The following is a 60,948-nucleotide window of genomic DNA, read 5'->3' on the forward strand; positions in this document are numbered from 1 at the left end:
CATGTAAAAAGGAATCTTCATGTTGAAAACAGGGATACTTATAAGCATTAATGTGAAAAATAAAGAAGTGAAAAATATAAAAGAAGCAATGCGTTAAAGGAGTTGCTCTTCATATTCCCTCATGAAATTAACAAAGATCTTAACATTCCGTGGTATTATTAATATCAGTTCAATGGTACGTCGAAAAGCTCAAATGTGAGTAATCTAGCATACAAGATGTCACCGTAACGGAAGTCCAAAAATATCAGTAACCGAGATGAACTTGATTGTTGTAAACAAATCTAGTGAATGAAGATGAAAGAAATACAGTAGGGGATAAATGCCTCCTCACTTTTTCATGTGTTTTGTAACAGTGTTATTTAAGAAATACAATATCATTTTTAGAGTTCCATTGGTATATGATATGAAGTTGGTCACGTGACCAAATCCTCTAACGCCCGAATTAAGGGCGTTATTATAATAGTAGATTTGAACGCGTACCAGCTTCATGTCATATCCCCACCAAATTCTAAAAAAAAAAAAAATGGTATTTTATTTCTTATGTTTTATTTTTATCCGTGTTACAATGAAAAAATGCACAATTTAGATTTTGTTATGGAAATGCAACATAACATACATATGCGAAGTCATGTGACGTCAAAGTCTACACCTTCCAACGAATAATGTGTGACGTCATTATGTAGGCAGGTGCACGGTTTTCAAGCTCCGATAATGTATATCTTTTTTGAGTGAAAACTGAAATCTCCAGGAATGTTTTGGACATCAATTATTATGTAAGTTAACTGTAGCTAAAATGAGCTAAAGAAAATAATATTTGAAGCTCGTGGTAATTGCACTTCCCAAAAACTTAAGTGATTTCCAAAAGATCGAAGGCATGCCGCCATTGTGAACACTTACTCATCAGGGAGAACTTTTTTTTGTTAGTGATTTTGAATTGTGTGTACACTTTGTGTTTATCTTTATATATATTTATATATTGCTTACACATCGTTCTATCAACTATGGCTAATTTGTCTGTAAATGCTGAAATCAATCCAAACAAGAGAGCAAGACAGGACAGTAGTGTTATTCTCTCGGGTGATCTCAGCAAACTGAACGATTTACTAGACACCATTTCATCAGATGAGAACTCTTTCAAACAAGCAGTCAATCTTATAATTAACAAAGAAAACTTTAAAAGTGCACTTGCTGAAGTCTTTGTCTCAGAAATTACGTCACTTCGTAAGGAAGTAAGCGAGCTCACATTTAAGCTCGACGAAATGGAGCAATATTCGAGACGAAATTGTTTAAAAATCACAGGTATACCTGAGGAAAAGAATGAAAACACAGACACATTGGTTCTAAACGTTGTCAACAATTTAATTCTAAAAGACAATAACGAGAAAATTACAGTGAAAGACATCTCAAGATCTCATAGAGTAGGAAAGTACAACTCCGGACAAAACAAACCACGAGATATCATTGCTAAATTTGCCAGTTACAGGGAGAGGGCCAGAGTGTATGGAAATAAGAGAAATCTCAAATCCTATAACCATAACCCATCAAAGCAAACTGGCCCGATCTACGTAAACGAAGCCCTGACTTCAAGACGAGCTGAGTTGTACGGAAAAACGCGTGATCTCGTGAAAAAGAAAAAAGTGGACAGTTGCTGTACATATGACGGCCGTATTTACGTTAAACTTCATGGTCCAAAAGGGGAAAAATTACCCATAAACACAGTCGACGACCTGGAGCGTTTTCACCATGAAGAAGACGATGCTATTTACAACGAAGGAGAACAGGTCCTGGCGTCGACGCCAATATCGTAAGAACAATGTAAAATACCTTGTTTTGATTACAAACACGTCCACGTGTTCACATCTTCGAGACGCTTAGAACTACATCACATCAGCGCTTTTGTACTACTTTCGTTTTCACTTACATGTAGTAAACATTACGGATGTCCCAAATGATCATGGAAAGTACGTTCATGTTTATGTTTATATTTATATTAAAATTACTTTGTTGGTCACACTACTCCCACATCGAAAGATGTATGTACATAGATGTTTTATCTAGTATTGTTAACATCAAAATACATGTGTGTAAATATTACAGAGGCAACACATTGCCCGATTTGTTTCCAATCTTTATACCTGCTTGGGAACCGTGCCATTTAATGAACTCTATGGTCCCAACTTTATATACATTGTTATTATTCTTTTTATTTTCCAGTTTTTTTGAATTGATAAATGCTATATATTGCCAAACAATTATTATGTCATTAAATCCCATTTCAAGGCGGCTCACAAAATCCAACATTGAAGTGTGTCCACAAATGTTTATAGATAATGGGTAATTCTATTGAGCAGTATCGTGCCGCTATTGGGGTTTTTTACATCCAGTGTCATAGCATACTGATAAGGTCAGCTATAAGAGTCTTAAAAATTGCAAATCTGTTAAAAATTTTACTGTCTGCATTAGGGTTTTTCAAGCAACAATACAAGAGTCTGGCATCTTGGTCCCTCAAAATAAATTTTTTTGCACAGTTATTTATGTTTTTCATCCTTTTACGCTCAGGTGACATTGAAACAAATCCAGGACCAAATGTTGAAAACTCTCTTGATATTTTACATCTCAATATCAGAAGTATAAGAAATAAGATTGATTCCCTCATGTATTTAGTTCATGATTTTGATATCCTGTGTTTTAGTGAAACTCACCTGGACCCAAGTGTAACAGATGAAAATTTATTTATAGAAGGTTTTAAGAGTATTTTCAGAAAAGATCGAAACTCCCATGGTGGAGGTGTAATGATTTTTGTCTCCAATTTTATTAAGGCAAGCCGTAGAATAGATTTAGAACCAACTGATACTGAAATATTATGGATAGAAATACCTCAATTAAAGGGAAACCTTCTTATATGCTGTATTTACCGCCCACCACATACTAGCAGTACCTTTTGGCAAAAGTTCTCTTGGTCTATTGAAAAAGCCAATGATATCTCTAATAATATTGTAATACTTGGTGACCTTAATGTTGATTTCTTAAAACTAAATACATCACATGAAGTTCATACAATTTTGGACAGTTGCAGATTAACAAACATCATACATGAACCTACAAGAATCACTTGTAACACAGACACTCTCATAGATCCTATCATTATTAGTGAAAATATACATGTACATGATTCTGGTACCTTGAATGTTGCTCATACACTTAGTGATCATAGGGCTACTTATATATATATTCATCAGAACAGCAGCATTAATATGGCATACAAACGCAAAGTATGGGAATACAAGCATGCAGATTTAGAACTCCTAAATACACTCATATTACAAAGCGACTGGAATAGCATTATTGATGATGCAGAAAACATGGAAACTGCTACAAAAAACTTCACAGAAAAGTTTAATTCTATTATTCACCAATGCATACCAGAAAAAACTGTAACCATAAGGCCAAATGATAAACCATGGATGGATTCTTTTCTAAAGAAAACTATGCGTATTCGCAATAGACTCAGGAAAAAAGCACAAAAAACTAAAAGAGAATCTGATCGCATTATTTTTCGTAAAATACGAAATAAGGTTAACAACATGAAAAAACATGCCATCACTAATTATTACGATAATATTGATTCTCATCTAAAGGATGCTAGTAAGAATAATCAAAAATTATACTGGAAATTATTGAAAGACTTTTTTCACACTAAATCGACGAGTGAAATACCACCCATTCAGTATATTAATGACAATAACAAAGATAGATTTGCAATACTAGACACCGACAAGATTGAACTCTTAAACAAGTATTTTACATCTATCACATTTTTAGATGATAGTGACCATGAACTTCCAAATATAGAAATTAGATGTAATGATAAATTTCCAGAAATACAAATACAAGAACATGAGATTACAGATATAATTTCAGTAATTCCTGTCAATAAAGCAGTTGGTCCAGATTGCATCAGTCACAAAATGTTAAAGTCCTGCAAAAATACTATATCAAAACCACTGTGAATATTATTTAATAAATCATTATCATTAAAAACATTTCCTGAATGTTGGAAATTAGCATATGTTCTTCCACTATTTAAGAAGGATGACCCCTCTATAACTTCAAATTATAGACCTGTGTCTTTGTTGAGTTGTGTAAGTAAAATATTTGAAAGAATTATATTCAAACATGTGTACAATTACCTACATTCAAAAAATCTTTTTTATAAATATCAGTCAGGCTTTTTACCTGGGCACTCTACTGTATATCAACTTCTAGAAATATACCATTCTATTGTGAAAAGTATTGATGAAGGTAAATTCTGTTGTATGGTGTTTTGCGATTTATCCAAGGCATTTGATAGAGTATGGCATAAAGGCTTAATTTATAAACTTCAAATGTATGGAATCAATGGCAATATGCTAAATTGGTTTGAAAGTTATTTAAGCAACAGAACACAACAAGTCAAGTACAGAAATCTGCTCTCTTCCATAGGTTATGTAAAAGCTGGAGTCCCTCAGGGATCGGTACTTGGACCACTCTTATTTTTACTATATGTAAATGATGTTGCTCAAAATATGATATCTGTTTGTAGATTATATGCTGATGACAATTCTTTACAACAATGTTCAGAAAATATCACTCTTATTGAGCAAAATCTTAATCATGATCTTAGAATATTACATGAATGGTCGAAGAAATGGTTGTTGAAATTCAACCCACAGAAAACCAAAGCTGTATTTTTTCATTTAAAATCTGTGCAACAATTTCCAAATTTAATTTTTGAGAACTGTCAATTAGAATATGTCACACAACACACACATCTTGGGATACTATTGTCTTCAAATTTGGGGTGGTCTGAACATATTGATAACATTGTAAAGAAGGCTTACAAAAAACTTGGTTTACTGAAAAAACTAAAATTCACTGTGTCAAGGGATATTTTATCCCAGATGTATATTTCTTTTATCAGACCACAACTGGAATATGCTGTTGAAGTTTGGTCTGGATGTACAAAGGCAGATATTGAAAAGCTTGAGAAAGTTCAATTATTTGCTGCTAGAATAGTAACAGGTCTTACACTTATTGCTTCCAAAAATTCACTTTATCTGGAAACTGGATGGGAACCTTTGGAAAATAGAAGAAATCGAACTAATCTAGTAACAATGTACAAAAAACACAACAATTTAGTACCCACTTACATTCAAAATATAGTACCTGATATTAGAGGCAATATTTCACAATACTCTACTCGAAATTCTTCCAACTATTCCTTACCAAAATGCAGATTAGAATTATTCAATAAATCTTTTATTCCGGACACAGTTAGAAAGTGGAATGCAATTAAACTCGACATAAGGGAGGCAACTTCCATTAAATGTTTTAAAAAAATTTTGTCAAGCAATATTGTAAAACCTCCAAAGTATTTCTCTTTTGGAAAGAGATTTTGGAATATTATTCACACAAGGTTAAGACATAATTGTATTTTAAATTCTGACCTATTTCGCTGTAATTTAATAGACAATCCAAATTGCTCATGTGGACAAATAGAGGATCCCTACCATTTGTTTTTTGTTTGTAGAAAATATGCAACAGCAAGACATTCTCTAATGAGTAATTTATTATCATTCAACAGTTTGTACGTTATAGATGTGCATTTGATGTTATGGGGTGTAGATTCATTTTCTGATCAGAAAAATGTAGAAATTTTTAAAGTTATTCATACTTTTTTAAAAGAATGTGGTAGATTTTCTAAAAAATCTTAATTTTTGTATATAGAATTGTATTCTGGTATAAAGAGCTTACAGTCTTTGACACTACTAATTGTTACTGAGAATAATTGTACTTTATTATGGCAATGTTATAAAATTTTGAATAAGGAGAAGACTATCTAAGTTGTAGAACTTGTGTCTTATCCTTTTGGCTTTGTCAATAAAATATGTTCAATTCAATTCAATACACCTTCCAACCATACGCAAGAACGTCTAATCACGTGACCAACTTCATGTCATCGGAAATTGAAAACCAAATTCGTTAGTACTGTCATACAGGGAAAGACATCAGTAAATGTAAATATTTCTTCTTAACATTAGCTCTGAAATGATAAGGCGTGGAAAAGTGGTTGAGGTTTCATTCTCTGAAGTCAGAGGTAGAATATTTGCGATTTCTGGACCCATTTGAACGTTGTGCTCAGTGAAAGATTGAGAGACAGAAGCAGGTTGTGTTTTCTGATTCGTTATCGTACAGATATGGAGCTCAGGTAGGCTTTAAAATGATAAAGATATAAAGCCAGGATGAAAACATCTGAAGGAAGGAGAGGCTGTGTTCAGGGTGTTGTTGGCTCCGGGGGAAAGGTTAGTTTATTCTGTGTGCTCAAAGACAATATGGTTGTTTCTCGGTGTATGGAAGTATCAAGAAGCTAGGGACAAAGCTTTTAATCAGATTACAAAAATATTAATTTAGCAAACATGGCAGTACAATTTTTATATTAAAATGGAATACATCTCCACATTAAGGAATGTGGCCCCGAGTTATTCTATTAGTAATAAAGATTCAGTGTTAAGTGAAGAAGTTGGGTGGGGGAAGAGAATGCGTATGGCCATAAAACTGTAGATCAGACTGCATCAAACTCTAGTGCGATAAAAAGGAAAAAGTGAAGATAAAAGTGATCGATCTTAAAAAAAATCCACAAACAATACAAATCTGTGAACAGGGCATAAAACACAGACCCACGGAAATTCCAGAGATGGGATCAGGTGCTTATGAGGAGTAAGCAACTCCTGTTGACGGGTCACATCCGCCGTGAGCCCTATCTATTGATCAAGCAGAAGGAATATTCCGAAGTTAAATAGTTAAAGTATAAAAACCAATGCCTAGAAATTGGTATGAAACACGTCAGCCAAAATACAACCAATGATAGGTTATATTTGCTATTAAGGTCATTATAACGACCATAGAATTTACAAACTGCTGACTTTAAACGAGGTTGTTGAAATCCCTTTAACATCAACTTATCCGTCTGTAGCCTGCCTCTGTTTAAAAAAATTGATCGTACTCAGAGCAAGCTCATGATTATCGAATAAGTTGTCTTACTATCGAAAAGGAAACTACTGTGACAACAAGGAAAAGGTAACAAGGAAGAAGAGCAGATCCCCTAACTCAGAATGAAATAGACATCTTGTATTCCAACAATTTTCTTGGTGGAGGTACGTAACTTTTTTTCTGTTTTCTCTTTTTAGAATAGGAAAACCCTTTCAAGAAACATAACTCATGTATTTTGTTTCACAACGAACCCGAAAGCCTTGAGCAATACGGTGTATCTTAACAATTCAATGTATTTTGGAATGCGGTCCATAACAGAACACGTCAATCTTAGATGGGGAGACATTGAATTAAAGGAAACATCGACAGGTGAAAAGTTCTCAGAGCTTTCAGAAAGAGCAACAAAAACCCGCACAGGAGTGACTGGTGAAATAAGAGCATTTGCACCAAAAATGTTTGAAGACAAAGATAGGCCCCTATATTGCATGTCTTATTCTGATTTTTATATACTTGTAAATGATGAATTAGTAGTAAGAACTGAACATTGAAATTGTGAAATACAATTTTTTAAGGTTATCCAAGATGCCCAGTGGAGATATATTTATTGTACAAGAGAAAAAGACCCGACAAAATGCTAGCTGAAGGTTGACCTTTCTACATTGGCATAAATGAATTGAACATATTTTATTGACAAAGAGTCAAAAGGATTAGACAAAAATTTAAAAACTTAGATAGTCTTCTCCTAAATTATTGGCATAAAAATATTGGCATAAATAGGAAACCGACTGGGGATTCGTGGTATGTGTAACAGCCCATGAGTAAAAATACCCTAGGAAACATAATAAAGTTGCTGTGTGAGGAAGCTGGTATACAAGGCCGAAAGGTAAATCTCAGCGTAAGGAAAACCACCATTGCAACACTTGTACACGCGTACATCCGCCAACTCTAGTGCAGCAACATTCTGGACATAAAAATATTGCCTCAATAAACAACTACAGCACTGCATCTATCAACCAACAAAAAGGTATGTCAGATCTACTGAGCAACTTTTCCAAGGGAAAAACAACGGATTCAGCAGAGGAAATCAACGATGATCTTGCTGGGATGTTCTCCAAGAAATTGGGAACAATGAATTCAATAATGATACTATTAACAATATGTCTGCAAATGCATCAGTTCCATTTCCCCAGCTTAAAGGTTTATTCACCAGTTTCACCATTAATGGAAATGTAACAATTAATTTCTGTAAAGAGTTAACTGAAAACAAAGAAACTTCACAGAGAAGAGTTGAAGCAATGTCCTGTCTTACTGTTAATGTTGTTAATTTAATTTTTACTTCATTAAATATGTTGTTTCATTCAACATTATGTAGTTATTATTACTTTAATTTTTACTGGCCATTAAACTTAGAAATATTTTAAAAACAGATATACAACAAAAATATATAAGAAATGCATATCTATTTTAATTATGGGCAAATTTTGAAATTTTCAAATATATAATAAAAACAACAATACACGACAAAATCTGTATCACACCCCATATCAACCCTCCACCAATATCAGCCCTCTGGCCTTCGGCCCTCGGGGTGATATTGGAGTCTCGGGTTGATATGGGGTGTGATACAGATTTTGCCATGTATTATTCTCTCTATTTTTTTTTACCTTAAACGTGTATTGAAACATGGTTCCTTCTGTGAAGATGTTTTACCCCTTTTTTCCATACTTGATATTCTGAGTCCATGCCTGAATCATTTTAACATCAACAACAAGAGTGTTTTCGAAATTTATTTTAAAAACATGAAAAATACTGTTTTATTCGTAAAACTGACCGCTGACTACTAGTAAATTAGATCAAGCCAAACGGTTTTATAAGTGGGAGAGGCGCAACCTCCAAAAATTTTACAAGCCAAAATAAAAGAGGGGGAGGGGACTGTACAATTTCAGAAAAAAACTTTTGGTGGGAATGGTGGGTAATAAAACTACAACAAAAGACTATACTCAAAAGAAGGTGGGGGGGGCAGCCCCCTCTCCCCTCCCCCCCCCCCCCGCCATACAACAGGCTTGTACATGCTGCCAAGGAAACAGTAAATTAATACAGTTCTTAATCTTAAAGCAAGTCCTTGATATTTAGTCATGTCAAACTTCTAGATATGCATTCCTGAAAATGAATGGCATTCTCCAGAAACAACGGTGTTTACTGTCTTCATACTTGAACAGGTCAACTGGTCAAGCTGTCATATTTAGGATTGTCTTTTATCAACAAATTCTAAATTATCCTACTCTTCATTACCTCTTGAAATCGCATTACATCCATCCATGTTCCACTGAAATCAATTTTATAGAACCTTGTTGAGTGTCTTATTTAAGCCTTTTATATCATTTACCATGCTGATTCCTTTCTTTGTCTGTTTATGAAATATCATAGCGCAATCACTCTTTGGAAAGAAACTCATTGGTACTTTGTTTTTAAGTGTGTTGCCGGAAAATGAGCCTCAGAAAAAGGAAATGTGTGGGAGCTGATGTCATTAACTTACATTGACAATTCGTGTGGTAGCTGAAGTAATGAACTGAGTATTTTGACTTTGTATATTTTCTCTTTCTCAATGAATTCGATTTTGTGGGTTCAAATAAGGGAGAGAGAAAGCTGTAGGGTTTTTAAACAGTATTTGAGCTTGTTGAACTTTTCCAAATTTTGGGGTTTTTTTACTTAATAACGCTCATTACAGATATTTTATGTGATTTCTAATAGGCATAATAAAATTTAGTATATAGTTTATTATTTTAATTTTATAATTCAGTTTCTTATAACACACAAAAACTTTGACACTAATTATAGCTTTTTCGATTTTATTTTCTGCAAATCACATCAAGCGATTGTTATCTCTGATCTAATATAAACAGAGAAGAGTAGCCTAATAAACTATAAGAATCAACAAAATGGGACAACCCTTTTATTAGTATGTCCATTTCCGACATGTCTGTCGTTTTCATCCTTGTCTCTTTTAGTACAGGAGCAAATCCACGGACAACACAAACAGCAGACGATAATGACGACAGCAGTGACGACACAGATGACACCTAGAGCTGTGAAACCCAAGATCACTCCTAAAGATTTGTTAGAAGAGGCAGAAGCAGTCTTGGTTGTGACCGAATCTATAATGCAAAAATATCAACTTTACCTTTAAGAGTAAATATTGTTTCGGAATTGTAGTTACTCGTGCATTTGACACAGGATGCAAAAATTTTCAAAGTTATGACAACAAGAGGAAACTTTTTTAAAAAGAGCATATGGAGAAATGGTGTTCATTCTTCTCATTTACATATCGGCCATATTAGAGCTATAATGGCGACATATTCCATAAAGGTTTCTATAGAGAACGAACAAAAACCCGCAGATTTTTATATACTAACTATTTCGGATAAAGTTCTTCCGCCGATGTTTAGATTTTTCTTAATATCTTCTACCGGAAATGACAATATAGTTTATGCCAAAGTGAAAGTTGCGACCGCCTTTTTGATTTGAAATTCCGAAGCGAGAGTATAATGTTGAGGAAAAGAGCACAGAATTGGTGTCTTTATCATTTTTGGTGATTAAATGTAAGTGTTAATTGCAAGTTGACAGAGTTCTTCCGCCGATTAATAGGTGCAGACGAATGCCTATTTTTATAAAATACAGATGATTTATCATTTCATGAAGAGTTACGACCGCCTTTTTAATTTGAAAACGGCAATTTCTTGCATGAGTGTGACCTCATTACCAATAAAAGATGGTTTCATGAGTTGTCAACTGTTAATAAACCAAAATTCTGCCCAAATAACTATGACGGAGGCTTAAAAAAAGCAAAACAAACTGTGCTTGCAGATTTTAATATAAAAATTTAAAGAAATGGAATATTTCGACTTTATGCAGGATCTTATGAATATTATTGAGAAGTAAATCACGTGGGAGCAACCTCATGAATAAACTGTACATCATTTCTCCATATGGCTTGAGAATGCATATATACCATGTATATAACGTAGTAAATCAGAAGTTCTTATCTAAACTTAGATTCATCTGAGAAAGTTAGTTTTCCTGGTATGATTTTAAAGATATATTTCTGTACCTATTTATAAATACACATGTAACGCCCTCAAAACTAAACTTTTTCCTTTTTCCTTATACCAATTTTATTTTCTTTCAAGTAAGCCATATTAACAGGGTAGCAACATGTATGAAAAGATTTACAGAAGTCACATTAATACATTTTTTACTTACTCGGCGCAAGATTGATTGATTTTACATGAACAAGGCCCTACTACAGGCAGAATAAGAGAAGAGGATAAAACAATCTCTATTGTTCCTGTAATAGGGAATTAATATTTCTGTGGTGAACAGTGGCAGATGTAAAACACAAACACACACACTAACTTCTATTTCGTTGCAGCAAAAATACCTGTAAATAACTTGCAGACATGTGTTAAGGAACATATTTCAGGGGTTGTCTTGTATACATATTCGACATTGCACTGACTATACATTTGAGTTGACAAACACAGAATCTCTCCCGGTGCCTAGTTAATCATATAGTCATGAATTGTAGCTTTAAAGAAATCCCATACTTCAAATTAATGCTGATAAAATTGCATGCATATGTAAAGCACTTATGATTTAATGTCAAGCACAGTAACCCCCCACCCCCACCCCCTCTCATTGTGTTGTGAGAAACAACCAATCTCGGTAGCGGATCCAGTGGGAGTTAAGATTTCAGAGTAATTAAATGTAAAGTAAGAAAAAAAATAACTTGAACCCCCCCCCATTCCCACCCCACCCCAAAGGATATGCATTCGTCAGAAGAAACGTGTACAAAAAGACTGCTTGCCAATGAGAAGTGTCCAACTACCCCCCCCCCCTCCCCGATTAGGTTTTTCGCGTTGAAGCTGTTTTTCCTTTGTCAAAAATATTTAAGTCGGATTTTTTGGATCGGGTATAGTTCCCCCACACCTTCCAACCCCCTTTGAAAAAAAATCCATGGACCCGTCGTTGACTCTAATATTTTTTTTATTTTACTGAAATGCCCCAATCATACTGCCCCCAAAAAATAAACTAATAAAATAAAAAATAGGATTTCGAATGAAAGACTCTTCTAAGAAAAATACCCCCTTTCGAATACTACGTGCCTGAAAATTAAGCTATCCTATGTATATCAGGCCCGTAGGAAGCAATTTCAGTTTTTTTTTGGGGGGGGGGGGGCACTATCAACTACCAAAAATTCCTTGAAGAGCAAAAAAAAAAGTCATCAGATGTTTTTGTTAAGGGGGCACAAACATAAAGTAGCTAGGTTTTCTATACTGAGTAATCTATATATTGGGGGGGGGGGGGCATGCTCCTCCCGGTTCCTAACTTCCTACGGCCATGTATATTGTGTTTAAATGTTAATCAGTGTACAGTCATTTGTAACGAGGGTTGTACTGGTCAGTAAAACTTGACAAGAACAAATTTTGCTCGTTATTGACATTAATACATTAATGTACTCACGATTGAATAATTATGATTTTTTTGAAACATACATGTACATGTATCAATTCCCCTTTTCTTCTTTCTTGTCAAAGTGTATGACTTTTTGTTTTGTTTTTTGTTTTTGCTCGTCATGTCATTCATTTTTCTTGATGACCCACCCCCACCTCTTTAAAAAAAACGATGCCCCGTATACCTGAATATTTTTAGTAATTTCCATAGGGACATATATTTAAAATATGCATTTTGCTTCTGGAAACACATTTGAAGTATGTCGCATAAACGAAAATACGTGTATCAAAACAAATACTGTCGACGTAAATAAAAGATATACGAGCAAATATACCTTGAATATTTTATTTAGTCAGAAACCAGACAAGTATCCTTCCTTTAAAAAAGGATGAAAATAACTTTTCACGCTTTTACATGCATGTGCATAAGAATTATTTGATTGGCATGTATGTACAAAAATAAAGATCGATTGCGACTACATGTTTAAATACAAAGGGGGAGTTTCGATAAGGCCGCTTATCGGCCCACTTATTTTCATAAAAATAAATTTCGTTTTATTTTTTCAAAATTGGTTTAGAATTCAAGATATATATGTTAATTTTTGTTATTTACATTTCAAGAGTTTATATGAGATGAATTCACGCCGTAGTTGGGACATTCTTAGATGTACCCTCAAATGCTTTAACATTAGGCTAATGGGAAAATATAAGAGGGTGGCATATATTAATCGATGGTTAGAAAATGAAGTGCATGAGGGACACTCACCTAGTTTTGTTCAGTAATTAGATATACTCTGCACACTAATATCTTAAAATATGATGAGTGTCGCGTGTGCACTTCATATGCAAAAATTGAAAATTGTCTAAAATTTGCATATCTAAAATTAGAAGCTCCTGGTTACTTAATCTTACGCCGTGTAAAAATACAAAGCCAAAAGTAGCATATTTTTTTCTAAACCAAAGAGAACTCTCGAAATTATAAACATTAGAAAACATAATCGTATCCTAGAGTTATGTCCATACTTATTTCGTCGCCCGCGTATAACGTTAACGTCACATATTTAGCTCACCTACACGAAGTCGGGGAGCTTTTGTAATACCATCATTACAGGCGTTCCAGGTTATTAAAAGTTTTTAATCATTTTTTTCATATCATCAGAGTCGCCTGATCTAGTGTGTTTTCTTGTCATCTGTCGGGTTTCAGATGCTGCATTTTCAGTTAAAGAACGTCCAGGTTAATGTTTTTAAAGCATGCAGATTAATGTTTATGGAGCAGTGCAGCTATAAGCACTTGTTGAGAAGACGTGCTTCATGATGCATCTTCGGATGCACACTGTCAGACTTGCTTTAGATTCTAGATCTGACTTACATTTTCTTGATGAATGCTCAGGGTATATATTTTGGAGCATGTCTTATTTTCATGTAACTATAATCCTTATCTTGAAGAAATATGCACCGATGATGCATTTAGAGTTACACATTACCAGAACTGTTACAGATGCCGAATCTTACATTTTCCGAATGACTGACTGAACTAAAGAGAAGTTTAAGAATCTGTCCATTCATTAACGTTCTTTATCAAGGATATGGTTATAGCCATTCCTTTGAATAGAAACTCTCCTCGCTTCAATCTGCTAGAGAAGGTTAACATATATTTCCGTGTGGTCTACATATAGGGAACGTAGATTACTTTTAAGACTGGATGTTGATTTGTACGTTTCTGCAGGATATGATTTTACACATACATTTGGTATTTACAAATGTATTTTAAATTGCGGCTATGGTCTAGCAAATCAAATAGTGACTAAAGTTGGTGAAACAACATAAGCATCAAAAGGAAGTTGGGAAGCACGAGGAATTACATGTAGGTCCTCGCTTGTCTGAATTGTCTCATTTTTGCTGAAAACATAATGCACCTCTTTATGTGCGTAAATATTTTTAAGTTTAAGAATGAATAGAAGACATGCACTCAATGTATTTTAGTTTTTTTTATCATTTGGCTATTTATTCACGCATTCTGTAAGCACTACATTAGCAATAATAGTCCACTATCGGCACACCAAGTATAACCTTGATATTTTTTAGAAAAAACAAAACAAAACAAAAAACACCGAACCCCCCCTTTTTTTAAAATTTGAAATATTCCGTCAAAAATCAATGAAGCAGAATTTAACGAAATTCAAACTTGAATTTCAAACTCTGTTTCTCATCAGGATACACTATAAATACCAAAGCCAGCTCAATATCTGCAAGCGTTTAGAGAAAAGTGCGAAAAACCAAGTGGAACAGACTGACAGATAGACAGAGGGACGGACGGACAACGGACAGACTATGAGGAAACCTATTGACCCCTCCGGCTTCATCGGTATGGGTCTAATAATTACTATCTTGATAAAATATTTTGACTGGTAGTAATACGCTTTGTATTATTAAATACAATGTACATTGCAGTATGATTCTTTTAAATATACTTTTAAAATATAAATATCTGCATTTTTAATCGTACCGAATTCCGAAATCTGTTAATTTCAAGATTTTTTTTTAATTCAATTTAATGATATTACGGTACATTTTATTAATACTATAATTAGCACAATGACTTTAGTTGATAAAAATGTGTTGCAAACAGTGTCAAACACCTGTCAATGACAGTTTACGTTTATCTATCTCTTGTCTATATATCTTTAAATTTGCTTTTCTACGTACGGGAAAATGTTATATATTGATTATCAAGTCTAAGTATAAACTGTCGATTAATTCATTTTTTGAAAATTCCTGTCTTTATTATTCATATACGTTTTATATGTTACATTCATCCTCTTTGAAAGAAAAGTTACAATTAAAACACGAGAAAAATCTTGCACCTTAAAACGCATTCAAATAAAATAAATATCATTAATTTTCTGTAAAGAAAAATATTGAAATTGGTTATTTGATGCCTTTATTCACATTTGTAATATTTCATTTATGATTTTGACGTTAAATAAACTCCATTACTCCCTTTAAATATGACCCCTCCAAAAATATAGGGAAGAGGGTATACTTAAATTTTTAATTATCACTTGACCAGAAAATGTGCAGTATAATTTTTTTTTTCATATTTTTAGGAAGATAACACTTTTATCTACAACATATCACAATTTCATTATATTTCTTGAGGGGCCGAAAAACAGCCTTATCGAAACTCCCCCTTTTGTATGTTTGTTTCCACATGGGGATTCGTCAAAGACATGTGCGTTTTACGCACCCGCATATGAGTTCTATTTTGGATCTAGTTTACAGAAAATCTCAATGTTAAAATTTGTAATGATTTATTTTAAAGATATTTTTTCCTCTTTCTAATTAATACATTTAACAAAACAACAGCAAGCTAGGTCCATAAAAGAATTAGAAAACTTTTTTTAATTTAGCAAAACCACAGTGACAACATCTTTTATGACGTCACAAATGACGTATATAATGAGTAACGTCACTTACAACATACATGATCATTTTTCCAATTTCGATTTCAGAAAATGTATTTTATAGATTCTTTTCCACTTTATCGTCTGCACACGAGTGCTTCTCTATCACCTTGTGTGTTATCTATGGATCTTAGGTGTAATATGAAGCACCCATTAAGGATTGATTATAAATCAACAATTATTTAAGGAATGTTTTTAAGTTTTGTGTGAGTTATTGGTGTGTAAATCACATAGACTTGTCACTTAGGCATATTTCATGAAGCGCGCTAGCGCTACATGAAAAATATGCCTACGTGCAAGTCTGTGTGATTTACACACCAATAATTCACACTAGACTGAAAAACATTCCTTATATTTACATTTTACAAGTTCAAAAGCAATAATATTCTGCTCAATATTTGAATTTCTTGCTGCCCTACATCGTTACATTTTTATTAACGTCTCTGTTGCCTCATTGTGACGTCACTTTACCGCGAGTTTCACCGTGTATATTTCTACGCGTGAGTATACACAAAAATGAACTTCAAATCAATTGCACAGTTGGCTTAGTAGAAAAACATAGCAAATGTAAATATTGATTCTTGAAGGCATCAAAATAAACTGATATAAAGTCAAATTTCGTATTTGCCACAAGCAGGACCAACGATAATAATGGGCATGTACATGTGTATTTGTGGTATTTATACAGATGGTAAGTATGACAATATTGTTCTTGCCTGTGGCCTCGTCTTTGAAAAAAAAATCTGTCGAAAAATCGACATTTTTTATCGCATTTTAGAAACCATTACATGTTCTAATCGTCAGATGTGCCTATCGGCGCATCATATAACAATTTTTTTTACATGTGGGATAGAAGTGTGTTGTCCACTTACCCAATAAATATAATACCCCTCTTGAATTGATGCTTTAAATTTGTGAAAAACACGAGGAAATACATGTAGGCCTATATGATAGTTTGTGGCCATGATAGTTCTTTCACACGCAATGATTTTTTTCTTTTTACAACACGAGCACACTCGTTACGGGTAAATATTTTCATTGGAAAACATTTCTCGAATAGTGATTGTTACTTTTCTGTTTTAATATTTTGCCGTAACGAATGTGCCCTATGTGTAAATCACGATTAACTGTGCAATTTTCGACATTTTCCCGGAAAACCTCGAACCATGGTGAGGTTTAGAATTTAGTTTGACATCATTAACATCCGGTTTCGACGGAATTGTTACACGTGTGAAATGTGTCAATGTTCTAGGGTGCAAATTACCAAAAACATTTATTCTAAAGCCCTCTTTATTTTTTTCATATTTGCTAGGCCATATAAGGCGTATTGTGGGTCGAGTTCTTTGCAGTCCTCCACCGACAGTGGTGGCGTCTCCATATGAGTGAAAAATTCCCGAAGGGACGTTAAGCAAACAAAAACAAATTTGCCTTTTTAATTTTGCGAAATTTTTTTTTTATAATTTTGCCATTTTCTTAATTTTAAAGCATGTCATTGATAATACATGTATCTGTTGCTTCCCGGTAAAAATTTAACTTAAAATTCATTATTTATAAATCTTAGAATCAAAGTAATAGTAAAACAGTAGAAACATTCAGATGAGGACAGAAAAGAAATCTAAAAGTACCACTACTTACTGCATATCTCACAAGCATTGGACGTGATGTTGAATTTCCCATACAAGCAGTGCCTACAAACTCTGGCTTCAGCTATTGGCTGCGTTATGTTGCAAAAAGCTACAACTTTCTCGCGCGTGATTGGGGGTGCAATTTTGCTCGGTTCAAAACATACGCTGCGTCTTCTTGTTTGAATTGTCTGTTTGCCACAAGTACCTTCACAGTTACCCCATGCTCTCCAAGACAAAGCCTTGCAGTTTAGAGAGGAGGGGCATTTATTTGTAATAGTAAGGCTGATATAAATGCTGATTAACAAAACACGGAAATAAAGCATTCTGTCATTCAAAGATAAAACAAAGCTGATTTGGAGTTCCATGTATGAAATAAAAGGCATTTAACATCGTCCTATATTCACTTTATTGATTAACATGATTTCACCAATTTAATTGTGAAGATTTCTATTTGTGTATTGATGTCTTGACAAGCAGAGAATTTCATCAATTTAATTGTGAAGATTTATATTTGTGTATTGATGTCTTGACAAGCAAAGAATTTCAATAATTTAATTGATTTTTTATATTTATGGTATTGATATTACTTTTTGGGGTTGGGGTTGGGTTGGAATTTAGGTTTATATATTAAATTCATTGGAAACCTTGCCTAACTGATAATTACAAACATAATATGATTTCTATTGTTTACGAATCTATTTTTCTTATACAATTATCAACCCTTATCATCATCAGAATTATATATACTCGTATATATGTATATATATTCATTCCGAAAATATTGGTATCATATGATGTTTTTGAAGTTCAAATTTGCACAAACAATATAGATATGACAAATAAAGAATAAACTAAAACATACTTTTATTTCTTAACTTTAAAGCTACAGCAAAAGTTTCCAAAAAAAGTTTTAGACACTTATGAGTTGAAACTTTTTAGATATTAATCTTAAGTTAATGTATCCAGTATACATTAACACAAATGAAATTCATCTTGATTGCTAGCTTTGCAAAATTCAAAGACGTTTTGGTCCTCTACAATATTTCTATGAAATCCACATTAAATTGCAAGATTATGTAAGGATAATCCTTTTTGTTTGTTTGTTTGTATGTTGTTTAACGTCCCTCTCGAGAATTTTTCACTCATATGGACACGCCACCACTTGCCGGTGGAGAGCTGCAAATTTTGTCCTATACTCGGCACTTACGGCCATTGAGCAGTGAGGGATCCTTTTCGTACCAGCTCCTACTTCGACACGGGACCTCGGTTTATACGGTCTCATCCGAAGGACCGGTTTCCACATTCCACAGAGGGACAATCCTATTTCGTAAACAGGGCAAGTGTCAAAGTGCTCACTACATGGAGTATTTCTGGTGCTCGGATTATTGATTTTTGTTTTGTTTTGGCGATACAGACAGGCAATTGGGAGCGGTTTGACCATCGTATTGCCCTCCAGTAAATACAAATTATGCAGTAAAGAAGATTTTGATTTTGCCTCACATATTTTCATCTATGAAAAATATTTTCCACACTTTAGAATTCTAAGGAACTTTTAGAAAATTTGAAATCACAAAAATTTACCAAAATCATAAACATGAACATTAATGTACGACTTTTCAACACTTTATACAACCATTTCAAACGATAAATATAAGTCCATTGACAGCTGCATTTTCAATAAAAATGGAACTCGTTAATTTACTTACCTTGTCATTGGTCATTTACAACATTATTTTGTTAAAAAACATTCTGGTTGTACACACAAGTGCTCTGAAGTTGACATTAAAAAGATGTTTGAGTTTCTATTTGACAATATCTACAAATGTATGTAGTTTTTGAGTAACAAGTCTTCCAACAATCTGTCGGGTACCAATTGCGCCCCGTTATTAGCAGACCTATTTTCCATTCATCTGAAACAGAATTTATTCAAAATCTTATACATGAGAAGAAGAAAACACTTACTGTGGCCTTCAACTCTACATCTTGATATATCGACGACGTACTATCAAATAACAATAGTTACTTCCATTTATATGTCGACTCGATATATCCACGTGAGCTTGAGGTAATAAAAGACACACCAGAGTCTTACTCATTTGTTTCATATTGGGATTTTTTACTAGAAAAAGACGTTACTCGTAACCTTACAACCAAGCTTTATGGTAAACGTGATGTCTTAAACTTTTCAAACGCCAACTTCCCTTATGTAGCAATATACCCTTATCACCTGCATATTGGGCTTATGTCTCTTAGTTGATTCGATACGCAAGAGCATGCTCTACGTACGAACAATTTCTAAAGCAAGGCAATCTATTGACAAACTAGTTGATGAAATAAGTTATGTTCTTATTCGTTTCACTCAAACGAACATAAAACATTTATGAAATAAACACAAACTCGTGAAGTAGGATGTGAAGCGCTCTGAAAGTGTAGTTTAAATTATTTTGTAAAATCAATACACATAACATTCAATTTGTCTTTTTCTACACTATTGGCACTCTGCTGGCTACTTATTACTTTCTCTACCTTTCATTTCTAGACCTAAATGCAATCACTAATTATATAATATACACTTAAAGTATATCATTGAGGGAGTTAGCGAGATTCCAGTTCCCCAAGAGCAAGTCTAGTTCCCGAGGCGCATTATTGATTACTCAGAATGTAGATAAAATAAATAAATAAATAGTCTTTGCATTTGAATCAATTGTTTATAGGATACAATAATCAATTGTCTATGAAATACATATATCAGAATCTGCAAGAAACTTTATTTATTTTATAGAAATAATTTAACTGTGAAAATTATGTGATCCGGGTTGATCCAAGGAGTGCATAATGCCTGGAGCTGATCCCAACAAGCCAAGAGGATGCTTCTGCCTAGGGCTGATCCCTAAAGGTATGCACAAAAACCACAACTTTGGGCTGATCCCGGGAGTGCATGATGCCTGGGGCTGATCCCAGCAGGCCACGAAACCAGATAAACCTCTGGGCTGATCTCAAGAGGATGCTCCACAAGATACAATGCCTAGGGCTGATCCTTAAAGGCTTGAACCAACCAACACTCCGGGCTGATCCCAGGAGTGCATTAAGCCTAGGGCTGATTCCAGCAGGCCAAAAACAAGCCAAGACTGCGAACTTTGACATAATACAAAGTACTACACTAAATGACCTAAGTATATAGACAAAAATAATGTACATCACACAAAATAAAATATAAGTAATGTTGGGGACAATGTTCCCCAGGAATGCCCGCTTCAAAATATGTGCAGCCCCAAAGGGAGCCAAGGGCGCTGCGGGGGAAGGAGCGTGGGTCGCTTCTGCACAATAGTCTGTGACTTTGAGGCTCCAACTACAATTAACAGACTCCCCCTCTAGGCATCAATGCCCCTGGCTACTCTTCCCTTATTGGTCAATCAATATATATCCCATAAAACAAAAATATTTATAGAAACACATATTCTGATTACATAAAAATCCATCACACATTCAGTTGTCAATAGGCTAGAAACACAATTTGTGTATAAATAATAATTTAATGTCATTAAATATCAATTAAGTCAAATTTTTCATACTAATTGTTAGGCCATTATTTACACACTGAATTGTCTACGGATTTTTCCGTTTTTCCCGATCATGACAAGGAGCACACGGCGGTAGTGACCGGTATTCAGGGAATGCTAACTCCTCCCTGGCACCTGATCCCACCTCTGATGTTTTAGAGATCCGTTTGCTCTGCTTCTGATTTGTATTGTTTGAATGGACTTTTGAGCTTGAATATTGTTCGTTATCTCCGTATCTAATTAAAAGTAATAGAGGACCCGTTTCTAGATACATGCGCGAACTCCACCTTGGATCAACACATTTTGAAACTGAATATTTTTTTCAGAAGTTAAGTTAAATTTAAATTGAAGTCTTAACTTGCTATCAAAAATTTAATGAATTCAATTTATGATAGATTTCAGAATGCAGTGATTTTTTTGAAGGGGCTATAAAATAATCATCTCCTTTGTAGATTTACCTTACAGTCGATTATTATTATATTGTTTCTGCCTGTAAATTCATACTAGTATTTAATTCAATTTTTTTTTCATTTCCATTTTCACAACTTAACTGACTTTGGGCTAAATAATCAATATTTGGGTTTGTACATCCTCATAGTTCATTAAAATATTTATATCACTATTTAGAGCGAAAGAACAGATATTTTTATTTGCTATATTTCCACTATTTCTTAAGCACAATCCAGGGAATTTTGATTTTGAAAAAAAAGGATTTGACAAAAAGGGGATCATATATGATTTTAGAAATATGACAGGTTCATTGAAATCGTTTTATTAATAAAACATTTACGCCAAAAAATTATGTACATTGATAAATGCTTTATATCTTATCATTGTTATATATGAAATAATTTAAATTTCCATAATGGACAAAGAATTTTGGATTAGTGATATCTCTTTATAATTTTAGTTTTGGAATGAAAGGGCGGGACACAGGTTATCAAGAGCCGAATTTGAGCGACAAATCTTTGAAAAAGTCAATAAATATAGAAATGAGATTAAGGGAATACATGTATGAATTTTTTGAAGATAAGGTATACAAAAAAAAATTTCAATCATTTAAATACAGTTTGAATACAACTGAATTACAATCGAATTATTTTTTTTTCTCCACATACCGTGCATGCCATCATAAACATCAAATGCACCACATCTCTCTCTCTCTCTCTCTCATTTTATCAGATCTTCAGTAATGTGAAAAGCGTTGATTTTATATAGAAGATACTGAACATTACCTTATCAATTGTCCAACATAAACTGTTGAAAAAAATTCTGGAAAAAAATTAACATTCTGTTGAGAGGAAAATGTCAGTATTCTTTCAAAAAAAAAGTTTTCATATTAAATCTATACTGAAGAAAACGCATACCTACGTATAAAAAGTTAGGATTTATAACTTTGCCACACAGTTATATCCAAATACAATTTAATGTACTGTAATATTTCAATTATAAATGTTATAATGTCAAATCAAACGACGTTTTAGCACTGCTATTATTGACTGTAAGGAGTAGTGGTATGAATTTTAAAATTCAAAATTTCGAAAGTCAATATCTCGTATTTGGTCATCCCGTATTACAGCAGCTGGTATCAGATGAACATGGAATTAATCAGATGGTCGAATCTTCAAAAAGAGATGAGATTTCACTTCTTTATAAGAGCTTGTCTCATTGGTGGTGTTTGAAATCGGAATTCAAATTCAGTGCCGTCGATCCATTTCGTCCACAAGGAAATCTCGAAATAATCTAGGAATATGCATTCTTTTCATGGAATATATGGTTCTAAAAGGATGACCTGTGTGATATGAGGCCCTCCTCTACGAGACTTTCGCGTACACTTTTCCATGAATGTTACTAGCAGTGTCACATGCAATTCGAAAATTGTTTCGTCGGTAGTTTAAACGGATCTCTCTGACCGAAAGTCCCATTACCCCCTAAAGACGCCCGCTTCTTGGAAGGTCTTTAACGCTTTCTGATACATACAACATTAGTCTTCGTTCTAGTCGCATTACACATTAAAATTCTCAGCAATTTCATTCTGATAGTGTCTTTGCATAAGCAAGGCAACAAGGCAGACCTCTTAGAATTTTAGTAAAGCATGGCATCTTTTAGGGTCAAAACCTGTTCAAATTTTCACGAGACATTTTCAAAATAATGATAATAATAACTAGAGCAGAGCTCGTTGCAAAGCAACGAGTAGGTCTTCCGTCCGATTCAAGTATCACTGCCTGTAGAAAAGTTAAGAAGGTACATGTAGTAAGTCATTCATCATGAAGAAGACCACAAGACCAAAAATGTTGATCTGTCTTTTGTATATTTTTATGATTGAAATTTACGCTGATATACATGATATTTAGCAACTCATGACTATTTCCGGTTTGGTTGTAAGTGACGCTTACCCAAAGAAAATGAGGTTAATAGTATTGGGTGATGTTAATCATTTAATTTTATGTCAATATCTGCAAAAAATAAGTCATTTCTGGGCACTTCCGGTTTAACCGGAAGTGGACAAAAGTGACGATACTTGTTGGAAAATACGGTTGGACGTCCTCTGTGACATTACTAATTAAATTCCATGCCAATATCTGTGAAAATAAGGAATTTTTGACTACTTCCTGATTGACCGGAAGTGTCGTCATTTGACGTCATTTAACGATCGCACTAGCTTCGTTTTGTTATTTTGAACAACATTGCTTCTTTGATGTATTACAAATTCTCAATATTTTTTGAAATATTAAGAAAAATACTTTCGGCCCTCTAGACCCCTTATTTTAGGGGCCAGCCCCTTTTCAATGATATCATTGAAAAGATCTTGTAATTCTGCACTACTTTTGTTCTATATATTTTAACAAAATATTTATCGGTAAAGAGATATTGTAGAAAAAGTGTTAGAAATTTTAAAATTCTTGGTATGCCTTTTTTCGGGCCATAGCGAGCATTGGCGTTTCGTACTTCCGGTGGCAATGAAATGCGAAATTCACATCTACATAGTTTGCTCTATCATCACTGAAAATTTCATGCTTCTATGTTAAGTGGTTTTTGAGAAAAACGCTCGGACAAAGTGACCCTCTGAAAATCACCAAATCGCGGAAATCTCCGAACCGGAAGTGACGTCATCAAAATAAAAAAATATATATCTAGATTTTTTGATGCTCTATTAGACCTGAAAGTTTCGTGAAAATCGGGCGAGACGTTTCCGAGAACTCGCGTGCACAAAATCGGTAAGAAAAAAAAACCCAATAATAATAATAAAACTAGACGAGCTTGTCGCAAAGCAACAAATAAGTCTTCCGTCCAAATTTCAAGGAGATGAGATCGAGATCGAGAGACATCTACGGTCATATGAGCAAGAATGAGCCCTCTACCATTACTTCCGGTTTGACCGGAAGTCACGTCATTTTGACGACTTCTAATGATCTCCTTAGCTGCTACTTGTCATTTTGAACAACTTTGCTTCTATGATGTTATACAAATTCTCGATACTTTTTGAGATATCAGGAAAACACTTTTGGCCCCTCCAGCTCCCTAATTTTAGGGGCCAGCCCCTTATTGTTGATATCCTTTGAAAGATCGTGACATTCTACACAACTTTTGTTCTATATGTTCTAACAAAATATTTACAGGTAAAAAGATATTGTAGAAAAAGTGTTAGAAATTTTGAAATTCTCGATATGCCTTTTTACGGGCCATAGCGAGCGTCGGCGTGCAGCAATTCCGGTGAGAATGAATTACGTTTGTCACATCTACATATATTGTTCTGTCATCGCTGAAAATCTCAAGCTTCTCTCTTAAGCCTTTTTTGAGAAAACTCGCGGACAAACCAACCCTCTAAAATTCATTAAAATGCAGAAATCTCGGAACCGGAAGTGACGTCATCAAAACACAAAAATATATGTCTAGATTTTTTGATGTTCTATCAGACCTGAAAGTTTCATGAAAATCGAGCAAGCCGTTTCCGAGAACTCGCGTGCACAAAATCGGTAAGAAAAAGAATAATAAAAACTGTGGAAAAGAAACCTAAGAATAACAAGAAGGTCTTCCGCTGAAGACAGAAGACCTTAAATAGTGGAAAAGAAACCTAAGAATAATTGGAGATTGTAAATATGGTTCAACTTATCCAAAGTTCCAGCTACATGGTTTTCAACCTGAAGCTCAAATGAAAAAGGTGAAGTTAACGAAAAGTCGTCGTTCTGAAAAAACCTAAACAACACAAATCTGTGAAAAGGGCATAAAACACGGACCCTGGCAATTTCAGAGGAGGAATCAGGTACCTAGGACTAGTTAACATCCCTGTTTGGCTTGTCACACCCGCCGTGAGTCCTATGTATTGATCAGGTAGACGGAATATTCCGTAGTTAAATTCAGTATAAAAGCAAAGGTATAAAAATCGTATGAAGCACGTCAGCAAAAATAAATATGACCCAATGAAAGGTTATATTGCTGACAAGATCATTATATTGACCATAAAATTTACGAAATACTGACTTTGATCGAGGTAATTGAAATCCCTGTAACATGAGGTAATTGAAATCCCTGTAACATCAACTATTCTGTCAGTAGCCTGCCTCAGTTTAAAAATTGATCGTTCACGGAGCGTGCTCTTGAGTATTGAATAAGCACGAAGATATAAACACCATTTGCAGGTGATAGCAGGAAATTACTAGATAAGTAAGGAAAATTGTCGATGGAAAAGACGGTCATCTCGTTTGTCTTACGATTTAGTTGTTAGTTGGCCCTTATCGTCTATACACGGTAAATCAGTCGCCCGCGTGGCGCATTGGTTAGAGCGTCTGCTCTAGAGTCGCGGCGTAAGGAGTTGATCCTTACGTCGCGGGTTCGAATCCCTCTGTGGGACGTGGAGACCGGTCCTTCGGATGAGACCGTATAAACCGAGGTCCCGTGTCGCAGTAGGTGTCGGCACGAAAAAGATCCCTCACTGCTCAATGGCCGTAAGTGCCGAGTACTAGTATAGGTCAAATTTTGCAGCTCTCCACCGGCAAGTGGTGGCGTCTCCATATGAGTGAAAAATTCTCGAGAGGGACGTTAAACAACATACAAACAAACAAACGGTAAATCAACCAAATATGAAGATGTGGCAGACTCTGTTTTGTCTTTGATTTATAGGAGTATAAAACAGGTCGACTGATAAAGGAGCAAAATCAATGTCCACCGGTACTCCAACAGTTTGTTGAATAGGAAGACCTGGTGTTTGAAGACTATATAACTGTTGTCAATGATGAACTCCAGCATCCTTTTAATATCAACTTCAGAGTACTTGTGTGTAGAATCAGAGTGATTTTTAACAAGTAATTTTGTTGATGACCAATCATAAGAATCGAATATTTCTGAGTCCCATTTTAATTGAAGATTCTGAAGCAGTTATCAATTTATCAAAAAATATTGTTTTTATTTATCGTTGATCGTGAAGAATGGTTGCATAAAGTGTAGAAAAGTCATACGTTTTGATGTCACTAACTTTTGAAAAATTTGGCGATTTGGCGATTTTAAATGTTCTAGAAGTTCGCTGTAGTCTTTTAGAATCTTTTAGAATATGCTGAGGCACAGTATGTCTGACGTTTCTTCTTTTCTTAGGAGTAAAGATACGGGCTTGGTAGAGCATTTGTTGGACTCGGCAATTTATCTCTATTTATGAAGATATTTATGAAATTCAGGAATTCAATATACTACTAAGGCAAACTGCTCGTGCTTACGTCGAACGCGCTAGAGTCATGGTTGAGTGATTTTCTGTTGATTCTTTTTGTTTTAAAACCTCAGTCTGAAAGTATTATTGACTTTGAATGAAATTCCACAAAAACAGTGAAAAAAAGAATCAAAGGGGTTTGCATATTTTATATTTGAAAGGCATAGCAATCATAATATAAGGTGGATATTTTCTTCATTGATAAAACTTTATCCTATAATTGTTTTTTTTTAAATCTCTACTGTCACAATTTATTATACAGGAGAAAATATTCTTTATTTGAAAAAGTCTGCTATATTAAAAAGCGGGGATCAAGTTGTCATGCATCCGAAAGACAAAGACAGTGCACTGAAAAGGCAAACAAATCTCACATTCTTAGTCTTAAGGTAGATCGCGGGTTTACTGTCTGTCTGAAAACATAAGCTGAAAATTTGTCAGCTAAATCCTTTCGTTTAAAATTTTTCTTTCTGAAATTTTTTTGAGATTCGTCTCCGTGGTTATGTTGTAATCGTATTTCAAATACACCAATGTTGATAAGAACAGGTGATGCTATTTCAATGAAATATATAATAAAATGCGCATTTCACGCCGTTATCTACATTTCAAAAACATGCTCATAATATTAAAATGAAGCAGACGAATTTTATATTACTCAACACAATGAATGTGAAGTAAATATAGAATCGATCTAATAAAAAAAAAATTGATATGTATTCTATGGTGGCATATTTCTGCCCCTTGTGTGCAAGTTATTTTTCTGTCAAACATGTCGACATGCAAGATAGTTATGTCAACATGCAACATAACTATGTTGACATGCAAGAAAATTGCAATCAAATAAGAATTATAAAAAATCTTTAAAATATCTCAAAAATTGCCCACATGTGACTTCCAATATGCTAGATGCTACTTATTTATGTCGACATGCAAGTTATTTATGTTGACATGCAACTTACGTATGTTAACATGCAACTTATTTATGTCAACATGCAACTTATTTATGTCAACATGCAACTTAGTTATGTCAACATGCAATTTGTTTATGTCAACATGCAACTTAGTTATGTCGACATGAGAGATAAATATGTTGATAAAAGCACACCTAAACATTACATATAGACAGCATAGCTAACATGGACCCCTGAAAACATCAGAGGTGGAATCAGGTGCCATGAAGGAGTAAGAATCCCCTGTTCCCGCCGTCAGTCCTTTGTCTTGGTCGGGTAAACAGAGTAATCAGTACAGTATTCTACCTAACGACAGGTGATAAACGCAAACAAGATCAATATCGACCATAGAGTTTGGGAAGTGTTGACTGCGAACGGGTTTGTCCTTACCCTTATAACATCAGTTTATTTGTCAGTATGGAGGACAGGCTCTTGCGTATCGAATCAATTGGGGAAACATAAACACTATATCCAGGTGATAATCCTTTATTGCTACATAATTTAGGGAAGTTGACAATAGAAGTTTAATTGTAATTTTTCTTCATCGATGTCTTTCTCTAGGAAAACATTAAAATATAAGTAGACTTGTACGACTATGTGGTTCTTTTATTATATATCGAAACAATGTATGAATGGCGATTAAGATTGTTTATTAATAACACGTCATCGTTATATCTGAATGTCGAATTGAAGACCAAATCAAGACTTTTTTTAAATAAAAAAGTTTCCTAGAATAAATTCTGCTTCATAGAAATACAGAGATAGGTCTGCTAATTAAAGGCGCAATTACATCCCATAGGAATTTCAATAGATTGCTGAAAGGCCTGGCTTCCAAGGACTACACATATACACAGTGTACATAGATATCCAATGAGGAACTCCAGATTATTTTTAATACTAACTTGTGTTTATAATCAGAACGAATTATAACAAAGTAATATTGTGGATGACCAATCAAAAGATGCCAAAGGATGATGTGCAAAAAGGTCCCACCGTAAATTCGCAAAAAATAAAATAAATATAGAAATACTACACAAATTTTTGCATATACTTAATCTTTCATATATGTACCTTCGTGGAATACCACTTTTTCTGAAAATATAAACATAGGTAAGATATATAACTTAATTTCAGGTAAGGGGTATAATGTTCACATCCAATTCCTATTCATTTATAGTCCCGACTACTTTACAAAGATCTTAAAAAACATGAGCGCAAGTTGCTATATTTTTCTCTCTCGACTGGTCATTGTATTTTATTAAAATCTACTTATATGTAAAAAGAGAACATTGTATCTCAATGCGCTCAATTCATGTGATTAAAAACATTCAAAAATCCAAGTGCCCTTACCCATTGTAAACGATTGTTATTTACCAGGTGTTGGCTAACCGGTTACTTCAGGAATATTCTCTTCTGTACTACGTGCAAGTTAAAATGTATGTGATTGGCAACATCTAAAATTTGCTAGCGCTCTCTAGCGCTAGCAAATACGTTAGTCTTCTTTACTGGAATACGCATGCTAGAATATATATATATATATATATATATATATATATATATATATATATATATATATATATATATATATATATATATATATATATATATATCTGTGTGTGTGTGTGTGTGAAAATATATATGAAGTTTCGTATTTAGTCTTCTAACCTGACCTGTACAGAAAAGTAACAGTAATTCAGGCCCTATATGCCAAGATTACGGAAATCACTTATTTCTAATTATTTCTGTAATCTTGGCAAATAGGGCCCAAGTTTTGTTGATCCCTGATCATCCTATTTCTCTTGCTTTCAGTTTTTGGCAACATATCCTTATTTCTCAGTTAATTCGTTTTTATAAGTTATACTTCTTTAGATCTTTTACTGTGTTAAACTGTGGTGCCAATTAAGTTTTCCAAAAACATTTTTACACAAAATTTACTATCGAAGATTAAATTTACTATTTTCTGATTTTATAATTCTCCCTCTCTAAAAACAGAGAATTTTTGACTGATATTTTCATCTTTTTTATTTATTTTCCGACAATCACATCAAGGATATCACTTGTCATATGTGGCTAAGATGCTCACAGAGAAGAGAAAGCCCATTAAAGATATCTAAGTTTCATAATAACGGGACAACTCTGCTGTTAGTATGCCCATCTCTGTCATGCTTGTTTTCTTCCTTTTTGTCTCTTTCCGTACAGGAGCAAAACCGCGGTCGACATAAACAGCAGACAATAGTGACGACAGCAGTGACGACACATATGACGCCTAAAGCTGTGAAACCCAAGATTACTCCTAAAGATGCAGTTGCAGGCTTGGTTATGGCCGAATCTAAAAATATTCAATTGTGTACACTGTTAGGGTCTGACGACACGTTGCTTGAATATCTATTTTGTATCTCTTCCTAACGCACAACAAATCAAAGATAAATTTCATTGTCCTGTGATTTTCAAATTGTTTTCAAAATGTCTGGGTAAATAAAGACACCAGAAAATGTGTTATTGACAACGTTAGTGAATTCTTATGGGGTTATGTAATAAATACATGTAGCATCCTCTGCTATCTTGCACAAATGTCTGGTAAGGAACCTTTATTTTTGTGAGAAAACTTGTTAAAGTAGCAATACTTTAATGACAAATTCTTGGAAAAATAAATATATATATATATTATTGAGGAATGTGTCATCTGACCTTAAATTGAAAAAATAATTTATCTTGGAATTGCAATCACCCTGATAATATGTGGCTTTTGAGTGTGCAATTTGCAGGCTGAAATTGTTCCTGATATTTTTATTCTGTGGTGAAACTTTTATTGAAATTTAATCTATGCTATCAAATATAAGAAAAAAAAAAGATTTTTCAATACTCTGATGAAGCAACGGTCTCCTAAGTTGTACATATAGATATCTGCACAAACATGTTTGACCAACATTTACTTTAAAATATGTGTTGAAAGATAATTACATGTATCACAAACTGCCCCCTTGTGCTCCCTTTCACAGTTACAGGTAAATGTACCATTGGTATCAGTACAGTTCCCGCCTTTACAGGGATGATCCTGACATGTCACCAGATCTACAAATTCAATTGAAATTTGTTATTACAGGTACTGTGAGCAAGCTCACAAAATGATAACCCCTTGCTGCATATTTATAAAGTGCCCATTCAAGTTTTGTTAGTGTGGTCTTGAACTTGCTGAAATATCTTGACTAAACAAACAAACAAATCGACAATAGGCTTCCAATGCTTCTCCATTGGAAAATTCTAGACCTCTCTAGAATTTTACATTTTTTATACCAGTTACCTTGAATTTGTCACAATGAACTTGGGTCAAGGTTATAACACACCCTTAGGTCATAAATAATCTTTGCACCAAGTATATGAGCTTCGAATGATTCTCCATAATTACAAAGTTATAGTCAACTGTGTCTAGGCCCCTTTAACATAATGCAATGTAAATAAACAGGGTTTAAATGTTTAGTTGTAGTGCCAATTTTTTTTCTAATGCCTTTGTTTTGATGACTTCCGAAACTTTTCTTTGTCCTGGGGAAGAAACTGCATGGACAGGGCATCCAAAAAAATTGACGATTCCTATTGTTCGTGTCGTCGCAGAATTGGTCGTTTTTTCGTATATATATATAGTCTTAACATTAGAGCCATAACTTCCCTCCAGACTCATACTCCCCCCCCCCCCCCCAAAAGTATCAAAGGAGATTACATCTACCCAAGGGGGAAGCCTCACTTTACAACTAGTAGTAGAGCAGGTCCTCCTGCAAGGAAGTGTGGCTCAAGCGTGAAACTTCTCCTGGGGTCACTCTAGATCCAGAAGCCAGATATCGGGGGAAGTTCACTCTAAAGCCAGACTTCCGGGGGAAAGTCTGATTATGGTTAAAGTCTCAGTCTTCAACACCACAATATTCCTTTTGCAAAAGTGAGACTGAGATCAAAAGTGAGCTCGTCTAAGTTTTATGGTCCCTGAGCCTGATCATTGATAGTGGGTTTTTTTGCACGAGTCTATATTTAAATTAAATTGGAGATCAGTAAGGCAGTCCATAAGAGGATCCTAGAAGTTATTGGTCACTTTGTGAAATTATTTTTACTGTTAAAACACAGCGTCATTTTTCAGCCTGCCCATCATGTCTTTCTTTAGGCGTAAATGATATAATAAATAAAATCACTGTTGAGTCCTGGAATGCTTAATGTGTAAATGCTTGCAATATCTTACCTCGTCTATCCTCTACAGATACTTTTAAACAAAACTTCCTATTTTTAAACAAAAACTTCTTATTATTTGATGTTTCTTATGGAAACATGATAACCTCTGGTCTGAGAAATTATGTGTAGAATGTACAAACTGCATTTTTTATTCGTTGATGTAACTATGTAATAAAAATTGTTGTTTTGCTTCTCAAATCTCCCAATAGAGGAAATAAAGATTGAATGAAGGAGTGAAAAGGCATGCTTCTTGATATTTTTCTCGATTTTTCAATCCTTAAATTATAATTCTAATTTATAGATTAAAGAGGGTGTTGCAGAAACTCGTGATTATTCTCTATACTGAGAAGGACTTTTAAATACCACGACGCATGAAGAGTTATCTCTAAATATAGATAATGCTACGTAGATGACTTTATTTATACGGCGGGTATGTCCAGCTTGTTTTAACAAAACATTTCATATTTTACGTTTATTTCATGCATAGTGTTTCCTATCTTGTTGATTTATCCGATTATCCTATCCTATAGACTGGCGACCTGATAGTAAACTTTTTTTTCACATCTATGGTCACTATCGCTATATTGCACGCGAAAAGTTAGAACGATAAAATGCACAATTAATGGCAAGTGCATCTCGCACATCATTTTGAAAGATGTGCTGTAGACAGCATGCGTTAATATTTTAATATGTATATAAAAATGTGTCCAATAATCACGCTGTTGATGCAATATCCAAAAAATTCCATTGAGTCATTTCAATTTAGTTGTTTCAAGTCAAATCTGAGCAACTAATTAACAGAACAATCAAAGTACTGAAAGTACTCATGGGAGTTGAACATTGTAATGTGAAAGATTTAACAGGATTGATTGATTGTATGTTGTTTTACGTCCCATTCGAGAATTTTTCACTCATATAGAGACGTCACCATATACCGGTGAAGGGCTTCAAATTTTGACCTTTACTTGGCACTCAGGGTCATTGAGGAGCAGTGAGGGATCTTTATCGTGCCAACGCCTGCCGTGACACGGGGCCTCGGTTTTTAAGGTCTCATCCGGAGGACCCGCAACTTTCACTTCAAAGTGCCGAGCGCATGGCGGAGGAACAGTTGCTACCCATTTTTTATCGACTTAGGTCAGTCGCGGCCGAGATTCGAACTCACGACCTCCCGATCACGAAGCGAGCGCTCTACCGACTGAGCTACTGTGAACGGTAGATTTAACAGGAAGTAAAGGAGCTATAATGTCGGAACATTTTTTCATGCTTTAGATACAAGTCAACTATTGCAGATTTGATAGAGATACAACATCAAACATAAGAAATAATTTCAAAAACATTTGAATAACGAAGCTCATGGGCCACAATACTCACCTGAGTACCTTTAATGACTTTAACCGTGTTGTTCTTATTCAGATTTTCAAAAACTTTTACCACTTAATATTCCCATGCAGGGACGTAGCATCATTTTTGAAAGGGGGGCCTCGAAAATTCTAACTCGAAAATTCTATTTTTTGGGTGTGGGGATAGGTTTCAAACTTCTTTCAGTATCAAATTTTACTCATACACTACTACATCACTCCTATTTGAATATTCTGCAACAAACAGTAGGGGGACGGACTTTCAATGACCATTTACAATATTAAATTTTTATAAATTTCATGTTTGGAAAAAAGGCAGACCCCTCCCCCCTCCCCCTATGCTACGTGCCTGTCATGAAAAAAAATATGTCAGCATAAATTAAAATGGCGATATCAAACTCTGAGGGGTCTCTAAATCTACACAATATTAATAACAATGTCTTGCAATTATGAAGATTTTTTTCCCTGTACACATACATTCAACTTAAATCCCAATTTATTTAATTCATTAAATATACCAAATTAATTTTTAGCCAATTCTCACATAGAATCCATATAATATAAGAGTGCAGAACATTAACTGGCGAAATTAGAAATATGCAGCTTACGTCATTTAAATTTCCATCATTCTGTCACAATCAGAATGTTTAATGAGAGACAATGAAATGGGCGGGTACAATTCAACACGGACGTCCGAGAAAACATTGGATTGAAATTCTAGTTTGAAATTCATTTTCGATCCACCTGAGCTGTTTTCAAACCTAAAGTGTGAATGTATGATCCGAAAGACAAATAATTTCAATTCCCAAATACATGATGTTTAACATTCATATTTATATAAGTACTTTAGCATATAATTTTAAGGATAAATTGTTAAGCAAACTGAATCCACACAACTTTGAATAGTTTGCATTCTAATAGTTCTATTGCAGCAAAGTTCTCTCAAAATAAACGAAACTTTTTAAGCCATTTGGATGTAATATATGAATGGGTAAAATATTGACGGACATGTTGATACAGCTTATCCAAATTTCTTAAAATAAAATCCTTATCTTCTGGACTCCCATCGTCGCAAGCCACGGGTTTTGTGTCCATTCTATTTCCACAAACCCGTGGCTGTCTCCTACAAATTTCTCTCGTTCTCATGAATATTAATAACATACATTCAATCAATGGAATAACATCTGACGCTTCAAGTCAGAACCAATGAAAATGATCAGTCTAATCTTGTATTTGGATGTAACCATAACCACGAGCTGTACATCAACTTCGGTTCGAATTTCCTTTCTTAACGAGTAACGCTATTCAGCGTTCTCACACAACGTCTACATTCGAAACCCTGTATTTTAATGTAAAACCTTGTAAGTATTTTAGAATATAAGTTACTCACCTGTTTTTCAGGATCTATCGTATTTTTTTTCAATAAATCTGCCACGCATAGCAAACATGATTTCATTATGGGCGCCGCCATTTAAGCGTACCAAAAATTGCTACAGAGTGATTTCATTGGTCAAGTAAATATGGCGTCACTTAATAAATATTCAATGATTCAGTCGCGAGAACGAGAGAATTTGGTAGGAGGCAGCCACGGGTTTGTGGAAATAGAATGGACACAAAACCCGTGGCTTGCGACGATGCTGGACTCCTTTCTTTAATTTTTCTAACATCAATATACTTGTTTAAATATATCTATGAAAGCATTTGAAGTACAAGACCCTCCCTACTCTCTTCTGAATATGTACAAGATCCTTGGTGTCAACAACCAAACACGCACTTTTTATTTTCAATGTTACCATCACTAAATTGTCATTTTTTTCTTCCTCTGATTGGAATAAGTAGTTGATATTATCATTTGGGTATAACTGATTCTTTTCGGACACAATAATTAATTTTTATAGAATTTTTGCATTTAATTTTTCTATCAAAATGTTTTATCTTTATAACTCAATCATTATGTATTTTTTTTAAATCCCATAATTTTTAATTTCATGTCAAGAAATTTTTTTTATAGAAGTAAGTATCTCTGAATACTTTGCCTTTTGTTTGTTTGTTTTACATCTCTTCGAGAATTTTTAATCATAAAGAGACATTACCACTTGCCAATGGAGGCTAGGGCTGCAAATTTTTACCTATACAGGACATTCAGAACCATTGAGCAGGGAAGGATTTTTTTGGGGGTGCCAGTACCTACTGCGAAATGGGATCTCGGTTTATACGGTCTCATCCGAAGGCTCCGTTTCTAAATGCATACCGCAGTGGGATTCGAACCCACGACGTAATGATTAACACCTTACTTTGAATCTCTAGAGCAAACGATTTTGAACAACTGTGCGACGCGAGTGACTTTTACTATTTGTGATTTTGATTTGATACAAATTTCAGTGTAATTGAATTTCAGGTATACTATGTACATGTAGCTGAGCTGGACAAGTTTTTCAAAGTTTCAATGAATTGAAACGATCGACTTGAATCTGTTTTGATTTTTTTTTTTTTTAAAAATCAGATGTAGTTTAACGAGCTACTGCAAGAAATGAAACTGTTGTAATTATGAGGATCGATCTTTCTCGCATATCGATCACTGGTCTTAATAAGCCATTGCGTTCTCACACGCATGCATTCATTCATTTTAATTGTTTTTATTAATAAAATCAAATGAAACATTTTTTAATGATAACGTACTACTGCAATACACTTTTATATGCAGACATGTTGAAATGCATTAATTAATGTAACACACATTTTTCAAGTTCAGTACATGTACTAGTGTTGTACAAGTGACCCACTGAATGCTGATAAATTCATGAAATTAAGGATTAAAAATTTATGTCATCTGAAATTGTCACACATTTACTTCTTTCTTTATAAGTAATTCTTATCTGCAGATTTATCAAAAACACTCAGTCTTGTCGGCAAGGTCGGTAAGGTATTTTCTGGACCGATAACGTACAAGAAAACAGTGGTCCAAACGACCGTTTAAAACACTGAACGTGATGCAAATTTCTAAAACGCTGTGCCTAGGTAAGGACCACAAAACACCGAAATCGTCCGTATGGTGACGATTGTCGATCAAAATTGTTAAAGCATGTCTCTGATTAGAGACTCTGTATCATAAGATAGGATTTTTTTGTGAGATCGAATATCATAAAACTTAAAAGGCATCTTATTTTTTCCCTTTATCAGCGATTCAGCGTACAAAATAAGATGCATGAATCTGGTCTGACAAAACTTTGTCCAGTCTAACCAAATGTCTGACATTGATTCAAAAATTTTGACAACTCTGCTCCGAAAATCACTGCACAGTAAATTCATTTACAGTTGTATAGACTTTACATTTGTATCTGTCCTAATATACTTAGAAGCATAGTTGAAATATTTGCAAGATTTTGCCATGGTTTATTTCCTTCCTCACATGACTATTAATTGTTTGGAAGTTTGAAAAATAACAATAACAAAAGTTTCAGCTTGTTATATGATCTAACGTAAACGGTTATAATTTGTTGTTTTTCCCACTTAAAATTTACATACGTACATGTAGTTCGAAAGTCAGACCTGGCTGTTCCGACTTATTTTATCAAGAATTTCATATGTGAAATGCGTATAAATTTTATGCCACATGAAAACAACTTGAAAACTCAAAAAGCTTAATCTAGTAATTTATCTTAAAATTTCACCTTTCCGTGTACGTTAATCACCTACTCTTCGATTTTCTTCCTCTTCGATGTTAAACGTATTAGGTTTCAATATTAAACGAACAATTGTTCATTTATATCCAAATCAATGTAATTTGTTTATTCTTTTGATGTTTATTGTATTACCAAATAAATATTGTTGAAAACTTCGAATATTTATGGCTAAAAAAAAAAAGGTATAACATTGATTGTGAAATAATTTTTACCACGCGTCAGTCAATGCAAAGAGGTTTCGCGCAGTCATATAGTCACATGTGCAGAGTTGTCGTTAATTTCCCTCTCATTGTTTATGGTTCGTGGCGACAATTTTCAACATTTTTTTTAGTTCTGTATAAATCAATTTTAATTTAATCAAAATATAGTATTCAAATTAAGTTAAATGAAATTCAATTGCATTTAGTTTCATATCATTTACCAAAATTAGATAAATTCAGAAAATTGAAATGGACTATTTTATGGCGGACGTTTATGCAAGTTTACATTGAATATCACAGGAGTAAATTGGTCGACACAGAAGCCCCACGGACGGCCACTATATAATCAATACAAATTACTGCGCATAGAAAGCCCGTGATGACCAAGGGAGATTGAACATAGTTCAACTCCCAAAAATGAAACGAAATGAGTATGAAAAAATTAAATTATTCAAAATGATAGTACTTTATTTTTTTTAAGACATCGCCACTAAATGTATGTCTTATTTGATTTAGATCACAATATCAAGGAAAACAATTTAATTCTGCATGCATTTAAAATATTACTCATTAACTTTACGACATCTCCCCCTCTCTTTCTCTCTCAAGAGAGATGTTACATTGTACTTCCATTATTTAAGGAAAAAAACATGTATATACCAGCCATTCCAGGATTCGAACCCATTCTCAGGTAAAAGAATCTTCGCAAAGAGTCCACACGCTTTACCACTAGACCAGCTCCGACACTGAAGTATCATGTGCTATTTTATGTGCACATTTTCCATTTCGGATGGATATTAATTTTTATTCGATTTTTGTGATTTTCAAAAATATGCCTCTTTGAAACAAAAATCGGAAATGGCAGTTTTGAAGAAAAATCCTGTCTCTTTATGCGTATATCAAATTCATTCTGTTTCAAGGAGGCAGTTTTTCAGTACAATGGGGATTCCCTACTTGAAAAACAGAAAACTTGACTTATTTTGCTAAGTGGCTAATTTACACTTCATTTAATGGCAAATTGGTAGTAGATATGCAGTTTCTAAATATTGTTCTACATTGTGCTGTAAATACCGTTGTATCTGAAAAAATTTAAGACCGTTTTCTGTTACTTGAAATTTTTCTTTTAAACTGCTACAACTTTAGGGAAAATAACAAAAGAACTGCAACACCCTCTTTATAAGGAACATTACTTTATATGTTCTTCAGTCATTAGGAAACATGAAAAAAAACAGATGGAAATTGATAGAACATGTGCTAACAAGAGTAGATACTGCCAATAATACCTGAAAAAAGAATCAAGCAAAGGAATCAACGATGGCCAAGAAGATTCAAGTATAATGTAAAACTGTCGAAGGTGAAAGGACACAATTTAGTATTTCGGGCTGAAGCCGCCACAAAGAAATCGCAATAGAAAAGACTTCTCCATGGCCCTATTTTCCACATGAAGAGACAGGAATACATGTAAGTCAAACTCGTAAGTCAGACTCGTATCTTTTGCACTAACGTTAACCAAAACAAAACTAAACCTTTGATGGTAGTTACATTTCTGCATGTGATAAAAATATAATTATACTCTTGTATCGAATTTCACAATATATGAAAAGAAAAATAACATTGAATTGTCTCCTACCTTGGCAACATATGTTCTTATAATGTTGATCACATTTGCACGATAGAGATGAAAAGTCCAATGTCCCACCATTTTCGCATACTCTGCATGGTTTAGACTGATTTAATTCAAAATTCAAAGACAGGTTACAGTGTTTCAGGCAATTTTCTACGGTACGAGGACTAACAGAATAAGAACAGCACATTTTGCGCTCTCTTCCTTGCGACTGTGAGCCACAGACACCAGCACACGAACCCCATTCTTTCCAGTGAAACACATGGCATTCTGGTTCAACAGAACAGTTATCTGCCAGGATTGTACTAGAATACAAGGCAAAAATCTGTAATAAAACTTTTATGAGATCCATTTTATTAGCTTGAAGTTTTCAACAAGCTTATTAAACTGCGTAGCAATACCCGCTGAGTAACTGAAATTGAGTTTAGTATTTGATAAGAATTCATACATTCGTTTAGAATACCAAAATATGTGCTTCTTTAAATGTTTTATTCATTTATTGAAATCAATAAAATATATAAAGATTGGATAAGAGAATATACCTGAATCACAGTTATTGCAAATAAACCATTTCATTTAAAAGTACGTAAAGATTTATAAATGAGACAATTTGACCTTTTATAATCATTAATCAATATTATAATTGCATCGCAAAATTATTTTTTTTTAAATAATTTTAAATTCAAACAAAGGATGTATGTAAATGAAAGTGGAACTTTAAAGTCATATTTGGCGTATTTTTTATAAGTTCAGACTAACTAAAATTAAAAAATATCTTTCTATTTGTTTTATTACTTTATATAAAGAAAGGTCTTTCCTGTAAATTACAAATTAAAATCAATCACGTTTCAAAGATATTAGAAATTTAAAACAATAACCGATTTATTTACCGACTCCGCATTTAAATAACAGCCACTTAAAAGTCAATATAACTACAGAAACATGAGGTTATTCAAGTTCAAAATCGGTGAAAATTTTAATTTGAACGTAAAAAAAAACATATACATGTATAATGTTTATATACACTCAATCTCGTATTTTTATTTTTTTAGCTCAGATACTCCATATATAGATTTAAAAATGTCACTCTTAATATTTCACAGTTAAGATGTCAAAACGTTCAATTAGGCTAAGCAAAGAGTTCTTGGTAAAACTATTTTATCTCTTTGTGTCAATGCACCCAAAGACGGCCCGGAAAAGGGAGAAACTGAGTTTATCTTTATTTATTGAAGAAATAGTGTCATATAATTTGTACCAAAAAATGTTAACCTAATATCATGCAGTGTTTGAATGAACTTGAATACTGTTCGTTATCTACATATTTCATTTGATCATTTTAAGTCGTCCATCCTTTTCTTTTTTCCGACTAGTGAGCTACAAAGCTGCAGAGAATCAATTCATATAAATCATGGTTCTCAAGCCTGCACGCATCCTTTTGTAGGTGGCTGCAATGCACATTTTAAAGTATTTTCAATAAAATAAACAGTTACACAGAGACCGACCAGGAGACATTTCTTTTTACATTTTATGATACTTACCGGTATTTTGAGTCACAATTTATGTGTATACTTCTTAGTTCTACTATTAAAGATGAGCTCATGCATTAGTAAGGTCTCCGCCGACCGTTCAAATGTCTAGCTGACTGTCCGTCTGTAAGCATTTTTTTTTTTCAAATTGCCGCTTATTCTACACACTTGATCCGATTTCAATAAGTCTCTCTATATGAGTAGAGTATACTTTAAAAGTACATAATTCTCTGTATCGGATTCTGATAACGACAGTTTTTCTATTACCCCATTCATACGACGAAAATTTACTTATATGGGCAAATTTACATATGAGTTAATTTACACACATAAGTAGAAGTTAATTTGCTATGCGTTCAGACGAGATTTATGTACTGTAAGTAAACCCTCATATTGTCATTAAATAAAGGAGATAGACAGATTCAGAATAGTGAATTTTCACAGAAAAGGGGTATTTCCTTACTATTTGGGTATAGGACTAACTTTTAGATGTCCCAGAAGTAAACTAGAGGAAAAGACAGATCCATTGATTGGCAGACCGAACCGTTTTTAACAACTTTAAGGACGAAGATTGGTATGAGAATTTTCGAAAAAAGAAGGAAAATTTTGTGAAAAGTTGGAAAATGCTTTGGTCCCTGCCCAAAGACTGTAGAAGAGCCGTTGGATATAAGGAAAAAGGTGGCTGCTACCCTCTACTGGTTAGCGTCTTCAGCGAAAAAAAAGGACGATTGGAAATCTTTTAAGTGTTGGGAAGTCTACCGTGTTTGATTGCGAACATCATGTTTGCGAGGCCATTATGGAACATATGCTTGAAGAATATGTGTATTTTCCAGAAGGAAATGAAAATGGTGAAGATAAAAAACTGTGATCGATCTCAAAAATCTTTCAACAATACAAATATGTGATGAGGGAATAAACACGGACCCCTGGTAATACCAGAGGTGGGATCAGGTGCCTAGGAGGAGTAAGCATCCCCTGTCGACCGGTCACACCCGCCGTGAGACCTATGTAATGATTAGGTAGACGGAACATTCCATAGTCAAATTAGTAAAAAACAAAGTCCTAACAAGTTTTATGAAACAAGTCACGCGGGTATGTTAAGGCTACACCCAGAGATATCCTACTTGCCTTTACAATATGACGTCATAGTAAGCTGTATGACGTGAACTTTAGAAATAATGATTTCTTAATATCTATATTTGAAGTTTAATTTCAGGGCAAAGAAATGAATGGAATCATTCAAAACATAATACAAACTAAATCTTGTCTTTTTGGGGTGGTATAATTAGCTAAGTATTTAGCACGGGGGTTAAATACCAAACCCATGACGTCATAACTATTGATCAAATATTTGCCGAGGGAAATTAAACGTGACGAGAAATTCATGTAAACAAATAGATGGAATGGGAGTTTTAAAGCATATACCGTGAATGTTATGTGTGATTCATAAGGAATTAAAGATTAAGAATCAAGTACGCTGATATATTCTTATCATGTTTTCTTATAATGAACACAGGCAGTACTTTGAAATCCTGATCAGCCTTTCCTCTGTCGTTCTATAACAACAAAGATACAAAAGTTCAACACTACGCCGCATACTTTGAAACAAAATTTTTTGTTTGTATCGAAAGCTTGTATTCTATAGTACTTGGAAAGTACCGCTAGAATCGTGTGGTTAACATGAATTGATAACAATTCCTTGATCGTATGTATCAAATGTAAAAATTTTGGTAAGGTTTCATGTGAAACTTTGGAATATTTTTTTCTGTGTCGGGAGAGTAAGATTCTAGCAGCACTTTTCATGGCCCAGTGATGTTTTTACATAATTATTTTCACTAAAAGAAATGAATTAGCTCCGGGGTAGTGTTGAACTTTTCACTTTTTCATTAAGGCAATTTTTCTATTTATAGACGTCACGTGATGACGTCATAGTGGAGTGCTTCTTTTAGCCTAAGACTCAATGATATCTATACAATGGATAATAATAGTAAATGTTTTATCTATGACTTTCCCGATTTATCAATGTTACATTTTACGAAAAAAGTCTAAATTCGCCGAAATATGATCTGGGTACTGCCTTAACATACCTGCGCAGCCAAAATATGACCCCGAGATAGGCTATATTTGCTAACAATACAATTATAGTCACCATAGATTCCGTCGGAATATTGGAAGTCAACAAGCCCAGATTCCTTCATTACTCAACCAATTTAAACTTGTCATACTATACAATGAGGCAAAGTAAACAGTTTTTCTTATGAAAATGTGTTAACAAAAGGTTCCTTTAATTCATAAGTTTACAATTTTAAGATTCGTGCTCATAAATTTCTGCCGTACAAGTTTAAATTTGGTTGGTCAAAGAGGAAAATTTACTAGTTTGACCCCCAAGATGGTGGCCAGGGGAAATAACTGGAAGGGAAATACTTCATACAAAATATTTACAAAATACTGACTTTAAACGAGGTTGTTGACATCCCTATAACATCAACTTATCTGTCAGTAGCCTGCCTCGGTTTAAAACTGATAAGGATGATTAGAAGAAAGTCATCAAGTGCTAAACTGATGTACGATTCACATGGAGACTACTTGAACAGGAAGGGGTTCTACTTATTGAATCTGCAGGTTGTTTGCGACCACAGCTATACCTAGACATAAAAATGGGTTTGCCAGGAAGGATTCATAATGCCCGCTTTTTTTGCAAATTCAAAAATTAATTTCAGAGGAGATTATGGCTCCTTGTTTTCAGTGTGGAGAAAGCAATTTGGAGAAAGTACTATGCTAGACAGTAGTTCTTCTCGACGACCCAGCGTATCCTTAGAAGACTTGGCTTTTGAAGCCATACACCAACAGATCTACCCTTATAAAAACTACATTCATTTTCAGCTATAGTTTAAGTAGAGCAAGAATGACCATCGAAAAAACGCATTTTTAGAGCTTTACTTTCTAGCCGCCATGTTACCGACTGATATTTTACATGCCAATGCGTACACAACAGTAGTAATACTTAAAATGACGAAAAACTTACATAAGTAAATTTGCTGCATGTTCATACGACAAAATGTACACACAGGAAGAAAATAATTTGCGACAACATGTATGCAAAAGTTAATTTGCACCTTGTCCTGACCAGGTGCAAATTAACTCAACTGTGCAGAATTTACATATGAGCAAATCAGTTCATACGACAAAAATTGCACATGTAAGTAAATTAACAAATGTGTAAAATATACTAAAGTATGCAAATCGTGTCGTATGAATGGGGTATATGGTTAATAAAAATAAAAATTTTGTGAAATTCTTTCAAAGTACTACTCCTACTTCAGTTTTGGTCTGACTTCAATAAGATTTCAACGCGACTTTGTATACAACTAAAACTCTGCTAAGATACATAATTTTGTGTGACGATTTTGCTTTTGACTTTTGCCGAGGTAAATAAAAAAATTCACTGTGAAATTCTTTTCTTTTGAAATGCTGCAGGCCTTTAGTTGGACAAGTTTGTCATGATACACAACTTTTTTTTTTACGATGACAAACCTATTACGCACGTAAAAGAACCTAGACCTTACATAGCTTGTTTATTAGTAAAGTAATATTGAAGTATTCTACTGTTTCTTGATATTAAATGAAGTCAGAGACAATTTTGACAATAAAAATGTTTTCTACACACGAGTACTCATAAGTTGATATTAAAAAATGGCTTCTTAGGAGACTCAGACTTTTAACAACCTGTTGGAATTTTACTTAGTACTTTTTGTGTCCATTTATTGGCAAACATATTTTTTTATTCTTATAAAGCAAAATTTATTCCAAAACTTCTACAAAAAGAGGAAAACTCTTAGTGTGGCCTTCAATTCGACATTTATAAATATATCGACGACGTGTTTATTTATGTGGCAATACACCAATATCACCTTTATGTGGTGTTTAAACCTCTCAATTGATGCCTTACGCAATAGCATTGTCTGAGTAATATCAATATCCAGATCGAGATATGCTACTGTCAAATAAGTTTATGTTAAAAGGATATCAACATTTTGCAAATTATATGGTCAATACAATGACCTCGTTTGCAAATACCACCTGTAGTTAGATCGAATTATGACTGAGGTTTCAGATGAAGTAGGTGAAGATAACGAACAGAGATCGATCTCATAAAACCCATAAGGAATACAAATCTTTAAACAGGACATTACACACTGACCCCTGGAAATTCCAGAGTGGGATCAAGTGCCTAGGAGGAGTATGCATCCCCTGTCGACCGTCACACTTGCCGTGAGCCGTAAGTATTGTTTCAAACTGAATTGTGTACCCGATCAAGATAAAAGGGCTTACGATGGGCGTGACTGATCGACAAGGGATGCTAATTTCTCCACTTATTTCTCTCAGTGAGCTTGAAATAAAAGATACCATAGAGTCGGACACATCTGTTTCATATTTGGATATTTTACTAGAAAAAGACGTTAATGGTAATCTAACAACCAAGCTTTATGATAAACGTGATGACTTTAACTTTTCAATCGTCAACTTCCTTTACTTATGCATCAATATACCCTTCATCACCTGCATACGTGGTTTATATCTCTCAGTTGATTCGATACTCAAAAACATGCTCTACGTATGAAGAATTTCTTAAACGAGCTAAGTTATTGACAAATAAGTTGATGAAACAAGAATATCAGCAGTCTTGTTCAAAGTCATCATTTCCTAAGTTCTATGGTCGATACAATGACCTTGTCAGCAAATACAATTTATCATTAAGTCACCTACTAGTTTCATACTAATTGTCAGGCCATTATTTAACACTGAATTGTCGACGGATTTTTCCGTTATTTCCCGATCATGACAAAGGAACACATGGCGGGTGTGACTGGTCGGCAGGGAATGCTCACTTCTCCATGGCACCTGATCTCACCTCTGATGTTTTAGAGGTCCGTGTTTGTTCTGCTCCAAAATTTGTTTTGTTTAATGGACTTTTGGGCTTGAATACTGTTTGTTATCTCCATATATTTCATTGTTATCCCACACTGTCATTCTTATTTGAACTGCATAAATTTTCATTCCATCTGCATTCAATAGGTTGTTTGTTTGGTTGATTGTTCAACGCCCTTTCGAGAATTTTTCACTCGTATTGAGACGCGTACGCCACCACTTGCCAGGAGGGCTACAAATTTTGACCTGTACTCGGCACTCACTGCCTTTGAGCAGTGAGGGATCTTTTTCTTGCCAGCACCTATTGCGACACTGGACTTCGATTTATACGGTCTCATCTGAAGGACCGAACTCCACGTCACACAGTAAATTCAAACCCGCGACGTAAGGATCAACTCTTTACGCCACGGCTCTAGAGCAAACACTTTTACCTCTCCGCCTGTTCGTAAAAGACTCTTTGCACTGAGTTCGCATTTGGCTCAACAATAATCTTCTATTCTAACTCGGTTACATAAAGATTATTGGCAAAAAATGTATTCTTTTTTACTCTGCATCGAGACATGACATAGCGGTTTTGTTTTATCTTGAGGTACATTTGTGGTTTGTACTATATACACCTGCAGGCCAAACATCATAGGCCTAGGCTTAAAAAAATAAATGCAATGACATGAATGTAGAAAATAAGAACAACACGAAAAGAACTTGTGGTGAAATAACGCATCTCTTCATCGAAGTGGAGCTTTAATAAAGTTTCTTTATATATTTGCAAAATAGTGAGTTTGAATTTTAAAAGAATGCGTGTGGTAATTCGGGATTCAAGTGGGACAGAAGTTGCTGAGTTCTCTCGAGTGAATTGAATGTGCAATCAATCTACCTTTAGTACCTTATCAAAGTTTGGTAGAAAGGACATAAAGATAAATTCTTTCAAAACATCAGGTATGTGAATTAATGGATATTAATGAGATGAAAGAAGCATTTTAAAAAAGTAAGAACCGGTTGTCAGTTATTAAAGTGAACGGTATTACTGTGTCAATATTCAACCTAAAAAATGTATGTTAGTCTTATTATGAAAATTGATTTACCATTAATCATGCAATGTCCAAATCCTTTCATTTAGTGATATCAGGCTTTTAAGTTTACGTTCCACAATAGGAACAAAGCGTCGTAGATACAACTGCCAGTCAAACATCAATCATCTTCTTTTTAATAGAACTATAAATTTAATCTTTATGCATTCTTCATAAGCATAAACACTTCTGCATTATTTTTTTTTATTTTATTGAAGAAGCAGTTTTTTAACAATATCAAAAAGCCTAGTTTTTAATCTATCGTGAGGAATGGTTGTATAAAGTGTAGAAAAGTCCTGCGTTTTGATGTTACTTACTTGAAAAAAAATTGTGAATTTAAATTTTTTAAAAAAGTTTTTGAGAATCGACATTTGATTTACACCACATCTCGAACATGCTGTAGCACTGTAAATCTGATTTTTTGAAGAGACTGTTACATTTTAACTGAATAATTTTGAACGGTCAAAACTATGTTTTGAGATAAGATAATATAGTAATATGAAAAAGTTTAACAAATGATAGTAATTACCTCCCTTTGTTTTTAAGCCTTTACACTTAAAAACAAAGCCAAGATTGCCTTTGATTAGATGACATTCAATTATCTTTTAATTATTGTTGCAAATATTGTACTTTTACATTTTTTCATATCCGTAAAATGTTTACAATATTTTTTTTTTTGAAATGCTTGCCTTTTCGCTACGTATGTCTCACTAAATGGTTATTTGATAAATAGAAATCGAACGTTGATAGAAATCTGGGTAAAGTACCGATGTAGAGCTACTGGGGTTGTTTTTCCTGAGTAGAGCTACTGGGGTTGTTTTTCCTGAGAGTTAGGACAGAATTAAGTTGCTTTACGTGAGTTTCGTCATTTGTGCTGGAGGTCAAGGCAAATTTCAGCGCAGTACATGTAGCTGACTTGTGAAGTCACTATGCATTCCCTTCGTGAGCGGAAGCTCAAGGCTAGGATTTTACTTATTTTGACTATATTACACATTTACTGATAAAATTGCCAACTCCTATGGTGATTTATTCATGTGGTGAAACATTAAAAGCTGAAATAAGGGCATTTGTCACGGTGATAAAGGACAATAACACAAGATCAAGGAACTGAACCTGTTTCCTCTTACAAGAGTCCTGGTGTTTAAGATAATCCGCCCGAAGCATGACCACTCTGGTCACCACCTGCAGGGTCATTGATACAATTATCAGACACACTAATGGCCAGTAGAATTCATAATTGGGATGCAGTAGAGCTGTCCGAAGCTGAGTGGCATTGGAGGTCAAAAGGGAGACGTCCATCATGCCTTGGGATATTGTCTTCGTGGAAACTCTGGGCTTTTTAAACTCATTTGGAGTAACATCTTGGGATTTCTCAGACAAAAGTGTACACAAATTTTGAGTTTTGACAAAATGAAATAAGAAGATAACGAACAGTATTCAATCTCAAAATTCCAATGAAACGATTCAAATTTGGAGCAGAGCAAACACGGACCTCAAAAATTAGAGGTGGGATCAGGTACTCTGGAGGAGTAAGCATCCCCTGCCGACCGGTCACACCCGCCGTGTGCTCCTTGTCTTGATCGGGAAACAAAAACCGGAAAAATTCGTAGACAGTTCAGTGTATAAGTAATGGCCTAACAATAAGTATGAAAAACGTCAGTCAGCATTTGACTCAATGATAGGTTGTATGTGCTGACAAGGTCATTGTATCGACCGAAAAACTTGCAAAAAGATGACTTCAAACGATTGATTGATTGTATGTTGTTTTACGTCCCATTCGAGAATTTTTCACTCATATAGAGACGTCACCATATACCGGTGAAGGGCTTCAAATTTTGACCTTTACTTGGCACTCAGGGTCATTGAGGAGCAGTGAGGGATCTTTATCGTGCCAACGCCTGCCGTGACAGGCCTCGGTTTTTAAGGTCTCATACGAAGGACCCGCAACTTTCACTTCAAAGTGCCGAGCGCATGGCGAAAGAACAGCTACTACCCTTTTTTATCGACTTAGGTCAGTCGCGGCCGAGATCCGATCACGGAGCGAGCGCTCTACCAACTGAGCTACCAGAACGGTGACTTCAAACGAGACTGTAGTGTTTATTACGGTATTATTTCACAAGAGTGATTATTTGGGTATAATTGGTATGGCAAATTTGTTTACTGATGAAGATACGATAACGAATACGATAAGATACGAATAACATTTTTACTCATATCGCAATCTTTATTTCCACAATTAAAAAAAATAGAAAAAGAATATACATATTCTTCGCAAGTATCATTATACGGAACGGAGCCTTTTAATATCTTGATCATGACAAAACTTTCTACTTTAGTTATGTGAACATGTATTGTCGTTGTGGCAGGGTACTTAATTGTCAAATGCTCAAATTCAAGTTTTTAGAAAATGTTTTTCCTTATTTATATATGTATTAAGGATACAAAACATTGAGTTTATCATTATTTTCCAAGTAGCGTAAATATGTCTTTATGAATAACAATTTATTATGGGCCGCCATTGAGACAATGCTATGACAAAAAAGTTTTGACTTTTTTTTTTAATTTCTGAAGAGTTTTGTGTGTGTAAACCAAATTGTTAAGTTGTATGTGGGTGTACTGTTAAAGATGAAGAAGAAAATGTGTCTATAATCGATGAAAATAGAAACGAAATTTCAGGTAATTCATAATGTTTTGCAATTTTGAATAAAATACCCACAACCATTGCAAATGAAGAATATTCTAGACTTGTGAAAGAGTTTCTGGTTTGTTGTAAAAAATGAATATCTGTTTATTTGTACTCAAATTTTATCACAAAATACAAACAATTATGTTTACTTGCATAAATTGATAAGGTACCTAAAATGAATACAAACAACATGAATTATTTAAGGAACCAGGCTTATTTTTCAAAACGATTGGTGACAATAAGATAAACATAAATTGTATAATGTTGAAAAATAATATTCATGATTTTTTACTTGATTTTTTTTTGTTGAAAGTGATGATTCTTTGTTTTAAGCAAATAAAAAACACACTTTTTCCTCTAGAGATTGAAAATGTAAATTCAAAATGAGGCACAAGAATACCATTAAACTAAAAAATTTCGCAATTGAGATCTGAAAATAGTTCTAACTAAAGTGACAAAAACTATATATATTTATAAAACTTAGTAAACGTCAAATAGCTAAGTAAAATATATACAATGGCCACTGTCAATATCAAGTCTTGGGGAAAATGTTACAAAAAATGCGTCATTTTCTAATAATTTTGCAAAACTTTGAGAGAGTATTTAGTATTTTCTCTCTGCTCTCAAATCCAATATTGCATCGCTAGGGTCAAAAGAACATATTTATGCTGAAATACTGGGCCTTTAGAGGGCAAACAAATTTATCAAATCACTAAAAGTGCCCTGATATAATTTTAAAACTCATACCGCTACGCCGAAAGAGGGCGTCGAGACATCAAGTCTTGTGATTTTTTGAGCGATTAATTTTAAAATTTACCACAAATGATTTTGAAATACTATATATTTTTTTTAGGGTTTTCTACAAAATTCGACAATTCTTGAGTCGAAAACACTTATTTTTATTATAAAATCATTAGACTTTCATATAAACTTTTGCCACAATATTGTCGATATGATTTAACCATTAATAATAGAAGGGAAATCCTACTCTGAGAAATAAAGAGGGAGAATTTGGCTATAGTGTGAGATTTCCCCTCGGAGGAAATTCTACTCTAGAGTACAGATTCTAGGGAGAAAATTGGCTATGGAGGAAATCCTACTCTACAACACCAGTCTTGTAAAGTAGGCTCCCCCCGGAGAACTGGCTTTATAGTATGACCCCCCCCCCCCCCGTAAACTTGGCTCTTGAGCAGGATTTTCCCCCACAGAAAAATGACTCTAGAGTGGGATTTTCCCTACAAAATCCTATATCAGAGTCAATTTTCCGGGGGGTAATCCTGCTATGTGTAGTAGATAGAGAGTGTGATTTCCCCCAAAGCCAAATTTTTCCCCAGTAAAATATCATGGCTATACGTATACATGATGAGGTTTGTTACAATTGTCCCTTCTTCAAAAGACACCAGTTACATTGAAAATATGAATTATTGTGAAAATTGAAAATTTTGATTTCCCTTTTTCTCAGTAACTGACCATCAATTCTTTTGACGCATTAAAATCTTATTCTTTTAATCTGGTCATACTGGCTTCTGAAAAAGGGTACGATGTAATCGATTTGACAATTTTTTAACTTGGACATGCTTTGCATCAATTTTACTTGTTATTTTCAGCTTTTATTATTGTCTCTATATCTCTCTCATAAAACATCCGAAAATGTTTACACTGACATTTGCATTTTTTCATTTATTTTCTGAAAATCACATTGAGGATATCAATTGCCATATGTGACTATGATGCTTACAGAGAAGAGGAGCCTAATATAAGACTTATAACGTATTACTAATACGTAATGAAATACGTATCATCATAATGGGGCAATTCTGCTGTTAGTATGTCCATCTCTGACATGCCTGTCGTTTTCTTCCTTGCTGTCCCTTTTATTACAAGAGCATATCCACGGACAACACAAACAGCAGACGATAATGACGATAGCAGTGACGACAAAGATGACGCCTAGAGCTGTCAAACCCAAGATCACTCCTAAAGATTTGAATGGAGATGCAGTTGCAGGCTTGGTTATGGTCGAATCTAAAATGTTCATTAACTTTAAATATTTTTTTGGAAATACACTCACTGCTGATAATATTTAAAAAAAGCAATTTGCATGCAGATATTGGTCCTGATATAGGCATTCCATAGTGTAGCTTATATTAAAATGTTTTTAAATAATTTATTCTATGATTAAAAAAGAAAGAATTTGTTATACTGTAAACTGATGAAGTAACAGTCTCAAAAGTTGCTCATGTAAAAATCTATACATAACCAAAATCAGCTTTAAAATGTGTTCAAGCTGAAAAATAATTACGTGTATCACAGACTGTTCCTGTGTAACCCTTGTCACAGGTACAGGTAAATGTTCCACTGATATCAGTACAGGTTCCGTGTTTACAGGGATGATTTCGACACGTCACCACATCTACAATTTAAAGTTAAATTTAAACCAGAGGCTAAATAAGCTCGAAATTTAAACTTGAGTAAAAGTTCAATCTTCCTCTCAATGACTTTTTATATCTTGTTGGAAATATAATTCCGACAAAACCGACTCAATTAAGTTAATGCAAGTCGAATGATATTGGGATCAAAGATTACTGGACCAAACAAACAGCCTGAAACACAAAAAGTGCAGAAAATTTTTGAAAAAGTTAAAATATCTGTATGAAGTATGTACTTTCTGAGTATTTGTCGTATATAAGGCATAACTCCGCATAATTGGAATGTTTGTAACAACACAAACTATTTGGGTGGGAAATCCCGGAATCTTTTATCCTTGCCTCAGGCTCATTACATAAAATGGCTCCTTATCCTTTACATTATCCTAAAGGATGCTAGGAAGTGGCCTGATCTCTCCTTTAATGTTTTTAGAGGACCTGTTTGCACTGCTCAAAATCTGTATTTTGAGCTGAATGTTCATGAACCCTCTGCTCACTCATATAAAATGTTTCTTTAAGTCTTATGATTTTCCAAAAGAAATGTATTTGTTAAGTAAAATACAAATAATTATAGCTTAGCTTACAGGGCAAAAATGGACAAAAAAGACACTTCAACTTGATATTTTTTATAAAGGAATAATAGATATTTATGTCATTAAGAGTTATCTCTCATCAGAGTATCGATGAATCGTTATCTTCATATTTCCACAACACGTCGCCTTTCGGCTCTCCAAAGGATAGCATATTTAAAGTGTTGGTCACAAACATCAAGACATCTTAGTTCAATCAGTAATATAAGTATATTTCTAGTATACCAATTGCTATAGTTGAAACTTTCTGGAAGTGCTCAATAAATATAAAATCTTTTTCATAATATTAACCTCAAGAACATGTAGTAAATTTTATTCAAATTATCTACTGTAGCCATAACCTGGTACCAATTTTGACTAAATTTTATAGTGGTCAAACAATATCAAGATTAATATCATAAAGATTCATTGATCAAAGATGCAGTTGCAAAATGCTCATCACTTGAAACATTCAGATCAGATTCTTTCAAATAAAACTTGAAAAATGTTCCTCTAAATGTTCTCAATTCCGGAGAGTTCAAAAACTGTCCTGAGCCATCTTTAGCCAAGGTATAAGTTGTTACGGTAAGAAAAATTTTAAATGGCAGAAATAAAACTGTAGATTTCGATTTTGGTCCTCCTCAGTTACCGAAACTCATTCAATGCCGGTGCAAAGACGAATAATGACCCCCGTAGAATAATGACAGAGGGTCATTTTTCGACGTCGAAAAATGACTCCCGGTCATTATTCAACGTCGAAAAATGATCCTTTTACCTGTAGAAAAAAGTTGGCATCACTCTTAAAATCTGCATTCCCTACGTGAAAAAAAATGACCCACGTAAAATAATGACCCCTTGCAGATTTTATTAAGGATATATTTTTTTAGGTAAAAAAAAAAATCATGAATTTATAAATCAAGAGGGCGGTGGATCAAAATGCTCACCTGAGGTAAATTGAAGACATAGCTATGATCAGTTGTTCTCATTAAATCTTTCAAATGTCTTTTAGAGGAATTGACAAGGTACATTATGTGGAAATTCTTTTTATTTTCGCTTATACTAGAGGGAGAGAGAGAGAGAGAGAGAGAGAGAATTGTTTGCAATGTCTATCTGCCGGTTAATTAAGCTGCGTCTTTATCCTTTTTTTTTAAGCCAGTGATTTAAATAGTGTACATGCAAGAAATTTTTGGACATATAGCAAAAGTGCCTTACAACTTTTAAAATAGGAAGAATTATTTGATGTTTTAGAGACTTCTGAAGTCAACCCGTTTGTTAATCGGCCATAAACGTCTATCAGGCCAGTAGCAAAGGTTTCAAAAGTGGGAGAGGGCAACTTCCCAATAAAATTGACAAGCCAAAAAAACAAAACAAAACAAAAACCCTAAAAAAAACCTTAACTGACCAAATAGTGGATGGGGAAGGGGGGACAACTTCCCAAAATAGTCTGACAAGCAAAAACAAAAACTAGTTTACTTTCCCGTAATTTACAGTCCCTCGACCTTATGGCAGCAAAAAGTTGGGGGGGGGGGGGGACTAGTATCTAAAGGAAAATTTATTATAGCAAAATACTATACTCAGTCTCTTTTCACACAGATAATTTTAACAGAGAGAAAGTATCAATAAATATAGCAAAACTGACTGCAAGTGAAATTTATATAACTTCACAGGAATTGAAAACAAATGGTGTTTTAAATGTCTTGGACTATAACACAGGGGAAAAGGGCAGCCATAATTTGCTAAGGATCAATAGAAATCTAGTTTTTCATATGTAAACCAAATTGTTTTATGTTCTTTTTTACGATAAAAATCATTTTCACAAAAATTCTTAAGAAAGTCATAAGTGCAAAATCTGTCGTAACTTTACGAGAGCCCCAACCCTCTCTTAAAGCTATCGCGCAAGAATATAAAGCGTTATGCGTATTACATGCGATACGGTGTCGGCACTATTTCTCTTCTCTACTAATATCTCAATTCCATATATAAGACGTTTGGTCATCGTCACGGGCTGATGCACACTGACCTAAAAGGCCTAGTGTATACATTGATAGGTATGTCAAACCTGTACTGTCTATGGGGATTTCTATTTCATTCAAGTAATACAAAATGTAACACTAATCGTAAATCAGAAATGAATAAAAATAATAATTAGTAAAAAAAATAAATAAAATCAGGATTGAGTAAATAATGTTTTGACACACACTAATAACTTACACGTTATTACAATCGAACTGCAGTGAGAGACACACATCGAACACTACGAAAGTGGACAATTTGTGGAGACAGTACAAGTTTGATGGATCCAACGGTAAGTAGAAATAAGCATAAAAACGATCAGAATAAAGTATCCAAATTCTTTTACGAAATACATCCAGAGCACATTCACGCCCTTCCGACATGTTGACAAGTCACTTGACAATCCAGTTTTGCTAAAAATAGATAACATAATTTTTTCCATTTTCGTGCGCATGCCTCTCAAAAGGATCGGTTATTATTTTTTTTATTCAATGAATATATTCAATAATTCAAATACATCCTCCTGCTAATTATTTAAAGGTTTTGCAAGAAGTATTTAAAACAAAGAGAAAATGGTCTGTCTGTCTTTTATGTTCTACACATTTTAACTAGTCTGTATGATATTCTGCAGAACTCCGGGGGGGGGGGGGGGGCAGATTTATATATATTACATGAATGTGAGGGTGCATGTTTTCAGATGAATTCTTGCCTTTCTTTCATTCTTCAATGGGGTTAATAGGCAAAATGTAAGCCGGTATATTTGAGGAAATTTCACTTATATATATATATATATATATATATATATATATATATATATATATATATATATATATATATATATATATATATATATATATATATATAAAAGCGTACAATTTAAACGTACAAATATCAGATGTCGAAATAAAGCATAAGCTTGGACACCTGAATTTGTGTAGAATTTCAATCACTTTTATTTATAAAGGTTTCTGTGAACATGATGGAATCTGAGGAAGAGACTTCAGATACAGAGGTGATAATTTTTATTTTTATTATTTTTATTATTTTTTTTATGGGCTGCCCTCTGAAAAAGGATCTCTGTCAGAGTTTCAATTTCATTTAAAAAAAAAAAAAGAAGGCCACCAACCCTGAACCACTTTGAAAAGATGTAAAATGATATAACTTTGTAGTCATTGTGTGTAGAAAAAAAACAAAAGAAACAAACAAACAAAAATCATCCTGCATCTGATTGATTACAGTGTATGAATTCATCTATATTATAATCATTTCTTCGCCCTTTTCATGTACTATGATTTTTTTAAAAAATCAATTTCTACAAAAAAAGTAGCTTCTGTACTATCATTATTATATGAAGCGGGAAAATGGATTAAATACTTTTTGGAACAATCCATGCACTTTATGCCTTATAAAGAATTTGTGTGAAATAAAAATATTCATATGTATGCATGTAGTCATTTTTTAAGGAAATAAAGGTTCAATATCTCTCAAATTATATTCTTTCATCGTTAATAACTCTATTATTCTCAATAAAAATATGCATGTATACGTAGGAATGTGAAAGTACAGTGGAAAAATTACTACGAGAAATATTTGGTGACGATGATGCAAACGAGACCATGGATCCAGAAGATGTAGATACAGAGGGAGAAAACGACGCAGATGAAGCTATATGGCACGAGTATGAGCCCCCCCCCCTTTCTCTCTCTCTCTCTGCGCCACATAATCAAAAGCGCTTATAAAACCTTTATCTATATTTATATACGCTACATTACTCATTTATGTTTGAAGGAGAAACGAGCAAGACGAGGAAATCCATCTTGTAAAGGACAGGAGGTTTATCGTCGGCGAAAGGGAAATTCTCTACCTTATAGAAAGATCAACGTGTTCAGAGTGTGGAGAGCGCATTGATAATTCTACCATACAAGAAGGGGAGAAGATTGCTGCTGGTATAAAATACCAGTACCTCTGCGTTGTATGTATACAAAAAAGAAAAAAACAAATCCAGGTTTCCAATCATCTTTGTGTGATATTTCCATTGATCAAAACATTTATATACGAGAGGTGTCTGACATCAATTAGAAACGAAATAGTTCACTGACTAATCTTATTCTGTAAAAAAAGAAGAAAAAAATGAAAATAAAATGCAATAGAATGAATTTTTTAAAAAGTAAATTGATTATTAGACATAACTACGTTTTGCATTGACCAATTTGAGATCCGTACATATTATAAAAGAATTTAAAATGTATAAGATGATTATAAAAAAAAATACATGTACACTTTAAAAAAACAATCCTGGTCTATTTTACAAAGGATAAACAAAAGTAGAACAGAAGGGTTCATAAAAATAGCATTAGGTGGAGGAAAGTAAATTGAAGAAATTCTTTTATTGCACGAATATACAAGACAGGAAAAGGGGTGGGGTATAAACTTACACTTATCTGATCATCTCAATGATTTTGTAATAATTTTGGATGAAAGTTGATTTTATACATTTTTGAAAAATAGAATTCCCACAAGAACAAATGGATTTCGACCCCTTTTTATGGTGGGAAGAGTCTGGTGGCGCTGCTAATACAATTGATGGTACTGTTATCTGGCGCGTCTTGGAGTAAGTTTGCCACCGGAGCGAAGTTTATAAACTTAGTAACAGGGTGTTCCCGTGCATTTTACCATCATCAACTTCTGTATAAGGTAATTTTTTTTTTAAATTTTCAATCAATAATATTTGCAATTAAAAAGGAAATTCAAAGTAGACAAACTAGATATTACTCTCTTTGCAGGAGGCAATAAACAGTTTTTTTGAAAAACATCTGACTAATGTGCATAAAAAATTAGCAAGCAAGCCATTGAGCCTAGCAGTTGACGTCCGATATGACTCACCAGGTACAGGAGATATTTACTCTAATAGCTAAATGAATGTCAGGTTTTAGATATACTGAATAAACAGTAATCTGTTATTTAAAAAAATAGTGATTTTTTTATACAAGTATGTTACAGCTTTTTCAAATAGAAAGGGGGGGGGGGGGTATTTGAGAAAAAACTGAAAAATTTTGACAATAGAGAAATGAAAGAAAAATGAAGGGAACAGTCCCCACCCACCTACTGGTACTACTAGGATCATGCGCGGATCCAGGAATTTTTTCCAGGGGGGGGGGGGGGATTCCACCCCAGTCAAAAAAAATCCAACCCAGAAATTTGTTGACAAGCAAAAAAAAAAAAAAAAAAAAAAAAGGTAAACTCGCCGCCCAAACGTGAAAAACCTATATTTCTTGAGGGGGGGGGGGGGGGTGTTAGTGGTTGACTTCTTACATTTGACTTTTCGTACCAACTTGACACAGGTCCGCGTTTTCGAGGGGGGTCTGCGTTTTCTAAGGGGGGTCCAAGGTCACTTTTTACTTGGTTTAGTATATAAATTTAATAACTCTGCAAATTCCAGGGGGTCCGGACCCCCCCCCCCCCCTAGATCCGCGCATGAGGATATGTCTGTCATGACAGCAGTAAAAGCCGTGAATTGTCTTGCAGGATTTTCCGCTAACAAAGCAACTTCAGTGTTTATGGACTGCGAAAGTCGGTTGATTGTGCACTTAGATGTTGCAGACTCCAGGGAAGTACAGAGATACAGTCCAAAAATGGAAAAGTTGTTGGTTGAGAGGGGACTGGAGAAGGTTATATACCATTATCCATTGGTGATTTGGGAAATCGTTTCTGATGCCAGCAGAACGATCATTGCTTTGCTAAGTAATAATTTATAATACTTTACTGGAATTATCTGGTATATATTATCTATTCATAATCAGATAAAAGTATATACACGTTCCAATAAAATTTGATTGTCATTTTAGAATCGGATAGGTTTAAACACATTCGCCACAGTTTGGATATTTGGCATAAAGCTAAGAAGCTTGCATATATGTTGGGGGATGCTGCAAAGAAAGCTGCCCATCGCAGTCTATTACCATGGATCCGCCCTACTGTAAACCACTTCTGGTATTGCTGTAGTTCGTGCGGTGGGGATGCCCAAAAACTGGTTAAAAAATGGTTTAAAATACTGCACCATGTTACAAACGAGCATGAATGGTCTGGTGGCAGGTAACCATGCATTATGAAAACATATCCAATGAAACTATTTTGAACTGTTTTAAAAAAAATTGCGATTTTATCTATTTAATTGTAAACTTATAGATGTAATCATGCTAAAGACACAAATACAAGTATGGAAAAGTGACTTTCTAAGAATTCATCTACTTACACAGAATTTCGGTACGTATTTATTATTTATTGAAGTTAGTGAACAGACGTACGCTCTTTTTACTATCTATACAAACAATTACAGTACAGATCATTAGAAATCATGAATTTTTTTTTTATTTCTATATATAGAAAAATCGTCGTAAATAAGGAGTTTACTGGAAACTTCAATTATTACACTACCTGTAGACAAACGTGGGCAATTGAAAATTTCTATTCCCACACTCTCCTGCACTACTGTCCAAAACAAGTGTCATTTGGATTTGACTCCTACGTCATCAGGAACCAACTTGCTGTCATCGACTATAATCACCATCTGGACAGAGAGATTCAGCAAGCAAAGGATGGAACCAGTGTCCCTGTCGTACAATTTTCTCGTAAAACGAAGCAGTGGGTTGCTTATGATAGACGAGTAGCTAAATGTTATACTTATATTCCTGGTACGTAAATAAGATATTTTTTTCATATGTTATGTTAAAAACTAGGGGGTGGGGGGGGGGTAATGAAATTAATAAAGTATGCATTGCCTTATAAACTTGCCGTATTCTTTCTGAATTTGTTTATACATACAGGTTGTATTTATTCTTCCCCCTCCTTTTTTTGGGGTGGGGGGTGGGGGGTGGTAAAAATCTATCACTGTAAAGATATAACTAAATTATTCAGTACAATTTTTTTTAGATCTCATTGCAAGTTGTTTGAGACAAACATATGGCGCCCGAAGAGAAGCATATACGAAAAGTTTACAAGCAAAAACATTGGATCAAATCGCTACTAATCTCTCTGGAGAAACTACACCGTCATCTAAGGAACTTTTAAACAGCAGAAAAAAAAGAAAAACTTGTGGTAAGTAACATTTCTCTTTTAATCTGAATCAGAGTATAAAGACTCATAGCCCTTATAGTCCACAGGATTGACTTCAGGAAATCGAAGTCGTATCTGACGACAGACACAGGATGGTACTACAACTCGCCTTCCTGCTCCTAACCGCCCATGCTGCCAGAGTACAAAATTGCGGTATGCCTGGTTCCTGAACGTACTGGCTCTGAAACTAGGATCAAGATTTGTTCGGAAACTCCAGTTCAGAATGTTCGCAATCTCAATAACATCATGTCTGAGACATAGGTTGCGAAATTCTGGCCTCGTGGTGATGCAGTGGGGATGACCACAGCAGATGTTCATCCGTGGGTCAGAGAAAACGGTACACCTCCCACAACAACACCATGAGGCAACACTGAAGTTACCCGAACAAAATCCACTTGTTTCCAAGAGGTATGGGGCCAGTACGTCAGGAAGCAGTGTCTCCGCAACTGATACTCTTGCACGCAACTCCGCCTCTGGCATGGAGGTAATGGCGTTCTGCAATAATGAACAATTTTCATGTTTAAAATAATAAAGACACAGATGCATAAAGTGTGGAATTTAGTTCTGTGTCCGTTGATTCTTGTATAATTTTGGTGTACCTGCAAACTAACTGCCTGACCCTGGTCTCTGTTATTTTCAGGTCTAGCTCTATCTTCCAGCATTTGATTAAGAGAAGGGACACCATCTCCTCCTCTTGAATTCCTTCTGCTATTGTTGGCATAAGGGTGAAACCTGGATTGTTGTGGATTTCCTTCTGCTTCCCTGAATTGGCACTTAGCATTTCTACAGTTTGTGCAGCCCCTTCTCCTGCATACACAACTTTTGCACTGCCCTCTATTTTGGCATGCACAACAATTTATCTATGAAAGCAGATAAAATACATTATCAATAAGCCTGGAAGAGAGAGAGAGAGAGTATCAAACAGCTTATTTTGTAAAAACTTATTTCTCTTAAATACACGTATATATCAGGTCATGCATTTATAATTACCATTTAAATTATTGGGTGTGTTTTTTTTTTGTTTTTGTTTTTTTGTTTTTTTTTTTTTTTTTGTATGAAGAAAAACGGTATGTACATGTTTTGTGCTGTAGGTTTCTGTCAAACATTAGTTATTATGGATTTTGTATGGCGTTATTTTCGTACATATATGGAAGAAATATTTTACATGTGTAATAACAGTACAAGTTGTACATATTTGTTGGAAACTTTTTGATGTTTGTACTATCTAATTTTTTTTAATGAAGAAAAGCTTTATTTTGATCAAGAAAAATACAACTTCAATATACGTGTACATATGTGTTTTGTCCTTTTTCATATTAGTTAGGAAAAAAGGAGGCCTACAAATATTTTTATATAACCTCCAATATTTTTTTTTACTCAATTTTTCTTCAAATCTGTAGCTAACAGGATCTTGGTAAAAATCAATTACAACTACATAAGTAACATTTAAAACCACACCTTACAATGCGGTGAATCCTGCTTTTATATATTATTACTTTTTTTCAAAGATAAAATGCAATCATCAGGAAAATGGTCAATAATAACCGATCCCATTGAGAGGCATGCGCACGAAAATGGAAATTATGTTATCTATTTTTAGCAAAACTGGATTGTCAAGTGACTTGTCAACATGTCGGAAGGGCGTGAATGTGTTCTGGATGTATTTCGTAAAAGAATTTGGATACTTTATTCTGATCGTTTTTATGCTTA

General features: G+C 34.2%; 2 protein-coding genes and 1 pseudogene across 2 annotated transcripts; 2 read left to right on the plus strand and 1 right to left on the minus strand.

Moving 5' to 3' along the window:
* The first annotated feature begins 1,001 nt into the window (after nucleotides 1-1,001).
* Nucleotides 1,002-1,919, plus strand: LOC133205049 (uncharacterized). The gene has a single exon (XM_061340791.1). It carries the CDS (start codon nucleotides 1,002-1,004, stop codon nucleotides 1,806-1,808), a length of 807 nt encoding a protein of 268 aa, XP_061196775.1. The 3' UTR covers nucleotides 1,809-1,919.
* A 27,918-nt stretch (nucleotides 1,920-29,837) lies between these two features.
* LOC133172053 (neurogenic locus Notch protein-like) lies at nucleotides 29,838-39,289 on the minus strand. The gene is made up of 3 exons (XM_061306859.1): nucleotides 38,917-39,289; nucleotides 30,795-30,905; nucleotides 29,838-30,162 (listed from the first exon to the last, which is right to left on the minus strand). The coding sequence occupies exons 1-3, from the start codon at nucleotides 39,260-39,262 to the stop codon at nucleotides 29,951-29,953; spliced, it is 669 nt and encodes a 222-aa protein (XP_061162843.1). The 5' UTR covers nucleotides 39,263-39,289; the 3' UTR covers nucleotides 29,838-29,950.
* Nucleotides 39,290-55,920: 16,631 nt separating this feature from the next.
* Nucleotides 55,921-60,237, plus strand: LOC133206111 (uncharacterized; annotated as a pseudogene).
* Nucleotides 60,238-60,948: the final 711 nt, after the last annotated feature.

This window comes from Saccostrea echinata, unplaced genomic scaffold (genome assembly GCF_033153115.1).
Source record: "Saccostrea echinata isolate AGI-Se365-2 ecotype Australia unplaced genomic scaffold, CSIRO_AGI_Sech_v1 ptg000054l, whole genome shotgun sequence".
Taxonomy (NCBI): domain Eukaryota; kingdom Metazoa; phylum Mollusca; class Bivalvia; order Ostreida; family Ostreidae; genus Saccostrea; species Saccostrea echinata.

Bases quoted from the DNA above. Each gene is read 5' to 3' on its own strand.
- LOC133205049 (XM_061340791.1), top strand. From the start codon at position 1,002: ATGGCTAATTTGTCTGTAAATGCTGAAATCAATCCAAACAAGAGAGCA.
- LOC133172053 (XM_061306859.1), bottom strand. From the start codon at position 39,262: ATGGATCTCATAAAAGTTTTATTACAGATTTTTGCCTTGTATTCTAGT. The intron at 30,906-38,916 runs GTAGGAGACAAT...TTGAATTTGTAG, and splicing joins TAAGAACATATGTTGCCAAG to ATCTGGTGACATGTCAGGAT. The intron at 30,163-30,794 runs GTAATTATCTTT...GAATATTTTTAG, and splicing joins GGGGGCAGTTTGTGATACAT to ATTCGGCCATAACCAAGCCT.